At 39.9% G+C, this 72,089-nt stretch overlaps 1 protein-coding gene across 1 annotated transcript; it reads left to right on the top strand.

Moving 5' to 3' along the window:
- Positions 1–4,325: 4,325 nt before the first annotated feature.
- FCRL3 (Fc receptor like 3) lies at positions 4,326–47,961 on the top strand. Its single transcript, XM_055586690.1, is given in 15 exon segments — positions 4,326–4,450; positions 14,274–14,294; positions 15,376–15,618; positions 16,096–16,335; positions 16,574–16,858; positions 17,686–17,973; positions 18,507–18,668; positions 18,671–18,775; positions 29,769–30,047; positions 30,708–30,827; positions 40,404–40,431; positions 42,891–42,988; positions 43,177–43,245; positions 47,110–47,141; positions 47,232–47,961. Coding segments are annotated over 15 exon segments (2,211 nt in total). The 5' UTR covers positions 4,326–4,353; the 3' UTR covers positions 47,376–47,961.
- The last annotated feature ends 24,128 nt before the right edge of the window (positions 47,962–72,089 follow it).

Raw genomic sequence — 72,089 nt, forward strand, 5'->3', positions numbered from 1 at the left:
AAAGTATTGGAGTTTCAGCTTCAGTATCAGTCCTTCCAATGAATATTCAGGACTGATTTCCTTTAGGATGTACTGGTTTGATTTCCTTGCAATCCAAGGGACTCTTGAGAGTCTTTTGCAACACCCCAGTTCAAAAACATCAATTCTTCAGCACTCGGCTTTCTTTGTGATCCAACTCTCACATCCATACATGACTACTGGAAAAACCATAGCTTTGACTAGACGGACCTTTGTCGGCAAAGTAATGTCTTTGCTTTTTCACATGCTGTCTAGGTTGGTCATAGCTTTTCTCTCAAGGATCAAGCATCTTTTAATTTCATGGCTGCAGTCACCATTTGTAGTGATTTTGGAGCCCAAGAAAATAAAGTCTGTCACTGTTTCCATCGTTTCCCCATCTACTTGCCATGAAGTGATGGGGCCAGATGGCATGATCTTCATTTTTTGAATGTTAAGTTTTAAGCCAGCTTTTTTACTCTCCTCTTTCACACTCATCAAGAGGCTCTTTAGTTCCTCTTTGCTTTCTACCATAAGGGTGGTGTCATCTGCATATCTGAGGTTATTGATATTTCTCTCAGCAATCTTGATTCCAGCTTGTAATTCACCAAGCCCAGCATTTCAGATGATGTACTCTGTATATAAGTTAAATAAGCAGGATGACAATATACAGCCTTGACATACTCCTTTCTTTGTTTGGAACCAGTCCAGTGTTCCAGGTTCTAACTGTTGCTTCTTGACCTGCTTACTAGAAGTATAAAAGCAGGCACCTTTTATTAACCAACACTTTCATAAAGGTGTTGTGTTTTTAGCATTTTCAGCATAAGTATATCTCTTTGTAGTATATTAGTTGCAAGTCCAAGAATCTAAAGAATTTCTTCAAATGATATACCATACTGATCCTCACTAACACTCTACTAGCCAAAAATTATTACCAGTGACCAAGCTCTAGAGCCCTGCTGCATAACTGTTGCATCTATTGTCAAAAATAATGTGTCATATAATTAAAAATTCATTAAGAAGATAGACATCATGTAAAGTGTTCCTTCTATAATAGAAAAAGAAAGGAAGGGAGGAAGAAAGGAAGGAGGAAAGAAGAGAAGGGAAGAAGAGAAGGGAAGAAGAAAATAAAGCAAGCATGATGGAGAACACACCAGACTCTTTTCAGCTCCTGTGATACTATAGTTTAAGGAGAGAAAGGAACATCATACATGTTGAGTCCTGCCCCAGGCCACAGGTGAGATGCCTTGCAAAGGCCACAGAAGCAGAACCCAAGGTCATCTCTGAAGCTGACTGAGACCCACTGTAACCATTCCCAAAAGCTCTTGATTATCAGCAGCAAACTTCCTGACTCCTAGTTAGGCAAAGATGTCCACTCTAGGAAACACCCTATAGTCTCCCTGCTGCTAAGTCGCTTCAGTCGTGCCCGACTCTGTACGACCCCAGAGACGGCAGCCCACCAGGCTCCCCCGTCCCTGGGATTCTCCAGGCAAGAACACTGAAGCGGGTTGCCATTTCCTTCTCCAGTGCATGAAAGTGAAAAGTGAAAGTGAAGTCGCTCAGTCATGTCCGACTCCCAGTGACCCCATGGACTGCAGCCTACCAGGCTCCTCCATCCATGGGATTCTCTAAGCAAGAGTACTGGAGTGGGGTGCCATTGCCTTCCAGCAGGAATCTTCTTTGTCTTGAGGCCATAAGAATTAGCTATTAACCCATAAAAACTGTCTGCTCTCCGTGGTCTGTCAGGAGGTCGGCCCACTGTGCTCACAGTGCCCACTTTATCTCTGCTCTTTATTCTTAATAAACTGACTCCTTTCTGCAGTATTCTGTGCCTGGAAATTATTTTCCATCCTGCGCTTGGACTGCCTCAACAATGCAATCACATAAATGCATACAGAAAAACAAAATTTCATAACTGTCATGGGGGGAATGAATAGAAAGACATTTGTTTAAAGAGGACTTCTTTCCCTTGTAGCCTCAGGATGGCCTCCTCAAAGAAGGGAAACTTGATCAGAGATTTCTCTAAGATAAAAATGTCTTTGAATGGTCATAACTTTCTATCCTACTGAGAATGGTCTGTCTATGTGTAGAACATGCTTTCCCAGCAGAGGTGATATCAACCTCAAGGCAGCAAAAATTGGTCCTTGTAGAGGTGAAAAAAAAAATCTTATTTTTTATGTATAAAACATATATAATGAATACATAAAGATATACAGCTTATCTGTGCTATTGCTTCATACAGTAGGGAGGTGGTTAGGGAAAAAAAAAAAATCTAAATAGGCCCTTTGGGATGTGCTAATGAAATAAATGTCGAGAAATCCTGGTCTAGAGTTTTTGATAGTTTCTTTAAAAAATAATTATTAAATGCCTCCCTGCAAGAGAGATTTGGTAGAGGCACAGGGGATACAATGTTGGGTAAGATAAGCACGGGCCCTTAAATGTTAGCTGAAGAAAAGACATAAAAGCAAGCAAGAAAACAGAGGAAACAATTACAAATTATGATAAATGCTGTGGAAAAAGGGTACAAAGGCCTGAGATAGAAAATAAGCAGCTGAGACCTCTTCGACTGAAAGGTTAGGGCTCTGGCTTTAAAAACAGAAGTTTTGCAGAATGAGGCCTAACACCTGGTCTTTCCTTTGTAAGGCAGAAGCCTAACTTAAGCTTTGTTTGCTGAGGCATCCACTTCAAAGAACTACTTTGAATAAACATGTTTCCAGCCACTGGATAAGAAGGCAGCATGAAGGCCCATCCCCCAATCCCAGACTTTCTAGTTTTAGAGACATTGATTGATTTTCATAACTGACAATCTGGGCTTGGCGGTTCCCCCGCCCCCCCCCCCCCCCCTTCTTGTGCCCCACCCCCCTTCAAGGTCAATAAAAGCAGAACCTCAGGCCTTTGACCTCATAGTGTAGCCTCAGGCGAGCCATGTGCTTTCCCGGATTCTGTGAGTAATAAACTTTTCTTTTTCAAACTTTCTTCGTGCTTATTGCTGAGGGTTGTCAACTACAAACTGGCACTTGCCGTCTACCTCTACGAGGATCAAATCGTGTGCTGCTGCAGCTGCCAATTTTCAACACCTTCTGAAAGGAGTTCAGGGTGGAGATCAGAAATGAGGCACTCTGTGCTCAACGGGAGTGGGACTGGCCGGACAGGTCTTCAGATAGTTAGATATTTTCAAGAGCCGATTTTATGAGCCTAATTCTTGTATCTGCTCATATCTAGAAAAGCACATGGCGATGACTATTCCTTATGACGAGCAGAAAGCTTCACGTGACTAGTAGAAACCTTCTGTGAAAATATATGCTTGATTGTAGATATCCCCCCTTCACCAAAATCACAGATATACTGACCTTTCCCCACTGCCTCTTTGGAGAAGTTTCTCAGAGCTATCTGACATGCTGACTCCTGGGCTGCAGTCCTTATTTTGCCCCCCAATAAAGCTTAATTCAATTTTCACACTGTGCTTTTTTCTTTTTAAGTCGACAGGGTGTCTGGAGATCATAATCAGAACCACAAGGTTCTGCGCAGCCACACCACTGGTTATATAGGCTGGGTGTGCATGTGCTAAGTCCCTTCAGTTGTGTCTGACCCTTTGAGACCCTATGGACTGCAGCCATCAGGCTCCTCTGTCCATGGGATTCACCACTCCATGGAGTGGGTTATCATGCCCTCCTCCAGGAGATCTTCCTGACAGAGGGACTGAACCTGTGTCTCTTATGTCTCTTGCATTGGCAGGTGTGCTTTTTACCACCATTGCCACCTGGGAAGCCCAGTTATAAACTGAGGTGGGCACAAAACCGTTTCTTATTTAATGCTTGTTCATTTACCTCCTAATTTGCCTATATCTAGGAGGAATTTACAGACAGACCCTTTAGCTAGTCTGTGAATTAAAAAAAAAAGTCCTCTTCAAAAACTTCATGCCAATGTGTATTAGGTCAAAAGGTTTTCATGTCTGCTTTGACACTTTGATTCTTTGTGACTCACACTACAAATCATAGTGGGACATCACAATCTATATTAGAAGCCTCATGCAGAACCAAAAGTTGTATGAATTCAAGGTAATGAAGGATTTTCCATTTTAAAAAATGGGAAAAAAAAGTTATTTAAATGCTAGCAAATCCATAGCATGACCAAAGAACCCAGCACAACCTTGGAGACAATTCTCCTAAGAGCTGAGCTGTTGAAAGATGACTGTCAACATCTGAAAATGCACAGCTGCCGGGGTTGAAATACAAACAACATTTTTAAAGGTAGCTGTGTTAATTTTTCAGAACCCAAGGTGAAATATGATTCTTTCACTTCCCCTTTTCTGATTCTTGCAGATCTCCTTTGAGTACCTCCCTTCTGTCTTCTTTGTGGATGGGAAATAAGCCCAGCTTTGGTGAGACAGATTTGCCCTGCTCTCAGCCACGCCAGTTCCCCATGCTTCTGTGGCTGCTGCTGCTGCTGATCCTGGGTGAGTAGATGGGTTGGACTGGACAGTGGCCTCTGTTCCTAAAACCAGCCAGGGAAAAACCAAGGAGCTTCTGCCTCTGCTCCCACTCAGGGTTTAGAGACATATAGCAAGTGTCAAGCAAAAGAAAAATGTACAATGTAAATGTGAATTAAGGTTTATTCGGGAACCTTACTGAGGACCATCAACCAGGAGACAGCCTCTCAGATAGAGCTGAGGAACTGCTCTGAAGAACTAAGACAGAAGCCAGGATATTATCAACTTTTTTCTGGGAAAAACATGTAGTCAAGCATCAAAAGATCACTGCTAATCACAAAGAATGGGAATCTCAAGTTAGCAATTTAAATGCTTTTCGATGTATGGGAAGATGAAAAAGCCGAGTCATTTGAATTTTTTTTTTCTTAGTATGCATCTTAACTATCTAAGGATGAGTAAATCCAAAGCACAGAATGTTTTCTGTTTGTTTTTTTTTTTTTTTCATCCTGAATTGTCCTCGGAGCCTACTGCCAGTGGGCAACCGCTGCAGCTAATGGCTTGATCCTTGTAGAACTGGAATAGCAAGCAACAGTTTTTTCCTTACAGTGGTCTTTGTTGGTCATAAATTTGACCAAGGTTTGGGAGGCATTTCATGATAGATTTATCCCATGGTGCTAAGAATGTTTATTCCTAATTAAGGCAAAGATCTCCATGATAGGGCATTCATGTACTATATCTGGATTAGGCCCTGCTAGTAACTTATAGTTCTCTGGATCATCTATCTTACTAATCTATTATGATCCAGGAAATGTTTTTCCCTTGTTACTTTTTCCCATGTCTAGAGTTGCATGATTACAATTATTCTGTACAGAGTTATATGTGTAATCATTGCTTCAAGACTTTTAGCCATTATTAATTTTGTTGGAGGCTTCATTACACACATTAGGTAATTCAAGAGACAACAATTTTACAAAATAGACAGAATATAAGTAATAGAGCTAGGAACATTAACAGGGTCAGACTAGAGCAGAAAGAGATACAAAGCATCTCTTTGTAGTTTGAAAACAACAAAGAGAGAACAGATTAAAATGATTTGTATAACTAGGTATAACCTGAATCACAAAAAGCCAAATTCTGGAGGATCAGGTAGAGAGAAAAAGATAAATGTTTTGTATTTGTTTACAAAGGTATATATTATCAATTGGTTGTAAGTCATAGTGTTAAAGGAAAGGTTTTCTGGAAAACTAAGGATTAAAAGTCAGCAATACTTCAGAAAAAAATATAAATTATAGGGACTTACCTGGCAGTCCAGTGGTTAGAAGTCAACACTTCTAATGCAAGGGGTGCAGGTTCGATCCCTGGTTAGGGAACTAAGATCCCATATGGTACATAGCAGTTAAATTAAAAAAAAAAAAAAATATATATATATATATATATTAGCTAGACAAGGCAATGGCACCCCACTCTGGTGCTCTTGCCTGGAAAATCCCATGGACGGAGGAGCCTGGTGGGCTGCAGTCCATGGGGTCGTTAAGAGTCGAACACGACTGAGCAACTTCACTTTCACTTTTCACTTTCATGCATTGGAGAAGGAAATGGCAACCCACTCCAGTGTTCTTGCCTGGAGAATCCCAGGGACGGGGGAGCCTGGTGGGCTGCCGTCTCTGGGGTCGCACAGAGTCGGACACGACTGAAGCGACTTAGCAGCAGCAGCAGCATATTAGCTATTTCAGTCCCATAAATTGATTCTTATTGATCTGGATGAAATTATCATTTTTTTTTTGTTTGTTTTGTAATTTCTTACCCAGTTCAGTGGTATGATCTAAAAGTCTCAGAAAACTTGTTTGTTAAAAAGTCCTTTTTGTGAATCTTCTTAAAGATCTTCATTTTGTAAAACCATCAGAGTAAAACAATGACTGTCTATAAAAGGCAACAGATTTTAAATGGCATGGTTAAATATCGGATTGCTTTTAACTGACAAAGAATATACAATATTTTGCGACATACAATATTTTGAGATAATAGTTAGAATGATGACTAATAACATTATACCAGGATATATCAAATTTTTAGAAATTTCATAGAATTTTTGGAATCTCTATGTTAATGACATATATCCATATAATAAAACCTAAGAAGTTTTATCACCACTTATTTGGAAAAGACCCTGATGCTGGGAGGGATTGGGGGCAGGAGGAGAAGGGGACGACAGAGGATGAGACTGCTGGTTGCATCACTGACTCAATGGACATGAGTTTGCATAAACTCTGGGACTTGGTGATGGACAGGGAGGCCTAGCGCTGCGATTCATGGGGTCGCAAAGAGTCGGACACGACTGAGCGACTGAACTGAACTGAACTGATTTGACAATATTTCCCATGTATTAATAATTTAACATACCCAACAAACCTAATTAGTTTAATACCTCTCTTTACTTTGAAGCATCTCAAAGTTAGCTAGAAGTCTAAAGAACTTCATGTGGAATTTGACTTGAGAAGTTCATCAAAGATATTAAAAGGTTTTTAAAATATTTGGTTAAGTAGGACCATAGGTCACTGTGAAACAATTCTTATTCACCCAACTAAAGTGATAATAAAAGATTTTAAAGGCATATACAGACAGAAAGTTACAACAAATTACTTAAAAGGTAAAGAAACTTTACAATCCGTTAATAAAAGCAGATCAATATTCTAAAAAAAACTGTTCTCTGAACATAAAAAAAAAAAATTCTAGCTTGTACCAGCTTACTTTTAATATATAAATTTATTTACTCAAATTTTATTTTAATCTTAGCCAGTCCTGACCATGCACAAAACTCTTTGAAGCTCGTTTCCCACAAACCTTCTATAACTTTCTTTTTTGCTTTCAGATTTTGCCCAGGGATTTTTCTTTCTTTCTTTCTCTCTGGAATAAAATGACTGTTTTTTCCCATAACAAAATGAATGTCCATTCTTTAATCCTTTTCCTTTTACACAAAGATATTGCCTTTAATAATTTTAGTACTTTAGATTATATATAAATTAGAATTCTTAACTTTTAAGTACCTTAATTTCTAGTAGTCACTAAGAAGTAAGAAATGATGAACTGTCTTTTACATTAGCATTCTGTAGATTGGAAAATATAAATATTATTTATGATTCCTAAAAATTTGTGTTTTTTATAGGATATTTTTTAGTGTGGCACCAAAATTTTTATTAATAGTTCCAAGTATCTTTAGTTTCTCTGTAAAATGAAGCCTATATTTAGTAATTAATATTTCATTATTTTATTTGCAAATGATCTGATATTTAATAAATTTTCCTCATTTGAATTCACTTAGAAAAATTCTAAAGTTTTAAGAAATCAAAAATCTGGAAAAAATATTTTCAAGTAGATGTACCATAAAACACAATTATTTCTTAAGTGTTCACCTCAAAGTTCTTACCCCATTTGTAAATATTAAATTAATTTGTTTTCAACAGTTCTATTTAGCTTACCCATGAAAACTTTATGAGACATGAGACCAAGTCACCCATCATCCCAAGCTATTTTTCTTGCTGATAAATTTTATAACAGAGATAATATGATCTTATTTGAATTTTAGTAAACCTAAGTGTAATAAAAGTAAGACATATCTGTATTAATTAAACAAACTTGAATATAATACCAAATATTAATTTAATATCAAATATTTCCCAGATTGTGTGAATTTTAAATTCACTTGGGTAAGTTTCTAAAACATTTAAAAATATTTAATTTGTAAGTATCTACTTTTAAGTCTATTAGATAGAGATTTGTTATAAATTTAATTTTGATAATATTATCTGAAGGTAAAGATATATCATCTGTATAACATACTTAATTCAGTTCAGTCACTCAGTTGTGTCTGACTCTTTGCAACCCCATGGACTGCTGCACGCCAGGCTCCGCTGACCATCACCAACTCCCGGAGCTTTCTCAAACTCATGTCCATCAAGTCAGTGATGCCATCCAATCGTCTCATCCTCTGTTGTCCCCTTCTCCTCTGGCCTTCAATCTTTTGCAGCATCAGGGTCTTTTCAAATAAGTCAGTTCTTCATATCAGGTAGCCAAAATATTGGAGCTTCAGCTTCAACATCAGTCCTTCCAATGAATATTCAGGACTGATTCCCTTTAGGATGGACTGGTTGGATCTCCTTGCAGTCCAAGGGACTCTCAAGCGTCTTCTCCAACACTATAGTTCAAAAGCATCAGTTCTTCATTGCTCAGCTTTATTTATACTCCAACTCTCACACCCATACACAACTACTGGAAAAACCGTAACTTTGACTAGAGTGACCTTTGTTGGTAAAGAAATGTCTCTGCTTTCTAATACTCTGTCTAGGTTGACCATAGCTTTACTTCCAGGGAGCAAGAGTTTTTTAATTTCATGGCTGCAGTTACCATCTACAGTAATTTTGGAGCCCCCCAAAATAAAGTCTCTCACTGTTTCTATTGTTTCCCATCTATTTGCCATGAAATGATGGGACCAGATGCCATGATCTTAGTTTTCTGAATGTTGAGTTTTAAGCCAGCTTTTTCACTCTTCTCTTTCACTTTCCTCAAGAGGCTCTTTAGTTCTTCATTTTCTGCTGTAAAGGTGGTGTCATCTGAGTATCTGAGGTTATTGATATTTCTCCCAGCAATCTTGATTCCATCCTGTGCTTCATCCAACCTGGTATTTCACATGATGCATTCTGCATACAAGTTAAATAAGCAGGGTTACGATATACAGCCTTGATGTACACCCGATTTGGAACCAGTCTGTTGTTCCATGTCCAGTTCTAACCGGACATGCTCACAGATGTGTAGTAGACATAACTGAGATTGCATAGCTTCATTTAAAACTTTGTCACGAGGTATTACAATATAAATGTACCAATTTATAAATAACAATTATTGTAAAAATTATTTGCTCAGATGATGAAGGCTTTTTACTATTTGTGGAAAAGCCTTTGAGATTTGTATCTGTCCTTGATAAATCCTTAAGAAAGCCATTAATTAGATTTTGGGTGAGAGAAACTTTCCAGCAGCTTGAGTTATTTTGTTTGCTTTTGTTTTAGATAGGTAAAAAGTGGATTTATTTAGAGGGACACACATTCCACAAACAGAACACAGTCCATCTGAAAAAGCAAGGAAGGCAGTCCTGAAAGAAAGACACTCTACAGAGTGTGGGCCATCTCAGGAGGCAAGAGTGCCAGCAGTTTGAGTTTTAAAAGGTCTCTTTTTTCCTTTTTTCCCCTCTTCATCTTCAGATTCAACCTGATTGATTTAATTAGGCTTAGTCTCAGGTCACTGTGAGTTGTATTTTCTGATTTGTAGCCATTTGAGGGACAAAGACAGTTGCTTTTAATTCCCCAAAGAACTGGTCTGCTGCCTAAATGATTTTATTTTTATTTTTTTTGCCTAAATGATTTTAAAAAGTTGATTTGCCCAGCTATATCCAGCTATATTTTCTTTAATTTACTTTTTTAATATATCAACAAGATGATATTCAGCTAAACTGGAAGACAAGAGTTCTATATTCTAGAACTTTTAGATTCAATTTACTATGTCTTCAAAAGTGTATACAAGATATTCAATAAGGACACTCTTTGTGATTTGACAAGTTAAACATAGCAATCTATCCTAGAGAAAAAAAAAATTATTGCTTTTATTAGTCCCTGAATATTAGCCCCAGTTTTTACTTTATACTGTGTGGGCTTAGGTAACTCTATTGGTTTCTTTTAGTATGTTTAACTAATACTGCCCAAGGGGCAGATGTATATGCTCCATCTTATAATACAAGGCAAGGGAAGCATTGCTCAGAGATGTAATGTCTATACCACAGTACAATTAGGTGAAAGAGATGTAACCATCTTATTGAAAGCTCATTCAAATAGTCCAGTTTTTATAAGATTTCATTTTAGTTGTATAACTCTTATACCTTTAACTCTACCCTCCCTCCATCAGGACCCCATCAACAAGTTTTGGTCTTAAAAGGAGTCCTGAAACTTTCCTTTTTATCACCCTGGCCATTTAATCCATTTGTGTGTAAAAGGTTTTTGGGTCCCCAGTGAGGGGTCAAGCCCAGGGACACAGGCCCTTTTGTCAGTCTTAACTTGATTAATTGATCTCACTGTTGTCCCAAGTAAATGCTAGTCAGGTATCTCAGCGTAATTTTCTTCCAGCCTTTAAATTTTGTTTCAAAACAGGGATAAGTAGAGTGAACTACACTGTTGCAGGGACCAACTGGGGGGTCCCTTTGGTCTATTCAACCTCAGGTAGTGTTAACTCAAAACCTTTGTTTTAATCCCATCAGCATCTATTTTATTTATCTCATTTCCTAATAACCATCTAAAGATTTCCATCCTGTTGAGATAAGCCCTTTTAAAATTTTCACCTGGTTAGAAAGAAGTCTCTTGACTTGCCTCTCAGTTTCTTATTTCTCTGTTAATCTACCTAACTTACATTAATTAAGCTAATTTTTTGTTAGCATCTTTAAGGCTCATTGAAGGGAAGCTGAGACCACAAATAAAGCTTCCCCAAACAGTTTTTGTTTGTTCCTTTAAACTAAGGGAGTTTTTAAGATTAGCTGTTACATATGTGTAGTATTTTTCATAGGCAACAATAGAACAGCTCTTTAATTTCAGAGCTCTCTAAAAATTTACCAGTTTAGAAGTTTCTCCTATTTAAAGAATCCATTGTCTGGCCATTGATGAATAGTATCTTGTGAGCATGCTAAGTTGCTTCAGTTGTGTCTGACTGTTTGTGACCCTCTGGACTGTAGCCCACCAGGCTTCTCTGTCTGTGGGATTTTTCAGGCAAGAATACTGGAGTGGGTTGCCATGCCCTCCTCCAGGGGAATGTTCTCGACCTAGAGATTAAATCCTCATCTCTTACATCTCCTGCATTGGTAGGTTGGTTCTTTACCACTAGAGACACCGGAGAAGCCCTGAATAGTATCTAAATACTGACTCAAACCCATAAGACATAAGAGGCATTCTCAGAAGAGAATACAAAGGATGCAGCTTTCATAAGATACAGAAAGTTTATTCCCCCAAACAGCCTAAGAAATTAATGCCTTTGTTGCACAGGTAGACACAGCAAAGACTGAAATGACAAAGGCCCTTTATGGGCTAGGATTCTATTTTTTGTTTCTTTTAATTGGAGGCTAATTACTTTACAATATTGCAGTGGTTTTTGCCATACATTCAGATAAATCAGCCACGGATGTACATGTGTTCCCCATCCTGACCCTCCCTCCCACCTCTCTCCCCATCCCATCCCTCAGGGTCATCCCAGTGCACCAGCCCTGAGCACCCTGTCTCATGCATCAAACCTGGACTGGCAGTCTATTTTACATATGATAATATACATGCTATATATATTTCAATTCTATTCTCTCAAATCACCCCACCCTTGCCTTCTCCCAGAGTCCAAAAGTCTGTTCTTTACATCTGTGTCTCTTTTGCTGTCTTGCATATGGGGTAATCGTTACCATCTTTCTAAATTCCATATATATGCGTTAATATACTGTATTGGTGTTTTTCTTTCTGACTTACCTCGCTCTGTATAATAGGCTCCAGTTTCATCCACCTCATTAGAACTGATTCAAATGCATTATTTTAACTAGCTGAGTAATATTCCATCATGTATATGTACCACAGCTTTCTTATCCATTCATCTGCTGATGGACATCTAGGTTGCTTCCATGTCCTGGCTATGGTAAACAGTGCTGCAATGAACATTGGGGTACATGTGTCTCTTTCAATTCTGGTTTTCTTGGTGTGTATGCCCAGCAGTGAGATTGCTCGGTTGTATGGCAGTTCTATTTCCAGTTTTTAAAGGAATCTCCACGCTGTTCTCCATAGTGGCTGTACTAGTTTGCATTCCCACCAACAGTGTAAGAGGGTTCCCTTTTCTCCGCACCCTTTCCAGCATTTATTGTTTGTAGACTTTTGGATAGCAGCTGTTCTGACTGGTATGAAATGGTACCTCACTGTGGTTTTGATTTGCATTTCTCTGATAATGAGTGATATTGAGCATCTTTTCATGTAGGCTAGGATTCTTTATAACAAATTTTCCCAAGAGCTGGCATAGCCAGACAAAATGACTGCTTGAAATCCCAGTTGATTCAATTGCCTGCCAAATGTACACCATATGTGTACCTTCCCATGGCAGAGACTTAGCTCTCAAAACACAGGATAAAATGCCTAAGAAGTCCAGATATAACATTTACTTCTCAAAGGCACAAGGAGAGAAATTCAAGTTCCTCCTGGAAGGGCTTTGTTACAACCTTTAAGGTCAGAATTTTGAAAACATGCTTTATCAGGCTGACTTTCTTCTAATCAGTCTTGAAATGTCAAAAGAAGCCTATCTTGGCCACTTGAGGACAAGATTTCCTTTGATTTCCAATTAAGCAAGTACCTATAAGAATAAATTCCATAGGGACATAAACAAGGCTGGAGTGTTAGTTGGGGGCTGACTTTCTGACGCCCCTCATTTCACCCAGTCTAGAATGCTCAGTGTCTTTCAACCAGGCTCCCCCAGTACCTTTAAACTGGGGTTGGGGGAGGCAGAGGCTAGATCTCTGTCGTATATCAAAGAATAAAACTCAAGATCATCAACCAATAATTGGGAGATCCGAAAGCCAGGAGGGACTCATCCAAGTTTGTCTAAGTTCGCAGAAGAGAAGAATGGGCACAAGAGTCCCTGCTGGTATCAGGGCTCCGGATCTTTGTAGAGTTAAGGCAAAGGAATGAAGTCTGCTCTGGATTCCTTTGTGATCACCAATACCATTGAATGAAAGAGAAGCTCTCAATGTAAAATTTGAGTCAAGTTTTATGTGCGACCTTACTGAGTACTATAGTCCAAAAGACAGCCTCTGAGCTCCAAGTAACTGGTCTGAAGAAGTAAGGCAGGAGCCAGGACATACACATGAACTTTTTCGGTGGGAAAAACATGTAGTCAAGCATCAAAAGGTTACTGCTAATCACATGGAAGAGAAATCTCAATGATTTTAGTGCTTTTCTCTGTATGGGAAGACTTAAGAATCTGGGGTCACTTGAAAATTTCCCTTAGATATGCATCTTATCTAAGGAGCCAATATACCCAAAGCACAGAATGTCTCCTGTCTTTCTTTATCCTGAACTTCCTGCAGAGTACACTGTGGGCAATTGTGGTGGCTAATAGCTTGATCCTTGTACAAACTGCAATGGCAGGCAACATTTTTTTCTTTACACAAGAGATGGAAAATGAGCAGAGTTGGGTCGCAGGAGAACTAAAAGACTCTGCATACAACCAGCATGGCAAATCAATTATATTACCCTTGGTTCCTCAACCAATTTTTTTTTTTTTCATTTTGTAGGAAGTTTAGATGTTTCTTTCTGTCAAACCCTCTCTGTATCCCTCACATAAATAATTATTTTCAAAATTTAGGTGAGTAAGGGAAGATCTACTAAGAAATATGGTTCCCTTCTTGAGACTTGATGCCATAATTTAACCAGAGATCGAAAAAGGAGGAGGAACAATGTCCAAGAAATGAGAGGAGAATAAACCATTTCTACAAGCCCTTCTCTACATTGCTGAGTTCAGGCTAGAGAAGAGAAGGAAGGAATGAACTATGAAACTGCTAAGAGATGAGCCAGGGTTGTGGATACAAGTCATTCATATTTATAAAGCAAATTACAGGCTATTCTTTTTCTGTTTGTTTGAGGACTACGGGAATCATAGAATGGGGGCAAAGAAATGGGAAGGAAAAACTAAAAGAGTGGTGGTGGCTGTGTTATTGGAACATTTCTCAGATTGTCTAAGTGAAAATGTTTGAAAAATTGTGCTCTGTGCTAATCCTTAAATCTTGGCTTCCTCACAGCTCCTGGAAGAAATCAATCAGGTCAGTTTTCCCTTTTCTCTGTTCCTCCCGGTCTCCGGGCATTGGTCCTCCCAGCCAGCACCACCTGTCCCCGTAAATGAGGCCTGTGGTAACGCACCAACATCAGTGGTGTTGCTACTCTGAGGTCACACCTGTTGCGACAGTGGGTGAGCAAACCCTCCTCTGATCTCTCCTGTCTTCAGTTCTTTCCCTATTATTGAATGCCATAGTGTATAAGGGAAGAAAATGTTTGCAGAAGGAACGACAGAGGCAGGAAACTGATGTTTAAAGATCCTCGGATTTAAGCTCCTGTATTCCCTAAGACCCCGCCCTCTGTATGTCCAAGCCGGTGCCACTATCAAAGAGCACAGAAACAGCTCCTATTCACAGAGGGAAATGCTATGGCCAAATCTTTATATATCTCTAAAAGAAACTCATGTCACAGAACTGTTTCAATTTCTGGTCCCGTTGGTCATTTGCAATTATATACACAAATATGATTATGCAAGCAGTCCATGCCCCTTTGTTTAATCTTTTTTCATGTGTTGTGTATCAATTGCTGATTATGTTCACCTTAGGTGGAGAGTTGAAAAACATTGCCCTCCCCATAGAATCTAAAATTAAGCGAGGTTTAAAAGAATTGTAAGTGAAAAAAATCTTGCTCATTAAATATTAACAACCAAGAAGGAACTGGTTTTTCAGTCTAGAAACTGCTTCTGAGGTATATACATCCCAGGTTCACTTTTCCCTTGACAAGAATGTGTAGGACAAGAGCTTTCAGAATCAGCCCACTTACAGGCCCTCAAATATAGCTCAGTCTTCACCCATCTATAAATCATATCTCCTGAAGTTTTCTGAGCCCATTCCAGGAACCTACACCCCCACCACAACTAGGCAAAAAAAAAAAAAAAAAAAGAACAGATTCTGTATGAGGTATTTCTCCAAGTTAATACCTCCAAATGGAGGTATTACTCCATTTCCAATCCTGTTCCTAATAGGAATTAGCCCAGAAAAACTCCTAGTTGCAGCTGGGCCTTTCCCTATGTTCCACCCACCTCCTATTCACCTTCACCTGCCTTTGTCTTCCCTATTTCGCCTTTAGGAGTAACTCCAAAAGCTTTCCTTCTCCTCAACCCTCCATGGTCCACAAACTTCCACAAAGACAAAGTGACTCTCACGTGCAGGGATTCCCTTTCTCCAGCCCAAGGAGACATATATTGGTATTATAATGAGAATTTGTTGAATAAAAAGTCTGAAGAGATCCAAATACACAAGACTGGATATTACAAATGCAAGACCCAAAGATCTTCTCTCAGTGACCCCGTACATGTGGATTTTTCATCTGGTGAGAAAGGAAAGGGGGTGGTCTCTGAAACTAAACCCCTGGGCAGTATGTCTAAGGGCTGGGGAACTGATGGGAGCTGAGATAAGATTGTAAATAGGCATGAGGATATTTGATGTACTGACCCCAGCGGGGGAAATAAGGAGATAGGGCAGCAACAGAATGCTGTCTTGTCCATCTTTTCCATCCAGAGAAGTATAAGTCAGAAATCACCAGGTAAAAGGGGTTCAAGTCTGAAGAAAGATGAGGTATAAAATTCCTCTTTTAACCATATGCATGGGGATTGCCTAAGGACATTTTCTGGAAATGACTTCATTATCCTAGGATAAGGGAGAACTGTGCTTGGGGACCATGTAGAAATGTTGATGGAGGGTATTTTCAGGTGTACAGGATCGTAGCTCTTTCTTCATGTGCAGAAATGAGAGTTTGAAGAAAGAAGCATCAGGGAATAAACTGAGTGTATTCCTCTACTCTTTGCAGACAAGCTGATCCTTCAGGCTCCACACTCTGTCTTTGAAGGAGATGAGGTTGTTCTCAGATGCCAGGCAAGAGAAGAAGCAAAAGAAAAAAGATTTTACAGAAATGAAACACAAATTCAACCAAACTTCACTCTACAGTCAGTCTCCATGAACAATGACAAATATCATTGTACTGCTCTTGTGAGAGGTTTTTGGACATGGAATAAAGAAATTTCAAAACATCTAACGATTCAAGTTCAAGGTAACGGCTGCCCTCCTGTGGGTAATAGGACTCAGCAGGGAAACAGTGTGTGACAATTTAGGGAGTGGCTCATCAACGGGGATTTCATGAAATGCCTCCTGTCCTAGGAGGGAGATGGGAGGTGATTCCACCTGCTTGGGTCCTTGTGTTCTACTGGCTGATGCTGAGTGCTCATATGCGTCTTTCCAGGATCCCTGAGCTGCGCTATCCTGAGAACTGTGTTTGTTCTTCTCTCTAGAGCTGTTTTCCCCTCCTATGCTGATAGCCAGCCCCTCTGCACCCACAGAGGGGAGCCCGGTGACCCTGAAATGTGAGACGAGGCTCCCTCCACAGAGGTCACACATTCAGCTTCAATTCTGCTTCTTCAGAGAAGACAAGGCTTTGGGGAAATGCTGGAGCAGCTCTCCAGAGTTCAAATTACCCACTGTGTGGAGTGAAGATGCAGAGTCTTACTGGTGCCAGGCAGAGTCAGTGACTCCACCTATCAGAAAAAGAAGCTTGAGATCCCAGTTATATGTGCAGAGTGAGTATTTATGGAGTTGCTCTTCCAGAGTCAGAGCTGGGGAGATGAAAGCAGAGCAATGACATTTCCTGCTCCCTGGGACAGTGAACATAACCAAGAGGAGCTTTCTGCTATCCTGATATCCTTCTCACTTCAGGTTCAACACTGGCCTAATGTCCCTAGAACATTCTCTTCCATCTAACTCAGTTAATAGCAATTGTTGATCAATTGCTGGGTCCCCAGCCCTTTGGAGGTGACAGAGCCATACAGCATATGTTCTCTCAAGAGCCACAGATAATTAGAAGCACAGATGACCACATGCAGTCTTTAGAGGTCCCTATGCTTCTTCCATTTGTTGACCTAAACATATTCTAAAATAAAAGAGGAAATTAAACATGAACTGGTGTAATCAGAAAAATACATGGGAAGATGGGAGTGAGAATGGAGAAGAGTCTTGAAGGATAGGAGAGGGGTTTGAATTTTAGGATAGAAGTAATATTCTCAGGGTTCTGTTTCTTTTGAACAGAAGTAAGACCACTCATTTTGTGGTCATTGGTGCACCAAAGATTCCTTAAGTATAGGTGTCCATAAAATGTGACTGCTATCAATATTAGGTTTAAGATCAAGAACCCGTCACTGCATTCTCCAAGGATGGGAACTGCTGTGTGTGGTGGGAGGGGTATTTGCTACCTTTATAATAACACACACACTTAATTCCCTGTTGCTTACTTTGGCCCCCTGCTTATTGTGTCTGCTGCTATTGACTTATTCATGGCAGAACCAGCCTTCTCCTTGATCCTGAAGTTTCTGCCATGAGAATCTTCATGTATCATCTTGTGTCCTCCCAGGAATCCCTGTGTCTGATGTAACTCTAGAGATCCAGCCCCCTGAGGGGCAGCTTACTGAAGGAGAAAATCTGCTCCTTATCTGCTCAGTAGCCAAGGGTACAGGGACTGTCACATTCTCCTGGCACAGAGAGGGCACAGTAAGAAGTTTGGGAAGAAAGACCCAGCGTTCCTTGTCGGCGGTGCTGCAGATACTCACTGTGAAGGAGAGCGATGCTGGGAGATACTACTGTGCAGCTGACAACATTCACGGTCCCATCCTCAGTAAAGTGATCAGAGTCACTCTGAGAAGTAAGTTCTCGATTCTTTCTATTCAGCCTCAGTTCACAAGCCAGTGTTTAGCTTGTCAGTTAGCCATGAAGCTCTTTGGAAGGAGGCAAAGGAATAGAGGTGTAAAGATTTAGAAGCTAACTAATGAATGGCCAAGATGACAAAAGTTGAAGACATCTTATGTCTTATGGAGCAAACTGAAAACAGTAGTAGTGATGAAAGCAAAATCATCTAAGATTACTCTTCATGGTTCAAGCGATATATCCATATTTAGGCTTCCCTGGTAGCTCAGTTGGTAAAGAATCTGCCTGCAATGCAGGAGACCAGGGTTTGATCCCTGGGTTGGGAAGATCCCCTGGAGAAGGAACTGGCAATGCTCTCCAGTATTATTGCCTAAAAAAATCCCACAGATAAAGGAGCCTGTCAGGCTACAGTCCATGGGGTCATAAGAGTTAGACACAACTTAGTGACTAAACCACCACCAGGCTTCTTGAGTGTGGTTATGAATCTGGCACAGCATCAGAGTCCTCTGACAACTCTTTTGTATCTTTCAGTTCCAGTATCTCGCCCTGTCTTCACCCTCACATCTCCTAGGATGCAGGCTATGGTGGGGGATGTGGTGGAGCTTCACTGTGAGTCCCAAAGGGGCTCTCCCCCTATCTTGTACCGATTCTATCATGAGAATGTCATCCTTGGAAGCAGCTCAGTTCCCTCTGGAACTTCAAATTTTCTCTGACTGCAGAACATTCTGGCAACTACTCCTGTGAGGCTGACAATAGCCTGGGGGTCCAGCGCAGTGACAGGGTGATTCTCAGTGTCACAGGTGAGTAGGATATGCCCACAGCAATTACAGACAAGAACAGAGTATGTCCTCTCCTTTAGGCTACCTGCTGGCGTGACATTCCATCAGACTCCTTGTTCTTCTGCCTCTACCTGAGAGTCCTGGGATTCCTTCTTCTGACTATACATTCAGGAACTTAGGCCATTCCTAATGTTTTTCCTACATTTATTGAGATGATCATATGATTTGTATTCTTCACTTTATTAATATGGCATATCATGTTGACTGATTTGAAAATGTTGAACCATCCTTGCATACATAGAATAAGTCCCACTTGATCATAGTGTACGATCCTTTTAAAGTATTGTTGTGTTTGGTTTACTAATAGTTTGTTGATTTTTTGTGTCTATGTTATCTGAGATAATGGTCTATAATTTTCTTTGTCTGGTTTTGGTATCAGAATCCTGGCTTTGTAAAATGTCAGGAAGTATTCTTTTCTCTTCAGTTTTTAAAAAAACTATTTTGAGAAGAATAGGATTTAAATCACCTTTGACTATTTGCTAGAATTTGACCTGTGAAGTCACTATCTGATCCTATCTGATAGTGTGCTGATCTATCTGATCCTGTGCTTTTTTATTCTTGGGAGTTTTTGATTCTTGTTTTTCTATTTACTAGTGATTAGTCATTCAAATTTCACTTTTTATGATTCAGTCTTGGACAGTTGTATGATTCTAAGAATTTGTCCATTTATTCTAGGTTGCCCGATTTGTTGGCACATAACTGTTCATAATATTCTTATATAATCCTCTGTATTTTTGGGCGTCCATTGTTATAGCTCCTCTTTTGCTTCTGATTTTATTTATCAAAGCTTTGTCTCATTTTTCTTAGTGAATGTAGCAAAAGGTTTGTAAATTTTTATCTAGCTTTTAAAAGAAGTAGGTCTTAGTTTTTGTCAATCTTTTGTATTTTGCTTTTAGCGTATATTTCATTTATCTTCTAATCTTTATCATTTCTTTCCTCATACTGACTCTGGGCTTCATTTGTTCTTTTCCTAGTTCCTTTATGTGCAAAGTTAGATTTTTTTATGTCATATTTTCATTGTCACTTGTCTTCATTGTTTCATTTCTCCTTTGCTGTCTCGTTTGACCCAATAGTTGTTTCTCAGCAAATTGTTTAGTCTTCACATATATGTGATTTTCCAGATTTCTTTTTGTGGTTGATCTCCAATTTCATACCATTGTAATCAAGAAAGATGGTTGATATGATTTCAATCTTAAAGTCATTGAGACTTGTTTTGTGTTCCAATACATGGTCAATCTTTGAGAAAGTTTCATGAGCAGCTAAGTACGTGTATTGTACCGCATTTGAATGGAATGTTCTATATAAATTTATCAAGACTGCCTGGTCTAATGTTTCTTTTAAGGCTGCTATTTCCTTGTTGACTTTTTACCTGTATGCTCTATTCATTAATGTAGGTGGGGTGTTGTAGTTCCCTACTGTTATTGTGTTGCTCTCCGTTTCTCCCTTTAGGTCTGTTAATAATTGCTTTGTATATTTGGGTGCTGCTATGTTAGCTACATATGCATTTATCACTGTTCTATCTTCTTGGTGAATTGTCCCTTTTACCATTACATAATATCCATTTTTGTCCTTTGTTACGTTTCCTGGTTTGAGGCTTATTTCACTTAATATGAGTGTGGCTACACCCACTTTATTTTGGTTGCCATATGCATGGAGTATCATCTTCTATTACTCTGTCCTGCAACTCTAGGTCTTTTGATTGGTGAATTCAATCCATTTACATTTAAGGTGGTTATTGATAAAGGAAAACTTTAGTGCTGTCCATTTTATTTTGTAGTGCTGTCCTTTTTATTTTCTGGTTGCTCTCTATCTCCTTTTTTTTCCTCTTAAGTTTTGCATGTCATCTTGGTTTTGTGGCTTTCTATGAAATTTTTATTAATTTCCTCTTTTTTTTTGTATCTCTGCTTTAGATTTATGTTATGTGGTTACCTTGAGGTCTACATAAAAGCTCTCATAGATAAAGTAGTCCATTTTCTGTATTCTGGCCTGGAGAATCCCATGGACAGAGGAGCCTTGGTGAGCTACAGCCCATAGGGTCACAAAAGTCGGACACAACTGAAGCACACACTGCTGAGAACATTTTATTTTCATTTAATGATGTGAGTTTTATTCTTTCCCTCTTCCCCTCTTATGCTTTTGTTGTCTCAAGTTATCTCTTTTTATGCTGTGAGATTGCTACCAAATTGAAGTAGCAATAGTTTTTTTTTTTTTTTTTTGCTTCCTCCTTTTACCTTTATGCTATAATAAAGTATTTAAAGCCTATTCTGAGTTGCAGTTTTCTGATTCTATATATAACTTTCCTCAAAGTATTGTTTATTTTTGCCTTTTTGTTTTTAGTAGAGAGCTTCTTTAAACATTTATTGTAAGCAGAACCAGTGTTGATGAATTTCCTCAGCTTTCATTTGTTTGGGAAAATCTTTGTTTTTCCTTCACATCTGAATAATAACTTTGCTAGAAAAAATAGTCTTGAGTGACACTTTTTATTTTTTAGTATTTTGAGAATGTCACTCGATTCCTTCTTGTCCTGTAGAGTTTCTGTTGAGACACCTGATCATAGGCTCATGGGGATTCTCATGTAGGTACAATACTTTTTTCCTCCTGGCTGCCTTAAAAATCCTTTCTTTGTCATTGACTTTTGACAATTTTAATATAATATGTCTTGTGCAAGGTCTTTTTGCATTGAGGTAATTAGGTGTTAGTTTCATAAATTTATATACCCAATTTCTTTCCCAGATTTGGGAAGTTCTCAGCTATTATTTGTTTAAATATACTCTCTCAGTTATTATTTGTTTAAATATAACTGAGAGACTTCCCCTTTCCCTGTCTTCTCCTGGGATACCCCTTTATCTAATGTTGCCTTTCCTAAAAGAGTCACATAGCTTCTGGAGAATTCCCTCATTTTTAAATTATCTTACTTTTTTCTCCTCATATACTTGTAGCATTTCTAAATTTCTATTATCAAGCCTGCTAATTCTCTCTTTCATAGAGTCTAATCTATTTCCAAAGCTTTCCAAGACATTATTCTTAACATTTACTGAGTTCTTCAATTCCAAAATTTTTGTTTGGCTCTTTTTAAGAGTTTTAATGTCTCTGGTATTTTTTCTGTTTATTAGTTTTATTTCTGAGCTCTTTAGTCTGGCTTTCTGATTTTTATTGCAGCTTGCTGAGTTTCTTCATGACAGCAATTTTGAATTCTTTCTCAGTTAGATCATAATATTTTATGACAGTAAGTTTGGTTTCTGGAGAATTGCCATTTTCTTTTCTTGGTACAGTGCTACTGTGATTCTTCATGGTACTTGAGTTTTCCCTCTGCTGGTGCGTTTGATGTAGTGTTAGAGGCCTTTCTTTTGTCTTCCAGTAGGTGGTGCTATGGCATAAGTTTCTGTTTTCTCACACCTAGGCTTACTCCGGTTATATTTGGGAGTAGTCACTTTCCATCCTTCCCCGTCTCTGCAAAAGGTGTGGCTCTATTATCGCTTCTTGTGTCTCCGGGGTTACTGCTGCTTTGCCCCGGAAGTGAGGCTATTATTGTCACCCGGTGCCCCAGGATGGCGGGCTCTTCCCTCATGTCTGGGATCCCCTGAGTCATAGTTTTACCAACGCAGGGAGAAAGAAAGGGCAGGATGGGAGCCAGGGTGAGACTGGCACCTCTGCCTTGTCTCTTGCTGGAAAGTTTGTGGACTCTGCTGCTACGGGTTAAGGGGTAGGGGCCAGAACTGGGGCCAGGGGGAACCCATTAAAAAATGAGTAAAGGACTTGAATAGGCATCTCTCCAAAAAAAGATATATAAATGTCTATTAAGTACACACACACAAAGCTCAACATTACTCATTATTAGGGAAATTCAGACCAAAAAAAGCTACAATGAAATACCGCCTCATACTCATTAGGATGGATACTATAAAAAATAACAGAAAATAACAAGTATTGGCCAGGATGTGGAGAAATTGGAATCCTTGTGTGATCGTTGTGAGTGATCACACCATCATGGTTATTTGGGTAGTGAAGATCTTTTTTGTACAGTTCTTCGGTGTATTCTTGCCACCTCTTCTTAATATCTTCTGCTTCTGTTAGGTCCATACCATTTCTGTCCTTTATTGTGCCTGTCTTTGCTTGAAATGTTATCTTGGTATCTCTAATTTTCTTGAAGAGATCTCTACTCTTTCCCATTCTATTGTTTTCCTCTATTTCTTTGCATTGATCACTAAAAACGGCTTTCTTATCTCTCCTTGCTGTTCTTTGGAAGTGTACATTCAGATGGGTATATCTTTCCTTTTCTCTTTTGTGAAAGCTTCTCTTCTTTTCTCAGCTATTTGTAAGGCCTCCTCAGACAATCATTTTGCCTTCTGCATTTCTTTTTCTTGGGGATGGTGTAGATCCCTGCCTCCTGTACAATGTCACAAACCTCCATCCATAGTTCTTCAGGCACCCTGCCTATCAGATCTAATCCCTTGAATCTATTTCTCACTTCTACTGTATAATCATAAGGGGTTTGATTTAGGTCATATCTGAATGGTCTAGTGGTTTTCCCTACTTTCTTCAATTTAAGTCTGAATTTGGCAATGAGGAGTTCATGATCTGAGCCACAGTCAGTTCCCAGTCTTGTTTTTGCTGACTGTATAAAGCTTCTCCATCTTTGGCTGCAAAGAATATAATCAATCTGATTTTGGTTTTGACCATCTGGTGATGTCCATGAGTAGAGTTGTCTCTTGTGTTGCTGGAAGAGGGTGTTTGCTATGACAAGTTCGTTCTCTTGAAAAAACTCAGTTAGCCTTTGCCCTGCTTAATTTTGTACTCCAAGGCCAAACTTGCCTGTTACTCCAGGTACCTCTTGACTTCCTAATTTTGCATTCCAGTCCCCTATGATGAAAAAGACATCTTTTTTGGCTGTTAGTTCTAGAATGTCTTGTAGGTCTTCATAGAACCATTCAACTTCAGCTTCTTCGGCATTAGTGATTGAGCATAGACTTGGATTTCTGTGATATTTAATGGTTGGGCTTCCCTGATAGCTCAGTTGGTAAAGAATCCACCTGCAATGCAGGAGACACCAGTTGGATTCCTGGATTGGGAAGATCCCCTGGAGAAGGGAAAGGCTATCCACTCAAGTATTCTGGTCTGGAGAATTCCTTGGACTGTATAGTCTATGGGGTCGCAAGGAGTCGGACATGACTGAGTGACTTTAACTTGTCTTGGAAATGAACAGAGATCATTCTGTCATTTTTGAGATTGTATCCAAGTACTTCATTTCAGACTCTTGTTGACTATGAAGGCTACTCCATTTCTTCTAAGGGATTCTAGCCCAAAGTAGTAGATATAATGGTCATCTGAATTAAATTCAACCATGCTGGTCCATTTTAGTTCACTGATTCCTAAACTGTCGATGTTCACTCTTGCCATCTCCTGTTTGACCCCTTCCAATTTACCTTGATTCATGGACCTAACATTCCAGGTTCCTATGCAATATTGTTCTTTACAGCATAGGACTTTATTTCCATCACCAGTCACATCCACAACTGGGTGTTGTTTTTGCTTTGGCTTCATCTCTTCATTCTTTCTGGAGTTATTTCTCCACTCTTCTTCCGTAGTATTTTGGGCACCTACAGACCTAGGGAGTTCATCTTTCAGTGTCATATCTTTTTGCCTTTTCATACTGTTCATGGGGTTCTCAAGGCCAGAATACTGACGTGATTTGACATTCCTTTCTCCAGTGGACCACATTTTGTCAGAACTCTCTACCATGACCTTGTCTGTCTTGGCTTTACACAGCATGGCTCATAGTTTCGTTGAGTTAGACAGGCTGTGTTCCATGTGATCAGATTGGCTAGTTTTGTATGATTGTGGTTTTCATTCTGTCTGCCCTCTAATGAATGAGGAAAAGAGGCTTATGGGAGCTTCTTGATGGAAGAGACTGACTGTGGGGGAAACTGGTCTTATTCTGATGGGTGGGGCCATGATCAGTAAATCTTCAATCCTACTTTCTGTTGATGGGCAGGGCTGTGTTCCCTTCCTGTTGTTTGGCCTGAGGCCAAACTGTCGACCCACACCTCCACAACAGACTCCTGGACACTCACAGGCAAGCCTGGCTCAGTCTCTTGTGGGGACACTGCTCCTTTCTCCTGGCTCCTGGCTTGCTTGCACAAGGTTTTGTTTGTGCCCTCCAAGGGCCTGTTTCTCCAGTCTGTGGAAGTTCTGTAATCAAATCCCACTGCCCTCCAAAGTCAAATTCCCTGAGGGTTCTCAGTCCCTTTGCAGGATATCCAGGTTGGGAAATCTGTTTCGGGTCCTAGAACTTTCTTAACAGTGAAGAATTTCTTTGGTATAATTGTTCTGCAGTTTGTGGGTCATCTGCTCAGCAGCTCTGTGGTGGGGCTAATGGCGACCTCCTTCAAGAGGACTTATGCCACATGCTGCGTGACCCAAGTCTGCTGCAGCCAGCCAGAGTCCCTGTCCCCGCAGCAGACAACTGCTGACCCATGCCTCCACAGGAGATACTCAAACACACAAAGGCAGCTCTGGCTCAGTCTCTGTGAGGTTTCTGGGTCCTGGTGCACACAAGATTCTGTTTGAGCCTTCTGAGCATCTCTGGCGGGTATGGAGTTTGATTCTAAATGTTACGTAATTTTGGTGGGAATGTAAAATAATAAAATCATTATTGATACCACTATGGAAGTTCCTAAGAAAATTAAAAATAGAGCTACCATACGACACATAAATTCCACTTGTGAATTGTTGTTCAGTCTCTAAGTCGTGTCTGACTCTTTATGACCCCATAGACTGCATCACATCAGCCTTCTCTGACCTTCACTATCTCCCTGAGTTTGCTCAAACCCATGTCCATTGTGGCAGTGATGCCATGCAACCATCTCATCCTCTGTCACCCCCTTCTCCTCTTGCCCTTAGTCTTCCCCAGCATCATGGTCTTTTCCAATGAGTCAGCTCTTCTCATCAGGTGGCCAAAGTATTGGAGCTTCATCTTCAGCATCAGTCCTTCCAATGAATATTCAGGACTGATTTCCTTTAGGATTAACTGGTTTGATCTCCTTGCTGTCCAAAAGTCTTCTCCAGCACCACAGTTTGAAAGAAGAAAGCTATGGTACATATACATAATGGAGTATTATTCAGCCATTAAAAAGAATACATTTGAATCAGTTCTAATGAGGTGGATGAAACTGGAGCCTATTATACAGAGTGAAGTAAGCCAGAAAGAAAAACAGCAATACAGTATACTAACGCATATATATGGAATTTAGAAAGATGGTAACAATAACCCTGTGTACGAGACAGCAAAAGAGACACTGATGTATAGAACAGTCTTATGGACTCTGTGAGAGAGGGAGAGGGTGGGAAGATTTGGGAGAATGGCATTGAAACATGTAAAATATCATGTATGAAACGAGTCGCCAGTCCAGGTTCGATGCACGATACTGGATGCTTGGGGCTGGTGCACTGGGACGACCCAGAGGGATGGAATGGGGAGGGAGGAGGGAGGGGGGTTCGGGATGGGGAACACATGTATACCTGTGGCGGATTCATTTTGATATTTGGCAAAACTAATACAGTTACGTAAAGTCTAAAAGTAAAATAAAAAAAAAAAAAGAAAGAATCAGTTCTTAGACACTCAGCCTTTTTTATGGTCCAACTCTCACATCTGTACACCACTACTGGAAAAACCATAGCTTTGACTATATGGACCTTTGTTGGCAAAATGATGTCTCTGCTTTTTAATACATTGTCTAGGCTTGTCATTGTTATTCTTCCAAGGAGAAAGCATCTTTTAATTTCGTAGATGCAAGCACTGTCTGAAGTGATTTCAGAGCCCAAGAAAGTGAAATCTGACACTGTTTCCTCATTTTCCCTATCTATTTGCCATAAAGTGATGGCACTGGATGCCATGATCTTAGTTTTTTGAATGTTGAGTTTTAAGCCAACTTTTTCACTCTCCTCTTTCACCTTCATCGAGAGGCTCTTTAGTTCCTCTTCACTTTCTGCCATTAAAGTGGTATCATTTGCATATCTGAAGTTGTTGATATCTCTTCCAGCAATCTTGATTGCAGCTTGAGATTTATCTAGCCCAGCACTTCACATGATGTCCTCTGCATATGAGTTAAATAAGTAGTGTGATAATATACAGCCTCAATGTACTCCTTTCCCAATTTTGAACCAGTCCATTATTCCATGTTCAGTTCTAACTGTGGCTTCTTGTCTTACATACAGATTTCTCAGGAGGCAGGTAATGTGGACTTGTATTTCATCTCATTAAGAATATTTCACAATTTGCTGTGATTCACACAGTCAAAGGCTTTAGCATAGTCAATGAAACAGAAGGAGATTTTTTTTTTAAATTCCCTTTCTTTTTCTATGATCCAGTGTATGCTGGGAGTTTAATCTCTGGTTTCTCTGCCTTTTCTAAAGAAGTTCTTGGTTCACATACTGCTGAAGCCTGGCTTGAAGGATTTTGAGCAAAATCTTGCTAGCATGTGAAATGAGGGCAATTGTACAGTAATTTGAACATTCTTTGGCCTTGCCTTTCTTTGGGATTGGAATGAAAACTGACCTTTTCCAGTCCTGTGGCCACTGCGGAGTTTTCCAAATTTGCTGGCATAATGAATGCAGTGTGTTAACAGCATCTTCTTTTAAGATTTGAAATAGCTCAGCCAGAATTCCATCACCTCCACTAGCTTTGTTTGTAGTGATGCTTCCTAATACCCTCTTGACTTCACACATCAGGATGTCTGGCTCTACGTGAGTGATCACACCATCATGGTTATCTGGGTCATTAAGACCTTTTTTGTATAATTCTTTTGTGTATTCTTGCTACATTTTCTCAATCTCTTCTGCTTTTGTTAAGTCCTTGCCATTTTCGTCCTTTATTGTGCCTATCTTTGTAGGAAATATTCCCTTGGTATCTCCAGTTTTCTTAAAGAGATCTCTAGTCTTCCCCATTCTATTGTTCTGGATACTCCCTCCCCCCGCCCCCCAAAAAAGAGAAAAAATTGAAAATATATTCTCACAAAGACATTTGTATACTCATGTACAGAACATTATTCATTATAGCTAAAACATGGAAACAACCCGTGTCCATTAAAATATAAATGGGTAATCAAAATGTGGTATACACATGACATGGAATTTGTTCAGACTTATAAAGAAAGAAAATTCAGATACATGTAACAACATGGATGAATCTTGAGGTCATTATGGTAAGTGAGATAAACCAGTCAAAAGTAGACAAATACTATATGATCCCACTTATATAATATATTCAGAGTAATCAAAATCATAGAAACAGAAAGTAGGCTGATGTTTGTCAGGGGCTGGGGAGAAAGAGCATAGGGACTTATTGTTTAATGGGTATGTAATTTCAGTTTTACAAGAAAAAAGTTATGGAAATTGATGATGGTGTTGGTTTCACAGTGTTATGAAAGTGTTTATACCACTTCACTCTACACTTAAAAGGTTTATGGTGGAATATTTTAAGGTATGTATGTATATTTTACAGCAATACAAATTGAATAAACCTATAAGAAGTGGTGACATGGGTGAAAAGGCACACTGAGATGCACAAACATATAAAGACTTACCCCTGAGAACCTTAGCATCTGGCCTAAGTCATTGTATATTGTAAAGGATATACAGAAGGCCAAAACTCAAGCCATCTGTTTGAATTTTACAAAAGCACGACTTGGCATTTCCACCCAGATGAGACCGCTGGTGCCATCTGCCTTACAGCCAGCAGATGGTACATTTTTGAGTTGAATTATCCCCATTTAACTGATTGTCTCCATTACCTCTCTCCTTTACCCAATCTCAGATGCAAAGCTAAGCTCTAGATCCTTGCCAAACTTCTCTTGCCGATGAAGCACACAGTTTATATCTAAAGTCCTTGCACACAGACTGGTTTACCTGGGTTTCCTCACAACAGAATCAGCAATCTTACAGTTCACATTTCACATTAATTTATTATTGATGAATAATTCCATATATTAATTTAAAACATAATGATTTTCTGTTTTTCCTGGCTTCCCTATCTCTATAATCACAAATTAAAACAGAAATCTTTCTTGCTATTGCTGTATCTGGATATTTTGGGGCCAAATATAAATTAATTTATTTATCCACTTATTCACCAATTATTGATAATCTATTACATGCCAAGGCAAAATTATAGCAGTTGGAAATACAAAAATGAACAAAGAGTTAAGTCCTTGTTCTTATGAAACTTACATTCTGTTGGAATCAGATATATAACAATGATAACAATGATAAATGGATAGATACATAAATAACAGATTGATAGATGTTAGTGCTAATGCTAAGTAGAAAAATAAAGCAAGGTAACTGAGTAGAGGATACTTCAAATAGGTGTAGATATCTAGGTTTAAAGTTAAGTCTCAGGAATTAATAATATGGAGCAACAAACCTTGCGTTTAGTAATTATTCCTCTTGCTTTTAGTAATTTAGTTTATTGAATGCTTTACATACGTGATTCTTACTATTACCTCCACTTTAAAAAGGAATAAACTGAGACTTGGAGAAAGTTAAATGTTTTAAAACATCAAGATCACAGGGCTAATAAAGGGCAGTGAAAGTGTTATTCACTCAGCTGAGTCCGACCCTTTGTGACCCCATGGACTGTAGCCTGCCAGGTTCCTCTGTCCATGGAATTCTCCAGGTAAGAATACTGGAGTAGGTAACCATTCCCTTCTCCAGACCCAGGGATTGAACCTGGGTCTCCTGCACTGCTGGCAGATTCTTTACCATCAGAGCCACCAAGGAACTTGAGTTTAAATCCTGTCTCTGCCATTAATAAAGAGCAGAGATGGGATTTAAATTCAGGTTTTCCTGAATTACAAGCCCATGCTCCTACTACTGAACTATGCTGAATATTTCCTTTATTAAATTATTTTGTACATACTTAACCAAGACGGCTCATAAGCTATGTTGCCTCTTTCAGTTCCAGTGTCTCATCCTCTCTTCACCTTCAGTCCTGCTGTGCCCCAGGCTGTGGCGGGAGATGTGTTAGAGCTTCGCTGTGAGGCCCAAAGAGGCTCTCCCCCAATCCTGTACTGGTTTTATTACAAGAATGTCACGCTGGGGAGCAGAGAGGCCCCCTTTGGAGGAGGAGCATCCTTCAACTTCACTCTGATGGCAGAGCATTCCGGAAACTTTTCTTGTGGGGCTGACAATGGCCTAGGGGTGCAGCACAGTGAGATGGTGATACTCAGCATCATAGGTAGGTTTGTGGTACCTGGGCTACAGGTTACATTTATAGTCAATAAAATATTTCTCCAATAGACTGTACAAATCCTCCCAATGTCAAAGAGTTATTAACATGAAACCAAGGCTTGGGGCTTCTGGAGATTGGTACTGATTTCATGGGGACAGGGGAAGGAAAAGAAATAAATTTTAATGTTAGATTCTGGTAATCACTCTCCCTGTGCTATTATTTTAGGAGAAGGCAATGGCAACCCACTCCAGTACTCTTGCTTGGAAAATCCCATGGATGGAGGAGCCTGGTGGGGTACAGTCCGTGGGGTCGCTAAGAGTCGGACACGGCTGAGCGACTTCACTTTCACTTTTCACTTTCATGCATTGGAGAAGGAAATGACAACCCACTCCAGTGTTCTTGCGTGGAGAATCCCAGGGACGGGGGAGCCTGGTGGGCTTCTGTCTATGGGGTCTCACAGAGTCGGACACGACTGAAGCAACTTAGCAGCAGCAGCAGCAGTAATATTATTTTGAAAATTACAAACTATACTGGAAATGATTCCAATTGAGAAATCAGAACCTGGCAAAAACCTGTCCTAATATATAGCTAGTCCTGCACCTACATAGTTTTTGTCTGGATGAAATATATTTGGCACTGAACTCAAGTACAGGTCTCTTCACTTAGGACCACCCAGTAACAAAACAACCCTTATCACTGAGGGAGTCACCGCAGGGCTACTGAGCATCCTTGGCCTTGCTGCTACTGCTGCTCTGGTGCGTCACTTCAGGACCCAGAGGGATTCAGGTAAGTGGCTATATCTCACTCTTTAATATTGTGACTTTTGCCATTGCTATTATTATTTCTACTTGTGTAGTGTATCCTACAAAGGTTGATTATTCTTTTCCCAGTACTGATCACACAGATTGGCAGAGATTAAAAGGCAGAACAAATTTCTTAATGAAGTTGTTATTCCATGTGTTTCATTTGAGTTTTAAATCAGAGAGTAGAGTCTTGTTTCCACTCAAAAATTAGAAAGTTAAGTATTTATTGTTCCAACCTCAGTCCAAAGCTTAGTGAAAATAAAAAGAATGAAAGAGAAAGTCCTTCATCTGTAACAACAACAGAAATAAACAATAGCCATAGGTACAATCCATAAACTCATATATATTTAAATACCATTTAAATATAGTGATATTTAGATAAAATTAAGATATTCTGAGAATGAAATTAAAATTTCAGTTTCTGCTTGTTTGTTGCTATTATGTGTGTGTTAGTCCCTCAGCCATGTCCAACTCTTTGTGACCCTATGGATTCTAGCCTGCCAGGCTCCTCTGTCCATGGGATTCTCCAGGCAAGAATACTGGAATGGATTACCAGTTCCTTTTCCAGGGTATCTTCCCAACCCAGGGATTGAACGGGTCTGCCACATTGCAGGCAGATTCTTTAACATCTGAGCCATCAAGGAAGCCCCTTGTTGCTAGTATATAGAAATTCAATTGATTTTTCTATGTTGGTCTCATATCCTACAGCTTTGCTAAACACACTTATTAGTTCTAGTATTAGTTTTGTCGATTTCATCAGATTTTCTACATAGATGATCAAGTCATCTACGAATAAAGATAATTCTATGCCTTCCTTTCCAATCTCAATTCCTTTTATTTCTTTTTCCTTAGTGTACTGGCTAGAACCTCCTGTACACAATGTTCAACAGAAGTGTTAAGAGAACAGATGTCTTTGTTTTGTTCTTGAGCTTAGGGAAGGGAAAGTACTTGAACTTTCACCATTTATATTTGATAATCCTAGCTATGGATTTCTTGTAGCTACTGTTTGTTAGGCTGAAAAAGTCCCTACTAATTGTAATTTACTGACAGTTTTTACAGAACAATGACAAATGCTTTTTCTACATTGAGAAAATCATACGATTTTATTTTCTAGTCTACTGATACAGATTTTGGATTTTGAATGTTGAAACAGCTTTGCATTTCTGGGGTTAACCTCACTTGGTTATAATTTTTGAATTTGATTTGCTAAAATTTTGTTAAGAATGTTTGCACCTATGTTCATAAGGGATATTGGTTTGGTAGCTTTATTTCTTATCATTTCTTTTTCTGGCTGGATGTCAAGGTAATATCCATTTAGTTACGACCTCCAGAATCCTTCATTCCTCTTTCTACATATATACATCCACATGGTATCATTTTCTCTCTGCTTAAAGGATTTATTTTTAACATTTCTTGTAGTATGAGTTTGTTGGTGAATTTGATTGATAGTGTTGAAGTCTTCGATATCTGTACTATTTTTTCTCCTACTTTATTGATTATTGAGAGGATATTAAAATTTTCAACAATAATTGTGGATTTTTTCATTTCTTCTTGCAATTTTATCAGATTTGCTTCATGTATCTTGAAACTCTATTATTTGGTGCACAAATGTTTATCACTATTATGTGTTTTTGATGAAATTACCACGTTATCCTTTATGACTTTATGACCTTTTTATTCCTGGTGGTATCATTTAACCCTGAAACACTATTTGATATTAATAAAAATTAATTAATGTTGTATTAACTATAGGGCTTCCCTGGTGGCTCAGATAGTAAAGAATATGCCTGTAATGCAGGAGACCCCCCTGGAGAAAGGAATGGCTACCCACTCCAGTATTCTGGCCTAGAGAATCCCATGGAAAGAGGAGCCTATATTAATATATTGATATCAAATAATATTTCAAGGTAAATTATACTACCAGGAATAAAAAGCTATATAATTAATGTTGGGCTTCCCAGGTGGCTCAGTGGTAAAGAATCTGCCTGCCAAAGCAGGAGACACAAGAGACATGGGTTTGATCCCTGGGTTGGAAAGGTCCCCTGGAGGAGGAAATGGCAACTTGCTCCAGTATTGTTGCCTGGAGAAGCCCATGAACAGAGGAGCCTGGAGGGCTACAGTCCATGAGGTTACAAAGAGCTGGACACAACTGAACACATATGCATATAATTAATGTTAGCTTGACATTTCTTTTTTCCACTCTTTAAAATTTTAACCTATTTGTGCTTCTATATTTAAAGCATATTTTTATAGATAGCATATGGTTAATTCTGTTTTTTATCTAATATGGCAGTCTCTTTCTACTTTCTAACTTTAAAAACTTTGACCATTTACATTAATATGATTGTTGATACAATTAGGTTCCTATGTCTATTATTTCCCTATTTGCTATCTGCTTGTCTCATTTGTTCTTTGTTTTCTATTTCCTTTTTCTGTCTACCCTCTTGGGTATTTTTGTGATTCCATTTTATTTCCTTTGTTGGTTTATTAGCTATATAACTCTTTGTTTTGTTATTTTAGTGGTTACTTTAAGGTACATGGTGTACATATCTAACTTCTCAGTCTACTTACAAGTGACATTGTATCACTGCATGTATAGCATAAGAATATTATCATTGTGTACTCCATTTCTCCTTTCCCTGGTACATTGTTATTACTTTTTAAACAGTTATTTTTAAAAGAAGCTTACATATAATTTAAAAATATTATACATTTACTCATACAGCTAACACTTCAATGTTCTTCATTCCTTTATGTGTATCCATATTTTCATCTGATATCATTTTTTTTTCTGCAAAAAGATTTCTTGTAGGATGGGTCTTCTAGTGATTAATTATCTCCACTTCTGTATGACTATAAAAGTCTTTGTTTTGCATTCATTTGTGAAATATTTTTACTGGCATAGAATCCTAAGTTGAAAAAAAATTTTTTTCTTTCAATATTTAAAAGATGTTGCTGTACTGTCTTCCTGTGTGCATGGCTTCTGACAAGAAATCTGCCATCATTCTTGACTTTTTTCTTATGTGACTGCTTTAATTTTTCTCTCTGAATGCTTTTTGTGGATCAGAAATCTTGGGATGTATGGACTGTTTTATTCAGTGCTTTGGGTGCTTATAAGGTTTCAAGACTTTATATTTGGAACTACTAATCCTTTACTTTCTGTCTTTCTCTGTGGTATAACACGAACTCTCCTTTTCTATTAGACCAAGTGATTCTGCTTTCCTTTTTTGTTTTAGGGCTCATACTGAAAATCAAGCAAATAAACAAATAATTGGATCTCAGTTTAATGAAAACCATCTTAATGATGGTGGTTAAGCATGTCTTCTTACTTCTACTTTCAGGTCAATCAATGGTCCTTTATCCTTCTTCTTTGATAAAAATGGCATCATTTCACATCATTTTGTGACTGATATTTACAGCTACCTAATATTTTTTCAAATAATATTACGTATACAATTTTTATGTAGCACTAACCCTGATCAGTTCAGTTCTGTTCAGTCGCTCAGTCATGTCTGACTCTGTGATCCCATGGACTGCAGCATGCCAGGCTTCCCTGCCCATCACCAACTCCAGAGCTTACTCAAACTCATGTCCATTGAGTCGGTGATGCCATCCAACCATCTCATCCTCTGTCATCCCCTTCTCCTCCTGCCCTCAATCTTTCCCAGCATCAGGGTCTTTTCAAATGAGTCAGTTCTCCGCATCAGGTGGCCAAAGTATTGGAGTTTCAGCTTCACCATCAGTCCTTCCAGTGAATATTCAGAACTGATTTCCTTTAGGATGGACTTGTTTGATCTCCTTGTAGTCCAAAGGGCCTCTCAAGAGTCTTTTCCAACACCACAATTCAAAAGCATCAATTCTTCGATGTTCAGATTTCTTTACAGTCCATCTCTCACATCCATACATGACTACTGGAAAAACTATAGTTTTGACTAGATGGACCTTTGCCGGCAACATAATGTCTGCTTTTTAATATGATGCCTACATCATAGCTTTTCTTCCAAGGAGCAAGTGTCTTTTAATTTCATGGCTGCAGTCACCATCTACAGTGATTTTGGAGCCCCCCCCCGCCCCCCTCAAAATAAAGCCTCTCACTGTTTCCACTGTTTCCCCATCTATTTACCATGAAGTGATGGGACCAGATGCCATGATCTTAGTTTTCTGAATGTTGAGCTTTAAGCCAATTTTTTCACTCTCCTCTTTCACTTTCATCAAGAGGCTTTTTAGTTCTCCTTTGCTTTCTGCCATAAGGGTGGTGTCATCTGCATATGTGAGGTTATTGATATTTCTCCCAGCAATCTTGATTCCAGCTTGTGCTTCATCCAGCTTGGCATTTCACATGATATACTTTGCATATAAGTTAAATAAGCAGGGTGACAATATATAGCCTCGATGTACTCCTTTCCCAATTTGGAACCAGTCTGTTGTTCCATGTCCAGTTCTAACTGTTGCTTCCTGACCTGCATACAGATTTCTCAGGAGACCGGTAAGGTGGTCTGGTATTCCCATCTCTTTAAGAATTTTCCACAGTTTGTTATGATCCACTCAGTCAAAGGCTTTGGCATAGTCAATAAAGCAGAAATAGATGTTTTTCTGGAACCCTCTTGCTTTTTTGATGATCCAGTGGATGTTGGCAATTTGATCTCTGGTTCCCCTGCCTTTTCTAAATCCAGCTTGAATATCTGGAAGTTCACAGTTCACATACTGTTGAAGCTTGGCTTGGAGAATTTTGAGCATTACTTTGCTAGCATGTGATGAGTGCAATTGTGTGGTAGTTTGAACATCCTTTGGCATTGCCTTTCTTTTGGATTGGAATGAAAACTCACCTTTTCCAGTCCCGTGTCCACTGCTGAGTTTTCCAAATTTGCTGGCATGTTGAATGCAGCACTTGTAGACCATCATCTTTTAGGATTTGAAATAGCTCAACTGGAATTCCATCACCTCCACTAGCTTTGTTTATAGTGATGCTTCCTAAGGCCCACTTGACTTCGCATTCCAGGATGTCTGGATCTAGTCCAGTGATCACAACATCGTGGTTATCTGGGTCATTAAAATCTTTTTTTTTTTTTTTTTGTATAGTTCTTCTGTGTTCTTGCCAGCTCTTCTTAATATCTTCTGCTTCTATTAGGTCCATACAATTCCTGTCCTTTATTGTGCCCATCTTTGCATGAAATGTTCCCTTGGTATCTCTAATTTTCTTGAAGAGATCCCTAGTCTTTCCCATTCTATTGTTTTCCTCTATTTCTTTGCATTGATCGCTGAGGAAGGCTTTCTTATCTCTCCTTGCTATTCTTTGGAACTCTGCATTCAGATGGATATATCTTTCCTTTTGTCTTTACCTTTCACTTCTCTTCTTTTCTCAGCTATTTGTAAGGCCTCCTCAGACAACCATTTTGCCTTTTTGCATTTCTTTTTCTTGGGGATGGTCTTGATCACTGCCTCCTGTGAAGTGAAGTGAAGTGAATTTGCTCAGTCATCTGACTCTTTGCGACCCCATAGACTGCAGCCTACCAGGCTCCTCTGTCCATGGGATTTTCCAGGCAATAGTACTGGAGTGGATTGCCATTTCCTTCTCCAGGGGATCTTCCCAACCCAGGGCTTGAACCCAGGTCTCCCACATTGTAGACAGACACCTTTACCGTCTGAGCCACCTGCCTCCTGTACCATATTACAAACCTCTGTGTCCATAGTTCTTCAGGCACCCTGTCTATCAGATCTAATCCCTGGAATCTATTTGTCATTTCCACTGTATAATTATAAGGGATTTGTTTAGGTCATACCTGAATGGTCTAGTGGTTTTCCCTACTTTCTTCAATTTCAGTCTGAATTTTGCAATAAGGAGTTGTTTATCTGAGCCACTGTCAACTCCCAGTCTTGTTTTTGCTGACTGTATAGAGCTTCTCCATCTTCAGCTGCAAAGAATATAATCAATCTGATTTCAGTATTGGCCATTTGGTGATGTCCATGTGTAGAAACTTCTCTGGGTTGTTGGAAGAGAACATTTACTATGACCAATGCAAGGAGTCTAACTTTGATAGTACTCATCATAAAATCTATCATTCAATTGGAATCTATTATATGTGATTTTTTAATGTGTCCACTTTTATGTACATTTGACTTCAGTTCAACCACTATTGCTATAACTATATTGAAGATGAAGAAATGAAGAATTCAGGAAGCAACCTTTCCAGATTCATGTATACCTAGTAAGAGTCAGAGTTAGGGCATAACTGGGGTCTCCCTAGCCCTTAAGTCCATATTCTCTCCATTACATTTTTTTTTTAAAGTCACTCAGTTGTGTCTGACTCTTTGAGACCCCATGGACTATACAGTCCATGGAATTCTCCAGACCAGAACACTGGAGTGGGTAGCCTTTCTCTTCTCCAAGGGATCTTCCCAACCCAGGGATTGAACCCAGGTCTCCTGCATTGTAAACAGACTCTTTACCAACTGAGCCACAAGGGAAGCCCAAGAATACTGGAGTGGGTAGCCTATCCCTTCTCCAGGGGATCTTTCCAACCCAGGAATCCAACTGGGGTCTCCTGCATTACAGGAGGATTCTTTACCAACTGAGCTATGAGGGAAGACCCCATTAGGTCTTGGTGACTTGTAAAATGCTGGTTGCACCTCCTACTTTAAAAAGTTACTTTTCTATATCATTGCCTGTCTGGATTTCATTTATTAATCAATAATATACTAGGCATGCAGGCATGGGAACTTCAGTATTGCAGTTGATAATAGTAAAAAACAAAAACAGATTGCTGTCAGTACAACACCAAATAACACAAGAGAAGGAAAGATTACCAATCATTATTTTATGTGGTCCATGAGGGCAGAGGCCCAGGAGGTTCTGTCCTCCAGATTTAGGGGAAATTGTTGTTTTAAATGACAAACATGACTAAGAAATTCTGACAGGCTACCAATCAAAGGGCTTCTGCCTATCACAACTCAAAATCTTGCCTATTGTACTTCCCTCCAAGCAAAGTCTTCCTTCTCATTATTGACCAGTCTTCTCAGGGAAGAGCTCAGGCCTTCCAAATTCCTCTAAAAATGAAGAATTCTGCTCCTTAAGCCTGATTGTTTCCTCCAAGTTACCAAAAGGAATGGTATATTTATTAGTTCTATAACTGCTTGGATTAGCATTCTGGTAATGTAATGCCCCCAAACCCCAGTCTCCTTAGCTCTGTGATGGTCATGATAATAGTATCTACATTATAGGCACTATGAGACAGTCTATATAAACTGCTGAGCACAGTGCCTGGCCAAAATATCTTCAGTGAATATTAGCTTATATTATAAATAGCCACGTTTTGGGTCTGTTTTCCTTCAGGCAAATGAAGAGATAGTCTGACTCTCAGATGCACCCTAAACTTAGTTAACCTGTCTACAAGTAAGAATGTTGGTTGTTGATTGATGATGTTACAATTCCAGAGGAGAGAGATACAGGCTAGGATTCTGCTTGCATGCCTTTAGTTTAACTCAGGACACCTGGTTCCCAAAGACAGGGTCTGAAGACATTAATCAGTCATTTTTTGTGGTATGTAAAGGTGGCTCAGCAGTAAAGAATCCACCTGCCAATGCAGGAGACACAAGAAACATGGCTTTGGTCCCTGGGTCGGGAAGATCCCCTGGAGAAGGAAGTGGCAACCCACTCCAGTATTCTTGCCTGGGAAATCCCATGGACAGAGGAGCCTGGTGGGCTACAGTCCATGGAGTCTCAAAGAGTTGGACATGACTGAGTGACTGATCACACACACAAGCCTGAATATGTCTACTTTGGGCAATAACCTGTGTTCTCTAAGCCCAGTGAGATGGATACAGTGTGCATGCATGCTTAATTGCCCAGTCGTGCCTAACTCTACGACCTTTATGGATTGACTATGTGACTGTTATGGAGCCTCACGGGCAGGTTCCTTTGTACATGGGATGTTTCAGGCAAGAATACTGGAGTGGGTTGCCATCTCCTCCTCCAGAGGAGCTTTCTGATTCAGGAATCAAACCCAAGTTTACTGCCTTGTAGGCAGATTCTTTACCCACTGATCCAACAGGGTAACCCAAGACAGATATAGCTTCTGCTGCTGCTAAGTCGCTTCAGTCGTGTCCAACTCTGTGCAACCCCATAGACAGGAGCCCACCAGGCTCCCCCATCCCTGGGATTCTCCAGGCAAGAATACTGGAGTGGGTTGCCATTTCCTTCTCCAATTCACGAAAGTGAAGAGTGAAAGTGAAGTCACTCAGTCGTGTGCAACTCTTCGTGACCCCATGGACTGCAGCCTACCAGGCTCCTCCATCCATGGGATTTTCCAGGCAAGAGTACTGGAGTGGGTTGCCATTGCCTTCTCTAGACAGATACAGAGTCATAGGTAAAAGGCAAAGGACAGAGATGGGAAGCTTAGGAGGAGGGTTGTATTGGACAGGCCAGAAAGACTTCAATATTTCAGTGTTGATGGAAATATTGTGTATTTTTAAGGCTGATGGAATAGGCTTCCGGATTATGTTTACATTTAATCACCGATTGGGTAATTGTCTTCCCTGGTGGCTCAGATGGTAACGCGTCTGCCTACAATACAGGAGACCCAGGTTCAATCCCTGGGTTGGCAAGATCTCCTGGAGAAGGACATAGCAACCCACTCCAGTATTCTTTCCTGGAAAATCCCATGGATGGAGGAGCCTGGCAGGCTACAGTCCATGGGGTCGCAAAGAGTTGGACACAACTGAGCGACTTCAGTTCACTTTACTTCACTTCAGATAATTGTCAACTTGTCTTTTAGTCCTTGTAGTACATAGTTTAATTTGTACATGTACAAACTATGTAGTACATAGTTAATTAGTACATAGTTCAGTTGTTTAACAAATCTTTATTAAATATTTTCAAACTTCTAAGCACAGGAAATACAAAAATAATTAAGATGAGTTTTGTACCTTCAAGTAACATACCCTTTCATGAAGCAGTGTTTGAGGCAAACACAGAAATTGATAATTACAATGCAATATGGTAATTTTAATATAGCAGGGTTCTATGTGCATCAGGGGAAGCTCTGGAGGAGGAAGGATAAATTGAATTAGGTGAAAGGGAAGGAAAGAAGGGATATGGAGAAAACAATAAGCACCAAATGCTGTTGAAATGGACTTACAAGAGTCTTGTAGTCCCATTGAATCACACTTGTGTAACAATTCAGTATTAATTTTAACCCCTCTCTAGGCCACAGTCTCCTTTTCTCCACCTCATGGGGCTGCAGTCAGAATAGAGAAGTGGGAGTATGGGTAGCACTTGGCCTAGAGGTAAACAGTAAGTTGTCTGTCTTCTGCTACTCAGTTACAAACTACATAGAGTTCATTCTATTGACTGAATGAGAATAATTGTGATTCTGTGCAAATATCTCTTCAGATCCCACCTTCCTTCTCTATAACATGACCTACGGGGTGGAGCCAGATGTTCTCAAAGATTTGCCATAGCTGAAATCTAGGATGGATTTGATTTCTGGGAAAGGACATTCTAACATATAGCACATTGTCCACACAGATCACTTATCATCAGTGTTCCTTTGTTGTTTTTCAGAAAGATTTTCCACCACCGGAACACCTAGGTAAGGTTTCTGCTTCTGGTGCTGCGAGCCTTTTCATTTTATTTATGTTTCCAGGATAGAACATGAAACTATGTGCATTTAAAAGTATTTTACTGGATTTCCTATTAAATTTTCAAATGCTTGGTGGGGAGGGATAAATTAGAACTGGATTGACACACACACATTACAATGTATATCAATAAGATAGATAATTAATAAGGACCTACTGTATAGCACAGGGAACTCTACTCAATATTTTGTAATGGCCTACATGGATAAAGAAGCTAAAAAGGGTATGCTGCTGCTGCTGCTAAGTCGCTTCAGTCGTGTCCAACTCTGTGCGACCCCATAGACGGCAGCCCACCAGGCTCCCCTGTCCCTGGGATTCTCCAGGCAAGAACACTGGAGTGGGTTGCCATTTCCTTCTCCAAGGCATGAAAGTGAAAAGTGAAAGTGAAGTCGCTCAGTCGTGTCTGACTCCTATCAACCCCATGGACTGCAGCCCACCAGGCCCCTCTGTCCATGGGACAAGAGTACTTCCAGGCAAAAGTACTGGAGTGGGTTGCCATTGCCTTCTCCGAAAAAAAAAAAAAAAAAATGGTGTGTGTGTATATATATATATAAAATAACAGATTCACTTTGCTGTACATCTGAAACTAACACAACACTGTAGATTATACCCCAATAATTTTTTTTTTTTTAGTTTCAAATTCTCATGACATAAATGTGGTACTCCAGATGGTGACTGCAGCCATGAAATTAAAAGACACTTACTCCTTGGAAGGAAAGTTATGACCAACCTAGATAGCATATTCAAAAGCAGAAACATTACTTTGCCAACAAATGTCCGTCTAGTCAAGGCTATGGTTTTTCCAGTAGTCATGTATGAATGCGAGAGTTGGACTATAAAGAAAGCTGAGCACTGAAGAATTGATGATTTTGAACTGTGGTGTTGGAGAAGACTCTTGAGAGTCCCTTGGACTGCAAGGAGATCCAACCAGTCCATCCTAAAGGAGATCAGTCCTGGGTGTTCATTGGAAGGACTGATGTTGAAGCTGAAATGCCAATACTTTGGCCACCTGATGCAAAGAGCTGACTCATTTGAAATGACCCTGATGCTGGGAAAGATTGAGGGAAGGAGGAGAAGGGGACAACAGAGAACGAGATGGTTGGATGGCATCACCGGCTCAATGAACATGAGTTTGGGTAAACTCCAGGAGTTGGTGATGGACAGGGAAGCCTGGTGTGCTGCAGTCCATGAGGTTGAAAGGAGTCAGACATGACTGAGCAACTGAACTGAACTGAACTGAAATGTGGTTAGGAAGACTACTTTCAATCATAGTTATGAATGAGCATACTGATACTTGGACTATAAAGAAGACTAAGTGCCAAAGAATTGATGCTTTTGAACTGTGGTACTGGAGAAGACTCTTGAGAGTCCCTTGGACTACAAGGAGATCAAACCAGTAAATCCTAAAGGAAATCAACCCTAAGTATCCATTCGGAGGACTGGTGCTGAAGCTGAAGCTGAAGCTCCAATACTTTGGCTACCTGATGTGAAGAGCTGACTCATTAGAAAATACCTGATGCTGGGAAAGACTGAAGGCAGGAGGAGAAAGGAATGACAGAGGATGAAATGGTTGGACAGCATCACCGTCTCAATATATATGAGTTTGAGCAAATTCCAGTAGATGGTGAAGGGCAGGGAAGCCTGGCAAGCTGCAGTCCATGGGGTTGCAAAGAGTCAGACATGGCTGAGCGACTGAACAATAAGAAAATAAGAAAAATACTTACTTATACATGGAGTTAATGTTATTTACTATCCACCCATCTTAATTTATCTTCTTCCTTAAGTGTGCTCCCGCAGAGAACTGACCACTTAATGACATCATCTTTCTTAAGGCTTTATTTATTTATTCCCTTATTGTTCATTTTCCCACTCATACACTTATTCAGCAGACTATGATTGAATGCTGGCAGTGTTCAACTCACAATGTTAACTGTGGAACAAAATGAAAACTGGAAAAAAATACTTTTCCTGAAGAGCTTTCATAGTATTTTACAGGAAAGGTAGATCATTATAATATGAGGTCAAAAACTGAAAGGGACCTTAAAAAAAGACAAAGGCCAATTTCTGAGGGAATGTAGAAGCCTCTGTTAATTGATGCTGAAGCATTTCAACTTTTGAAAATAATTTAAAAAATATGTAAATACAAGTGTTTATTCTGTCAAAGGGATCTTGAACTGTGTAGTCTTTGCCCTCTGACCTTGCCTCAGCTGGTCTTCTCTTTAATGTTGCCCTGGCTATATCTTGCACCATACTTCTGACATTTTCTCAAAAGAGCCATGCAGACTTTTAAAGTAAGCAGCCATGATATTTTACATAACCATGCTGGGCTCTTCCTGCATATTGATTTTCCTGAAATTTGATATAATCCACAAATACATTTCTCTTTTTTTCTCTCATCCCCTTGTCATAGTTACAGTCCCAGGGAGTTTAAGGAACCTTCCAGAACCTCCAACACAAATCCCCAAGAGCCACCGGACCCAGTGGAACCGCAGCCAGTGTACGACAATGGTAAGGATTTCCTAAGGGACAGAGAGCTCCAGGAATGAATCAGGGAGGGAAGAGAGATTGAGCAATGGTCCATGGTTCAGTCGTATTCAATTTTAAAATGACATTTCTGGCCCTATGTCAGGGATAGTAGGTGGTTATAAACTTGGTGACTTCTTGACTACAGCCAACTGTAATCTGTTCTTTCACAGGGAATCCTGGAGATAGCGACCTGGTTTATTCCGAGATCTGGAGCACCCAACATACAAACGAAAATTCAGGTAAGACAAATTTGAAATAAGTAGAGGTAATGTGGCAGTGTTTTATCAGATCCAGCAAGGGAGTTTTGATCAAAGAGTCATCTCAAATATGAATCCAACATGAAAGGCATTAACTATTCTCTTATATTACAAATCCTATAATCATATCTATTCCTTCTTACTTGTGTACACTGCCATCATTACCCCCAAAATTCATTAAATTCATTAAATACAGACACTGTATTTCTTTGCTAATATGTCAATAGCATCTGGTGTTATGCTTAGAAAACTGTAGGCCCCCTCAAATAGTTTTTTTTTTTTTAGTAAATGAATGAACATAATTACTAAATTAAGCCTTTTATTATCTAATGAGTAAAGAATTGTAATTCTTTTAACTGGTCTCTTTATTTCCAATATTGTTCTCCTTCCAACCTTGGGTTTGATCCCTGAGTTCCTGGATTGGGAAGATTCCCTGGAGAAGGGAAAGGCTACCCACTACAGTATTCTGGCCTGGAGAATTTCATGGAATGTATAGTTCATGGGCTTGCAAAGAGTCAGACATGACTGAGTGACTTTAACTTTCCAACCTTCTAACAATCTGTTTCCAGCATGATCCCTCTGAGATGCACAATTGATCACATCATTGTCTAGATTAACTGTCCTCAATGATTCTTCATTTTAAAGCACGACCTTTGCCTCCTCCATGCTTTTGTCCTTCCTCTAAGCTCTGCCTTATGTCCTTGCTTTAGCCATGTTAAACTCTCAGCATTTCCTTGATCAAACTGAGCTATTTTGTGCTTCTTATCTGTCTTGTAATGTTCTTGCCTCTAGTTGGCCTATAACCCTTAGTCACATTTCCAGGCATAATTCAGTTATCACTACCAAACTCACAATGATTCCCACCAGCCCTCCCTATCTCCAAACCTGAGAGGAACTGATTACTCTTTGGGGCAGCAGCATAGTTTAATATACATTTTTATCTTGGTGCTTATAATACTTGTTGATTTGTCTTCATCTCTATTTTTCTCGTTAATGGTAAGATTCCTGATCATATGCACTGAGTTTGTGTCATTTTTGCCTCCTTATAGATTATTTACTAAATACTTACTGGGTGGTTAAGTAAATAAAAGAAATCCAAATAGTCTCTTGGAAGGATAAGAGAAATACACACACTGAATTTTCTAGTGTTAATGTTGCAAATCTTTGGCTTACTGGGAATTTTCTTTGTGATCTTAGAATCCCAAGCTGCCATTGGAGAAGCCTCCTCCAATTTCTCTGTGCAAAGTGAAGTGAATCATATTTACTTCCTTCTCCCAAATGACCAATATAGACACTGTTGTTGTTGCTTGGTTGCTAAGTTGTGTCCAACTCTTTGCAACCCCATGGACTGAGGCAGACAAGATTTCCCTGCCCTTCACTATCTCCCTGAGTTTGCTCAAACTCATGTCCATTGAGTTGGTGATGCCATCCAACCATCTCATCCTCAGTTGCCCCCTTCTCCTCTTGTCCTCAATTTTTCCCAGCATTGGGGTCTTTTCCAATGAGTCAGCTCTTCTCATCAGGTGGCCAAAGTTTTGCAGATTCATCTTCAGCATCAGTCCTTCCAATGAATATTCAGGACTGATTTCCTTTAGGATTGACTGATTTGATCTCCTCGCTGTCCAAGGACTCTCAAGAGTCTTTTCCAATACCACAGTTCAAAAGCATCTATTCTTCAGTGTCCAGAGAAGAATTGCTTTATGGTCCAACTCTCACATCTATACATGACTACTGAAAAAAACCATAGCTTTGACTAAATGGACCTTTGTTGGCAAAGTGAAGTCTTTGCTTTTTAATACACTTATCTAGGTTTGTCACAGATTTTCTTCCAGGGAGCAAGCATCTTTTAATTTCATAGCTGCAGTCACCATCCCCAGTGATTTTGGAGCCCAAGAAAATGAAATCTGTCCCTGCTTCCACTTTTCCTCTTTCTATTTGCCATGAAGTGATGGGACCAGATGCCATGATCTTCAATTTTTGAATGTTGAGTTTTAAGCCAGCTTTTTCACTTTCCTCTTTCACCTTCATTAAGAGGCTTTTAGTTCCTCTTCACTTTCTGCCACTAAATGGTATCACCTGCATGTCTGAGGTTGTTGATATTTCTCCCAGCAATCTTGATTCCAGCTTGTGAGTCATCCAGCCCAGCATTTTGTATGATGTACTCTGCATGTAAGTTAAATAAGCAGACTGACAATATACAAACTTCATGTACTCCTTTTCCAATTTTGAACCAGTCCACTGTTCCATGTACAGTTCTAACTGTTGCTTCTTGTCCTGCATACAGGTCTCTCAGGAGGCAGGTAATGTGGTCTGGTATTCCCATCTCTTTAAGAATATTCCACAGTTTATTGTGATGCACACAGTCAAAGGCTTAAGCATAGTCTATGAAACAGAAGTAGATGTTTTGTTGGAATTACATTGCTTTTTATATGATCCAGCGTATGTTGGCAATTTGATGTCTGGTTCCTCTGCCTTTTCTAAATCCAGCTTGTACATCTGGAAGTTCTTGGTTCACTTACTGCTGAAGTCTGGATTGAAGGATTTTGAGCAAAATCTTGCTAGCATGTGAAATGAGTGCAATAGTATAGTAATTTGAACTTTCTTTGGCATTGCCTTTCTTTGACATTGGAACAAAAACTCACCTTTTCCAGGCCTGTGGCCACTACTAAGTTTTCCAAATTTGCTGGTATATTGAGTGCAGTGCTTTAACAGCATCATCTTTTAGGATTTGAAATAGCTCAACTGGAATTCCATCACCTGAACTAGGCTTGTTTGTAGCAATTTTTTCTAAGGCTCACTTGACTTTGCACTCCAGAATGTCTGGCTCTAGGTGAGTGATCATACCATCTTGGTTATCTGGGGGCATTAAGAGCTTTTTCGTACAGTTCTGTGTATTCTGTGTAGTGCCTCCTCTTCTTAATCTCTTCTGCTTCTGTTAAGTCCTTGCCATTTTTGTCCTTTATCGCGCCTGTCTTGGCATGAAATATTCCCTTGGTATCTTCAATATTCTTAAAGAGATTGCTAGTCTTCCCCATTCTCTTGTTTCCCTCTATTTCTTTACATTGTTCACTTTAGACAGCTTTCTTATCTCCTTGCTATTCTCTGAAACTCTGCATTCAGTTGAGTATATCTGTCCCTTTCTCCTTTGCTTTCATTTCTCTTTTTTTCTTAGCTATTTCTAAGGCCTCCTCAGACAACCACCTTGCCTCTTGCATTTCTTTTTATTGGGTGTGGTTTTGGTTACTGTCTCCTGTACAGTGTTATGAACCTCCATCCATAGTTTATCAGGCAAGAGTACTGGAGTGGGGTGCCATTGCCTTCTCCGAGTGGTTTTCCCTACTTTCTTCAATTTGAGCCTGAATTTTGCAATAAGCAGCTGATGATATGAGCCACAGTCAGCTCCAGGTCTTATTTTTGAAAACTGTATAGTGTGTCTCCATCTTCAGCTGCAAAGAATATAATCAATCTGATTTCCATAGTAACCATCTGGTGATGTCCATGTGTAGAGTCATCTCTTGTGTTGTTGGAAGCCATAGAGGTGCTGAATAGAGGTGGGGAGGTGGAAATAGCAGGGCTTCACTGCTATAGTTGTGATGAGCAGTGGAGAAAGAAAGATATTTTCAGGAAAGTCATTCTGGACATTTTAAGGGCAGAGGAAAGGCTTTATTGTGTGTGTGTGAGGACAGGATACTTGGTCTGTGAGGGTTTGAAAGAATTCATCAGAGGAGACAGTTAGGAAATGAGTCAGTAGAGGAAAAATTGGTTTAGAATGTGTTGTGAGTATTTTGTAAGTTACAATATATTACCCACAGTTTAATAGTTTTCTTTCTTCTTCCAATTCAACAGCAAATTCACCAAGGAAACATTGGGAAGATAAGGTGAGTCACATTTCCTGGCTTTCTTTCCCCTCTGCTCTTCCTTACTTATATTTTGGTACTAACTGTTTGTGCTTTCTCCCTTCCCACTAGGAACCCACAGTCATCTATTCAGATTTGAAGAAGGCATATCCAGATGACTCCACAGGGCAAGCCAGCATTGGAGATAGTGACCTTGAAGATGCTGCAGAAAACTATGAGAATGTTCCATGTACATTATCAGCCTTAGACCGCTAGCTCTGTACCCATAGTGGCTCACAGAGACCCTGTGAAGCAGCCTGTGTCATTCTCTCGGTTATCTCCAGCCATACTTCTTCTTTCCCTCCAGTGCTCAGCATCCCAAAAGACTGGACAATGGGGGATGTGAGACTGTGTGAAAGTTCTGCCAACTTCCTCTGTGCCCAAGTCTGTGTGTTCTCTAGGAACACAGTGAGCAGAATTTGAGTAAATTCTGCAATCTTTTCACAGTAGGGATACTTGGGAAGGCAAGGCAGGTAGGCCTTCAGCTCCTGGGCCTGTTAAAGAGGAGGGAAGAGCAGTCTAGCCAGGATCACAAGGATGCAATCATCGAAAGTTGATCTGAGAGGGATCAAAAGCTTCTAGGGTACTGTCTCACATAAACAGTTTGCTTGTTCTAAACATCTTGTTTCCCTTTCCAATTTTGTTGATAGTGTCATTGATGATGTTCTGGTGCACATGCTTTGTTCCAGCTACCCACTGCAAATGATCAAAAAGCTTTATTCTGTCCACCGATATACTATTTCTTCATGAAATATACATCAGTGTTAAGATTTTTCAAAAACAACCCATTCTGTTTAATGGGCTGCTGCTGCTAAGTCACTTTAGTCCTGTCCGACTCTGTGCAACCCCATAGACAGCAGCTCACCAGACTCCTCTGTCCCTGGGATTCTCCAGGCAGGAATACTGGAGTGGGTTGCCATTTCCTTCTCCAGTTTAATGGGCAAGAACTTCCAAACTGTCTGACTAAACAGTATTATGGACCAATTCTATTCTCTCAAAGTTCAGTGTGACCATTCTTGGAGATAGGACCTTTTAGGAGGTAATTACAGTTAAATGAGATTTTAAGGGTGGCCCCTAACTGAAGTGGACAGGTGTCTTTGCAAGAAGAAGAGGAGACAACAGAGCCCTCTCTGTCTTTCTTCATGCACACAGAGGAAAGGCCATGTGGAGACAAACAGGAAGGCAGGCATCTATAAAGCCAGAGGTGGCAGGAAGACGGATCTCAGCAGAAGCCAAGTTTGCCAGCACCTTGATCTTGGGCTTCTAGAACTATGATCAAATAAATTTTTGATGTTTAAGCCACCAAGTCTGTGGTATTTTGTTGTGACAGCCAGAGCAGGCTAGCACAGATTTATACATAGATAGATGATAAATGATTGAGGGTGATAATCATGATCGACAGATAGATAATAGTTAGTTAGATACATAGATAAGATAGTTGCTGGTGTGTGACAGTGTTTGTACATCCCAGCCCACATAGAATTTGTAGTCTTCAAGATACTTCTTCTCACATAAGACCAAATATTCCTCCTACCAGTAGCAGCTCAATTTTACTGTTTAATTATTCAACATCCACTATTTGATGTCTATAGAAGCATCAACACCAGTCTTGGAAAGTCATTAGAGCCAGTGATTCACAAGACTTAGATGAAAAAGCTTAGTGTCAATCAGGAGCCCCCTTGAGCTGAGCTGGCAGTATATGTAGACATGGAAGGTAATTAGCAGGTTCAAGGGAGGACAGCCTTTGCATTGCTCTGTGACTCCTAATCAGTTCCTCAATTGACTGACAGGCTTTGGGTGTCTACCAGTGAAGAATAAAACATCTTTTTAAGTATGTCAAAAAAAATGACAGAAGCACTTTTATTCATGAGTTCTGCTGAGGCAGAAAAGGAATAAATCAAATTGTTAGCCTCTATTACCTAGTGTTATACTGAATTTTTTTTATCTCTGAAAACAAAAAATTAGAACTTAAGAAGCTAAAAGGTCATTAAGGACTCATGTACCTCAACTGATACAATTTATGGGCATTGTTGATTTAACACCAGCCATTGTTGATAACTGTAAATAAATAATGCAACTGCACTTTGTAAACTTGAAAACAACTCAAGCATAAAAGTATTGTGTGTTTCAAGTTTTATATTTACCCACCCCACCCGCCACCGGTGTCAGAAGCTTAGACATCAGAAAGTATAAGATATATCAAAATACAATCTGACTTGAGGATTTATCCTCAACTAATGAATTCAACTAGCAGAACCATTGGGCTTCCCTTGTGACTCAGCTGGTAAACAATCCACCTGCAATTTGGGAGACCTGGGTTCGATCCCTGGGTTGGGAAGAGCCCCTGGAGAAAGGGATCTTCGCATTCATCCAGGATGCAAAGTGAAGCAGGTCTTAGGAAGTATCACTATGAACAAAGGAGTGGAGGTGATGGAATTCCAGCTGAGGTATTTCAAATCCTAAAAGATGGTGCTGCTAAAGTGCTGCACTCAATATGCCAGCAAATTTGGAAAACTCAGCAGTGGCCACAGGACTGGAAAAAGATCAGTTTTCATTCCAGTCCCAAAGAAAGGCAATGCCAAAGAATGATCAAACTACCACACAATTGCACTCATCTCACACACTAGTAAAGTAAAGCTCAAAATTCTCCAAGCCAGGTTTCAACAGTACATGAGCTGTGAACTTCCAGATGTTCAAGCTGGATTTAGACAAGGCAGAGGAGCCAGAGATCAAATTGCCAACATCTGCTGGTGCATTAAAAAAGCAAGAGAGTTCCAGAAAAACAACTTTTTCTGCTTTATTTACTATTCCAAAGCCTTTGACTGTGTGGATCACAACAAACTGTGGAAAATTCTTAAAGAGATGGGAATACCAGACCACCTGACCTGCCTCCTGAGAAATCTGTATGAAGGTCAAGAAGCAACAGTTAGAACTGGACATGGGACAACAGACTGGTTCCAAATTGGGAAAGGTGTATGTCAAGGCTATATATTGTCACCCTGTTTAATTAACACATGCAGAGTACATCATGTGAAATGCCAGGCTGGATGAAGCACAAGCTGGAATCAAGATTGCTGGGAGAAATATCAATAACCTAAGATATGCAGATGACTCCACCTTTATGGCAGAAACTGAAGAGGAACTAAAGAGCCTCTTGATGAAAGTGAAAGAGTAGAATAAAAACCTGGCTTAAAGCTCAACGTTCAGAAAACTAAGATCATGGCATCCAGTTCTATCACTTAAGGGCAAATAGATGGGGAAACAATGGAAACAGTGAGAGACTTCATTTGGGGCTCCAAAATCACTGCATATGGTGACTGTAGCCATGAAATTAGAAGACACTTGTTCCTTGGAAGAAAAGCTATGACCAGCTAGACAGCATGTTAAAAAGCAGAGACATTACTTTGCTGACAAAGGTCTGTCTAGTCAAAGCTATGGTTTTTCCAGTAGTCATGTATGGATGTGAGAGTTGGACTATAAGGAAAGCTGAGCACTGAAGAATTGGTGCTTTTTAACTGTGGTGTTGGAGAAGACTCTTGAGAGTCCTTTGGACTTCAAGGAGATCCAACAAGTCCATCCTAAAGGAAATCAGTTCTGAATACTCATTGGAAGGACTGATGCTGAAGCTGAAACTCCAATACTTGGGCCACCTGATGTGAAGAACTGACTCATTTGAAAAGACCCTGATGCTGGGAAAGATTGAGAGCGAGAGAAGAAGGGGACGACAGAGGATAAGATGGTTGGATGGCATCACCGATTTGATGGACATGAGTCTGAGTAAGCTCCAGGAGTAGGTGATGGATAGGGAAGCCTGGCATGCTGTAGTCCATGGGGTCTCAAAGAGTCGGACACAGCTGAGCAACTAAACTGACTGACATCAAAGTCATTTGCTGAGAGAAAAAATGATCACCTTCTTAAAGAGGAAATAAATATTTTTATTATGAAAGAGGGACTTAACATGTCTTGTTCTGTGTTAATAGGTACAATATGCAATCCATAATAATGTATGTCTGGCCTTTAGCGAGAGCAGGGAATCCAGGTCTGTGTCTGAGCCTAAATTTTGCTCCAAGTGTCTCCCCACTCTGAGTTCCAGAATGAATAAAAGTATACAGGGAAAAGGGAACATGCCACTAGATCCAGATGTGGAAGCCCATCTAAGTTAAGAGTGGTGGCAAAAGCCAGGTTTTCTCTATTGACTTAATAGGGAAAAGAATTCCTGAGGGAGAAAGACATGGTTGAAGTAGCTTCCCGTGGATAGTAAAGAGTCATTCTCCGGGAATGCAAGCCAGAAGTACAAGCAGCACCAGGGACAGCAATATCTAAGATGAAGAGAATCAGGAAATGCCAACCAGAAAGAGGGACACCAGAGGGGATCTAAGCCCATAGAATAGTTCCAAGTATATGGAAGACCTTCCTCCCCTTATACAAGTCTTCAAGTGGAAGGCAGATAGAGTATCTGTAAGTAGTCAGGGAGAGTCTAAGGAATATTTGGGAGAAGATTCATGAGGAAATTTTGTTTCCAACTAGTTGGTAAAGAATCTGCCTGCAATGCAGGTGACCCAATTTCAAACCTTGGGCTGGGAAGGTCTTCTGGAGAAGGGAATGGCTATACACTTCAGTATTCTTGCCTAAGAATCCCATGGACAGAGGGGCCTAGCGGGCTACAGTCTATGGGGTTACAAAGAGTAGGACACCACTGAGTAATTAACACTTTCACTTCTGGTCAAAAGGTAACAGTTGAGGCATTAGGATTAAAGACGTTATTATAATTTCTTTCTTTACATTAATTTTATTTGTAAATAATTGAATAATTTATGCACAATAAGTTGCACCTATTTAAAGAGTAGAATTTGATGAATTTTGATAAATATATGCATTGATGAAACCACTACCACAATCAAGATCCCAAATATCTCCATCACCTCCAGAGTTTCCTTATTTCCTAAGCAATAGATCTTTCCCTCCACCTTTATGTTATATAATTACTGATATGCTTTCTGTCACTGTAGATTGCAGTGTACTCTCTAAGGTTTTTACAGATAGAATCAGAGAGTACACACTCTTTTGTGCCTGGCTTCCTTTACCAAGCAGAAAGAATTTGAGATTCATTCACATTGTTTCATGTATTCATAGTGTATATATTTTATTGCTGAGTAAATATTCCATTATCCAGATATACCACTTTTGATTATCTATTGACCTCTTAATGGACGTTTGGATTGTTTCCTTTGTTATGAAAATTCATGTACAGTTCTTTGTATGGACATATGTTTCCACTGCTTCTTTGTAAACACTTTGGAGTGTAATTGCAGGATCACATAGTAGATTGATGCTTAACATTTTAGGAGGGTGCAACACTCTTTTCCAAAATGGCTGTACCATTTTAACCCCCCATAAGCAGTGCTTGATAGTTACAGTTGCTTGACATCCTTGCCAATACTTGGCATTTTCCATCTTTAATTTTGGTTGCTCTAAGGAGTGTGCTCTAAGGACCCCACAGAGACTGAGACAGAACTGTGTCTGAACATCTCATGTGGAGGTACAGGTCATCAGTGGACTGCCACAGGGATGGGGGCTCTCGGTGCAGCATACTTGGGTATGGCATAAGCCCTCTTGGAGGAGGTCACCATTAACCCCACCGTAGAGCTGCCAGAACTTACACAGGACTGGGAAATAGACTCTTGGAGAGCACAAACAGAACCTTGTGTGCACCAGTACCCAGGATAAAGGAGCAATGACCCCACAAGAGACTGACCTAGACTTGTCTGTGACTGTCCGGGAGTCTCCAGTGGAGGCATGAATCAGTGGTGGCCTGCTGCAGGGTTGGGACACTGAGTGTAGAAGTACATGCATGGGATCTCTTGAAGGAGGTCACCATCATCTTCATTACCTCCACCATAGTTTGGCCCCAGGTAAATAACAGGGAGGGAACACAGCTCCACCCATAAATAGAAAATTGAATTAAAGATTTACTGAGCATGGCCCCATCCATCAAAATAAGACCCATTTTCCCCTCAGTCAGTCTCTCCCATCAAGAAGCTTCCATAAGCCTTTTATCCTTCTTCATCAAAGGGCAGACAGACTGAAAACCACAATCACAGAAAACTAACCAATCTAATCACATGGACCACACCTTGTCTAACTCCATGAAACTATGAGCCATGCCGTGTAAGGCCACCCTAGACAGACAGGTCATGGTGGAGAGTTTTGACAAAATGTGGTCCACTGGAGAAGGGAATGGCAAACCACCTCAGTATTCTTGCCTTGAGAACCCCATGAACAATATGAAAAGACAAAAGGATAGGACACTGAAAGAGGAACTCCCCAGGTCTGTAGGTGCCCAATATGCTACTGGAGATCAGTGGAGAAATAACTCCAGAAAGAATGAAGAGACAGTCAAAGCAAAAGCAACACCCACTTGTGGATGTGACTGGTGATGGAAGTAAAGTCCAATGCTATAAAGAACAATACTGCATAGGAACCTGGAATGCTAGGTCCATGAATCAAAGTAAATTAGAAGTGGTCAAACAGGAGATGGCAAGAGTGAACATCGACATTTTAGGAATCAGTGAACTAAAATGGACTGGAATGGGTGAATTTAACTCAGACGACCATTATATCTACTACTTCGGGCAGGAATCCCTTAGAAGAAATGGAGTAGCCATCATAGTCAACAGAACAGTCCAAAATGCAGTACTTGGATGCAATCTCAAAAGCAACAGAATGATCTCTGTTCATTTCCAAGGCAAACCATTCAATATCACGGTAATCCAAGTCTATGCCCCCACCAGTAATGCTGAAGAAGCTGAACAGTTCAATGAAGACCTACAAGACCTTCTAGAACTAACACCCAAAAAAGACGTCCTCTTCATTATAGCGGGCTGGAATGCAAAAGTAGGAAGTCAAGAAACACCTGGAATAACTGGCAAATTTGGCCTTGGAACAAGAATGAAGCAGGGCAAAGGCTAATAGGGTTTTGCCAAGAGAACAAACTGGTCATAGCAGATAGCATCTTCCAACAACACAAGAGAAGACTCTACACATGGAGATCACCAGACGGTCAACACTGAAATCAGACTGATTATATTCTTTGCAGCCAAAAATGGAGAAGCTCTAAACAGTCAGCAAAAACAAGACCAGGAGCTGACTGTGGCTCAGATCATTGCCAAATTGCCAAATTCAGACTGAAATTGAAGAAAGTAGGGAAAACCACTAGACCATTCAGGTATCACCTAAATCAAATCCCTTACAATTATACAGTGGAAGTGAGAAATAGATTTAAGGGACTAGATCTGATAGATAGAGTGCCTGATGAATTATGGACAGAGTACGTGACATTAACAGGAAACAGGGATCAAGACCATCCCTAAGAAAAAGAAATGCAAAAAATGCAGAAAAGTCAGAGGAGGCCTTAAAAATAGCTGTGGAAAGAAGAGAAGCAAAGGAGAAAAGGAAAGATACACCCATTTGAATGCAGAGTTCCAAAGAATAGAAAGGAGAGAAGAAAGCCTTCCTCAGTGATCAGTGCAAAGAAATAGGGGAAACAATAGAATGGGAAAGACTAGAGATCTCTTCAAGAAAATTAGAGATAGCAAGGGAACATTTCATGCAAAGATGGGCACAATAAAGGACAGAAATGGTATGGACCTAACAGAAGCAAAAGATACTAAGAAGAGGTGGCAAGAATATACAGAAGAACTGTACAAAAAAAGATCTTCATGACCCAGATAATCACGATGGTATGATCACTCACCTAGAGCCAGACATCCTGGAATGTGAAGTCAAGTGGGCCTCAGGAAGTATCACTTTGAACAAAGGTAGTGGAGGTGATGGAATTCCAGCTGAGCTATTTCAAATCCTAAAAATGATGCTGTGAAAGTGCTGCACTCAATATGCCAGCAAATTTGGAAAACTTAGCAGTGGCCACAGCACTGGAAAAGATCAGTTTTCATTCCAATCCCAAAGAAAGGCAATGCTAAAGAATGGTCAAACTACCACACAATTGCACTCATCTCACACGCTTGTAAAGTAATGCTCAAAATTTTCCAAGCCAAACTTCAACAATATGTGAACCATGGACTTCCAGATACTCAAGCTGGTTTTAGAAAAGGTAGAGGAACCAGAGATCAAATTGCCAACATCCATTGGATCATGGAAAAAGCAAGAGAGTTCCAGAAAACATCTATTTCTGCTTTATTGACTACACCAAAGCCTTTGACTGTGTAGATCACAATAAACTGTGGAAAATTCTTCAAGAGATGGGAATACCAGACCACCTGACCTGCCTTTTGAGAAATCTGTATGCAGGTGAGGAAGCAACAGTTAGAACCAGACATGGAACAACAGACAGGTTCCAAATAGGAGAAGGAATATGTCAAGGCTGTATATTGTCACCCTGCTTATTTAACATACATGCAGAGTACATCATTAGAAATGCTGGGCTGGATGAAGCACAAGCTGGAATCAAGGTTGCTGGGAGAAATATCAACAAACTCAGATATACAGATGGCACCACCCTTATGGCAGAAAGGGAAGAAGAACTGAAGAGCCTCTTGATGAAAGTGAAAGAAGAGAGTTAAAAAGTTGGCTTAAAGCTCAACATTCAGAAAACTAAGATCAAGGCATCTGGTCCCATCACTTCATGGCAAATAGATGGGGAAAGAGTAGAAACAGTGGCAGAGTTTATTTTCTTGGGCTCCAAAATCACTGTAGATGGTGACTGTAGCCATGACATTTAAAGATGCTTACTTCTTAGAAGAAAAGCTATGACCAACCTAGACAGCATATTAAAAAGCAGAGACATTACTTTGTCAACAAAGGTCCGTCTAGTCAAGGCTGTGGTTTTTCCAGTAGTAATGTATGGATGTGAGAGTTGGACTATAAAGAAAGCTGAGTGCCAAAGAATTAATGCCTTTGAACTGTGGTGTTGGAGAAGACTCTTGAGAGTCCCTGGGACTGCAAGGAGATCCAACCAGTCCATTCTAAAGGTGATCATCTGGGTGTTCATTGGAAGGACTGATGCTAAAGCTGAAACTCCAATACTTTGGCCACCTCATGCGAAGAGTTGACTCATTGGAAAAGACTCTGATTCTGGGAGGGATTAGGGGCAGGAGGAGAAGGGGACGACAGAGGATGAGATGGCTGGATGGCATCACTGACTCAATGGACATGAGTTTGGGTGAACTCCGGGAGTTGGTGACGGACAAGGAGGCCTGGCGTGCTGTGATTCATGGGGTCGCAAAGAGTCAGACATGACTGAGTGACTGAACTGAACTGAACTGAGTCTGGATGAAAACCACTAACCTAACCACTAGACCTCCATGGACTTGAGGCTAGAAACAAAGTGATTCTGATTCTTTGCCTGGCTTGAAAGCAACACTGTTTCAAGGAGGTGAGAACTGTAAAAACAGGCACAAAGTTTATCATTAGACACAGCAGAATGCATGGGAGAGCACTCAGAGAAGCACTTGATTTAAGTCAGAAGCTAGGCAGAAACACACACTTGGAGAGGAGTGTGGGCATCCTGAAATGAAGAGTGCAGTAAAGAGGTGATTTAAATCACTTTATATAGGACAGTTCTTCCGGGCCTTTGTTTACCTTTGGCCAATTATCTTGTTTCTTTCTTCACGCCTGACTAGTCCTAGCGTTGCTGAAACTTGGCCCCTGTTCACTGGTGCCAAACAGAAATACAGAGACCGAGTTTTGGGTGAAGTAGAAAAGGGTAGCTTTTATTGCTTTGAGAGGCAAAAGGGGCCACAGTGGGCTAATGCCCTCAAGGTTGTGTGAGCCACCCTATAGTGAGGGGGAGTTAGTGCTCAAGGAGCAGGGCATGATCAGTTCATGGACCATTCTTGGATTGGTTGGCATCAAGGTGAAGTTTCAAGCATCATCAACCCTCTGGTTTCAATCAGTCTATGTTCTTGTGGTCAGCAGTTTTCATCTGAAGGGTATCTGCTTCCTGTAAAAACAACTTAAGAATGCTTGTCAGGCCTTTATCTATATTTTTCAGGGAACTGGGAGTTCACGATTCTGCTATTTGGTGGATTTATAGTCTAATTTTTCCCAGTTTCCCTTTCCCTGGTCATTAACTCTTGTGTCAGCCTTTTACTTTAAAAAGACAAGGACACAGCGGTTTGTACACGGTTTCGATACTGATTTCTAATTTAATTGCACTGTTATTGGAGAACATTCTAGTATTTCAATCATTTCAGACCTATTGGGACTTGTTTTATGACCCAGTAGATAGTCTATCTAGGTGAATATACCCGGTACACTTGAAAATAATATATATTCTGCAACTTTGAAGTCTCCTATAAATATCAATTAAGTTGAGGAAGTTCAGAGTGGTATTCAAATTTTCTGCATCTTTATTGAGTTTTTGTCTAATGTTCTTTCAAGAGTTGAGAAAAGAGTGCTAAAATTTCCTACTACCATTGTGGATTTACCAATTTTTCTATTTTTACCATGAATTTTTGCATCACGTATTTTGAGGCTCTCATACTAGATGTATCAGTTCAGTTCAGTTCAGTCGCTCAGTCGTGTCCGACTCTTTGCAACCCCATGAATCGCAGCACGCCAGGCCTCCCTGTCCATCACCAACTCCCAGGGTTCACCCAGACTCATGTCCATCGAGTCAGTGATGCCATCCAGCCATCTCATCCTCTGTCGTCCCCTTTTCCTCCTGCCCCCAATCCCTCCCAGCATCAGGGTCTTTTCCAATGAATCAACTCTTCGCATGAGGTGGCCAAAGAATTGGAGTTTCAGCCTCTATACACATTAATAATTATGGCTTCCTGAAATTATCTCTTTTATCATTATGAAATTCTATTTTATCTCTAATAATAATCTGTCTTGAGGTCTATTTTATCCAATATTAGTGTAACCGCTCCAATTCTCTTATGATGATTGTTTGAATAATATATGTTTTTCTATCCGTATAGTTTTGATCTATTTGTATCTTTATATTCCAAGTGTGTTTCTTGTAAGCAATGTATAGTTGGGCCTTATTTTTTAAATTATTCAGATAATCTCTTTCCTTTAATTAGTGTTTAGACCACTAATATTTCATACAATTATTGTTATAGTTGGATTTATTAATTTTATTTTTGTTTCTAATTTTTCTCTACTGTTTTTTGTTCCTTTATTTCCCCCTTTCCCTCTTTTGAATTATTTGTATATTTTTAGTATCTTATTTTAGTATGTTAAATATGGTAATTTTATCATCTTTTTAGCTATATGTCTGCATTATTTTTGGAGGCTGATCTAGAGATTACAATACACATTCTTAATCTTTCCTGATCTACTTGAAATTAGTTTTCAACTTCTCCATATAAAATGTAGAAAGTTTGAAACCATATAGATATCTTTATATCTCTGGCTCTTGAATTCTTTGTGGTATATTCGTTACAGGTACTGTATTTACATACATGTAAAAAATCACATAAGTGATGGTTGTAATTTATGTTTTAAGAAGCCACACATATTCTAAATAGGTAGAAAATTGTAATCTTCTATTTTTATACAGATATTTGCCACTTCAATATTATTAACTTTTCCTGAAGATCCAAGTTTCTCTCTGATATCATTTTCCTTCAGTACTTAACATATTTCAACATTTTTTTATGCTCTTCTAAAACATGAGTTTAATAGTTATATAGTATTGCACCATATAGGTATACTCTAATGACCACTCTTCCATTTTGGATATTTGATTTTTTTTTCTACTCTTATAAAAATTTTCAAATGTAATGACTTCTGTCTGCATCTCTGATTATTTTTTCACAATACATTCTTATTAAGAAAAAGAGTATAAATAATATTAAAGTTCTTAATTCAATACAAATTTATATTTTATTTACCAGAAATGTACATGAGTTCCAACTTTGGATAGTGTATTTTTTTTTAACATATATGAAAGTAGAAGTTATATTTGATTGCTTACAGTTTATTTAGTCATTAACATAGTTGAATATCATTTCATGTGTTTGGGGTATTCTATTTTTTTAAACCAATAGTGAGTTTGTGATAATATTTTTATATTTCTTTCTAGAAATTGAAATCTTCTTTTTCTAGTGAACCATGTGATTACTTTCATGTGGATTCTTTACCGCTAGAGCCCCCTGGGAGGCCCCATGAACTAATGATAGATAGTAATCCTTTATTATGTATGATGTAGATATTCATCGTGTGTCTTTTGCCTTATACTTTTGCCCATGGTATTTTAATATGCCAAAGTTATCTAGTAGAATATAAAGATATATTCATTTATGAAAATGTCTCTTCTAGCCATGTGTAAAGAGACAGGACATCTGCTGAAACTTCTCTAAATTCTCTAAACATGAAACCAAAACCTGGCCTGAGGAGAAGAAATACCCATGTGTAATACAGAGGACAAGCCACTTCTTGAGTTGCATTCTTTAAGCAGAGTAGTGTCATGATGCTCAAAAATCTGAAAATTAGATTCCAGACAGAAATAATTAAAGCCAGGGATTCCTAACTGCAAACAACCTAACAGCAAGGGACAATTTCAGAATCATGGACTAAGGTTACTCTTTAAAAGAACCATACGCATGCTAAGTTGCTTCAGTCATATCCGACTCTTTATGAACCGATGGACTGTAGCCTGCCAGGTTCCTCTGTCCATGGGATTCTCCAGGCAAAAATACTGGAGTGGGTTGCCATGCCTTCCTCCAGGAGATCTTTGTGACTGAGGGATCAAACTCTCAGTTCTTACGTCTCCTGCATTGGCAGGTGGTTTTTTTTTTTGTTTTTTTTTTTTACCACTAACACCCCCTGGGAAGCCCTAAAAGAACCATAATCTTTGGGTTATTCCATCTAGAGAACAGCTTCCTTTTTCCAAAAGCAAGTATGGTGGAATATATATTAAAGCATCCACTTTAGCCTGTGCTATGCACTTACAGGGGGACATACTCTTAATACGCAAACCAAAAGCAGTGACTTGTTCATGAATAAAAACACATTCATATCAAGGATTATAACTTACAATGCAATAGCCTTTCACAGATCCCTTTGGCATTTTAATTTCCTCCCTGTACTGTCCTTTTAATAGATGAAATCATATTTGCAAATTACCCTCCCTGACAATTGTAAATTCTTCTCTCTCTCTCCCTTAGACTGAAGGAAGTTCCCTCTTCTCTACTGATGAATAATTAATGTTTAACAACTATTATTTGTTCAGCCCTTCAACTAGGACAGGACTGCTTTACATATGGTGTGAGGGGTAAAAAAAGGAACAGAGGGAAGTAAGCACAAAAGGAAGAAGTAGTGGTTAGTAGGTTACTGAGAAAGTTCTCAGAAGTTTGCAAATTGAAAAGATTGGAAAATGAGCAATTCTGTGCAAGTGTCTGGTTCTTTTCTTTGACAGTTCCAGGAAGAAAAAGAAGAAGAAAAAAAATCTACAACTTCTGTTCTTGCTTTATGATTTCCAGGCAAAGTTAGCTCTCTTTGTCAGTAAACAAGAAGAGTCATAAATATCTATCCAAGATATCCAAGCCCCTTCTCTCTAATGCTACAAGAGTGTGGCTCCCATCACTTGAGGCCAAGGGAGTTCTGTGGTTATACCCATCTGTACTCTAATCTCCTGCCTGTCATTCTGTGCGACCAGGGTCTGTCTGTCTGCCTTAAAAGGTAACCCTACCTGCTGAGAAATGCTAATAAGGGTGGAGTAAGAGCTCTTCAAAGGGAAGGGTAGGTTATACAGGGGGCTATTGATGGAACATCATCTATGCCATTAGTCTCCCAGGGGTTTGGCAATTGAGATGGGTCTTGAAAGCAAAGAGAATCTTACAGATAAATCCATGATCATGTCCAGAATAAAGTAGTATTCTTGTGATCAACCTCTGCTTTCAATATCCAACCCTGTCATTTAGTTTCAGCTTCAGATTAAGCAGGTGCCTTAAGTATTTCTACCTACAATTTTTTGTCCTTCAACCCGTGATCGAAAGAAAGTCCCCAAACACTAACAGTAATATGGTAAAGAGAAGAGCCTTGTTCTCCACACAGGTTTCAATCTACTGAAAGTAGAAATTGCTCTTTTATTCATAAAATATTGACAGCACTCTTTTGATATCAGGAAGCATGGACCAAGTTATGTGACCTTAAATAGAAATGGGGAATTATAATTTAAAAAAACAATTACTTTTAGAAAACAAACTGGCATCAGAAATCGGGATGCTGTGGGAACCTCGACACTAATCTGCCTCTGAAACCAGGCAGGTGCCTCCACCAGTGACCTGTGTCCTTGGACAAGACACTCCAGTTTCTTATTCTTCAGTTTCCTCATATTACAATGACATTAATTTATTTTCTCATAAGATTTTGGGATGATTAAATGAGTTAACATATTCAAAGGGCTTGGAACTATGTCTGAAATTTACTAAACATTCAAATAGCAGCTATTTTTGTTGCTTTTGATTTCAGTCTATTTGCCCACATATTTTGATTTCTATTTTGTTTCTTTCATAGAAAGCCCCGCAGTCTGAAATTATCTTATTTACATATCATTTATTTGTATAGAATCTGCCTTCTCTTATAGTATGTAAGTTTCTTTACAACCTCAAGGACAATGGGAGTCTTTCTGTGTGCCCTGTTTGCTGGTGCAGAGAACTCTCAGCTTGCTTCTTACCCAGACTTGTATTCTGGAAACTGACTGTGTCTCATCTCCAGGGCTGGTTCTATCTTCCTAGCTAAAAGCTGCACTTCCTGCCCCATGGAGGGGAGCTCCTTGAGCCTCAACTGTAAGGATAAATCAATCAGAATTCATTTGGTTTAAAGTCGGACTGATTGAGAAGATGACCATGTATAATGCTTGAAGTTCTGCCCCTTGGAAGGATTCCCTTCATCATTTTCTTTCAAGAACAATCCTAATTGGGGTTGTAACGCTATAGTGGTTCACTTCCAATTAATTTCAGCATTTTGTGCAATGTCATCATGAAACACGCACTAGTTTTTCTTCTTTAGTTAACTAGTTATAAAGAACTCAACATGAAGCTGTAGGTGTAGACAGAGAGAGGAGAAAATGAGGCAAAAGTTGCTGCCATAGAAACCTGAGCTACCTGCTCATACATCCTACTTATGTCTGCTTGAATCCAGTCTTTTTTTTTTTTTCCTCTTAAGGATACACAATATGATTATTCAACATCAGGTGGCTCAGATGGTAAATAAACTGCCTGCAATGCCAGAGATGCAGGTTTGATCCCTGGGTCGGGAAGATCCTCTGGAGTAGGAAATGGCAACTCACTCTAGCATTGTTCCCTGGAAAACTCCATGGGCAGAGGAGCCTGGTGGGCTACAGTCCATGGGGTCACAAAGAGTCCGACACGACCGAATGACTAACAGTTTCACTTTCAGTTCATGAGGAGAAGTTCAGATTGTGTGGTCACTTGATGTCCCAAAGTTAAGCATTTGATTTCCAGTAAGACCATGTAACAACTTTGATGCTACTTCTCAAAAGAAAAGTTACCTGAACAGCTATCTCCAGAAGAGGGTATATAGTGTTGCTCTAAACTCTTAGGATCCTGTGTTGTAATTCTCCTTTCCTGGCTCCTCTGATGCCCCATGCAACATTCTTATTTGCCACAGTCACTTCAGGCAACATCAGATCTTCTGGATCATACCCCTCACACAGTTGAGCAGCTTCTATGGCAACTTGGACTGGTTGCAGAGTGGCCTCTTGCCCTGGGCCTCCCTCAGAACTGACAGTCATTTGGGCTACTCAGTGACTGGGTCAGAGGAGCATACTTAAATGTGAAAGACAGTGCCTCCAAAATAAAAACAAAAATGTACCAAACATTTTTCCTCTTCTTTGGTGATAAGGGGGGAGGTGCAAGTTGGAATAATTGGCTTTAACTCTGGTGATGTCCTGAAATGGGTGTGATAATATCATCTAACTTATAGGTCTGGGAGGAGAACATGAGCTACTTGGCACAATGAGTGGCATTGAATAGGGGCTTAATAATTATTAGCTCTTATGATGATGGGGGTGATGATGATTCTGTTTATTATTGTTACTATATTTGAAATTTCAGCAAGACTGCATAGTGAAGGCCTTTTCAGACCTTTAAAATCTTTCTTTATTCCCACTCCTCTGCTGCTGCTAAGTCACTTTAGTCATGTCCAACTCTGTGCGACCCCATAGACGGCAGCCCACAAGGCTCCCCCATCCCTGGGATTCTCCAGGCAAGAACACTGGAGTGGGTTGCCATTGCCTTCTCCAATGCATGAAAGTGAAAAGTGAAAGTGAAGTCGCTCATTCGTGTCCTCACCACTGCACAATACAATAAACAGAGTCAGTAAGGAATAGAGACCACATCTGAGGTAGTCACAATTGTATTCATATCTCATATAGAGCAGCTATCAAATTCAAGAAGCCCTCTTAGATCTCTGCTGTGAAGTTAACAAACAGGAATTGCAATTAGAACCAGAAGACCAGCAGGGGGAGCTCTCACATCCTGTGACGATAGTGGAGCCTGACCAAGAAGAGAAGGAGAAGTCTTTGTTCTGGCAAGACTCAGCAGCTAATGAAGTCCTGGACTCTGTTTACTCTAGCCCTCTCAGCTTCCTTTCCATATGTAGAAGTATTCTCCTTCCCTTGCTGTATGGGGACTTACATGTGACTCACCATGGTTGCAGACCCTGAAGAACTGTAATTCTTTCCTGATTCCGAATTAACCCATCTTTGCTGGAGAAGTATCTGGTGGCCTATTTGTACCAGGTCAACAGTACAAACTGCCGTTATATGTTCAAATCATTTCATATGTATTATATTCTAGTGGAGTCCTAGACTATTCTTTTTTAGCAAGAAAGTGACAAGAAGTGAAGTTTGTCCTTGGTCCATACTTGCTGAGTATATTTGGGTGAATGTGTATGCAGGGCAGGGGTGTGGGGACGGTCAGGGGAACTGCCACCTCCACCCCCAGGGGGACAAAGGCCTTTGGGTTCCTAAATACCAAACCCTCTGTAATTCTAGGAAGAATAAACACAACTTTATGTGTTTCTGTGGGCTAAGGCCTTCCTAATAGACAATTCAATTTGTTACTTTCAAAAAAGGAATGAATACTTTCAGTTTAGAAGGTATGAAATGGAAATCAGTTTAGTTCAATTCAGTCTCTCAGTCGTGTCTGACTCACTGTGACACCATGGACCACAGCACACCAGGGTTCCCTGCCCATCACCAAGTCCCAGAGCTTACTCAAACTCATGTCCATCGAGTCGGTAATGCCATCCAATCATCTCATCCTCTGCCATCCCCTTCTCCTCCCGCCTTTAATCTTTCCCAGCATCAGGGTCTTTTCCAATGAGTCAGTTCTTTGCATCAGGTGGCCAAAGCATCGGAGCTTCAGCTTCAGCTTCAGTCCTTCCAATGAATATTCAGGACTGATTTGCTTAAGGATGGACTGGTTGGATCTCCTTGCAGTCCAAGGGACTCTCAAGAGTCTTCTACAACAGCACAGTTCAAAAGCATCAATTCTTTGGTGTTCACCTTTCTTTATAGTCCAACTCTCACATCCATACATGACCACTGGAAAAACCATAGCTTTGACTAGATGATCCTTTGTTGGCAAAGTAATGACTCTGCTTTTTAACATGCTGTCTAGTTTGGTCACAGCTTTCCTTCCAAGGAGCAAGCGTCTTTTAATGTTATGGATGCAGTCACCATCTGAAGTGATTTTGAAACCCCCCAAATAAGTCTCTCATTGTTTCCATTGTTTCTCCATCTATTTGCCATGAAATGGAATCTATTTGCCATGAAATGGAAATATCTCTTGCCATATCAACAAGCAAGAAACAAGAAATGTCACAACAAGTGATTTATGGCCTCCAAAAGTGAATGAAGGCTCAAAAACTGTACCCTCATCCCCAGTGGTGATTGCTGAGGAGTGGGGGGTTCGGCATGGCCGGAAGCAGCCCATCTGCCATACCTGCCACTCTTTAAGGTGAATAAGGAAACAGGATTTGGCCCCAGATAGCATCTGGGGAAAAGAATAGAGACCACAGAAAGGAATAGAGACCACATCTGAGGTAGTCACAATTGTATTCGTATCTCATAAAGAGCAGCTATTAAGTTCAAGAAGCCTGCTTAGATCTCTGCTGTAAAGTTAATGAACAGGAATTGCAATTAGAGCCAGGAGACAAGCAGGGGGGCCTCTCACATCCTGTGATGGTAGTGGAGCCTGACCAGGAAGAGAAGGAGGAAGTCTTTGTTCTGGCAAGACTTAGCAGCTAATGAAGTCCTGGACTCTGTTTAGCCCTCTCAGCTTCCTTTCCATATGTAGAAGCATTTGGCCAATCATTTGGCCCCAGATAGTATCTGGGGCCAAATCCTGTTTCCTTATTCACCTTAAAGAGTGGCAGTTGTGGCAGATGGGCTGCTTCCAGCCTGCCCAACCCCCCCAGATAGCCCTTATAGTTTGGAGAAGGCAATGGCAACCCACTCCAGTACTGTTGCCTGTAGAATCCCATGGTCAGAGGAGCCTGGTGGGCTGCAGTCCATGGGGTCGCTAAGAGTCGGACATGACTGAGCGACTTCACTTTCACTTTTCACTTTCATGCATTGGAGAAGGAAATGGCAACCCACTCCAGTGTTCTTGCCTGGAGAATCCCAGGGATGGGGGAGCCTTGTGGGCTGCCATCTATGGGGTCGCACAGAGTCAGACACGACTGAAGCGACAGCAGCAGCAGCAGCCCATATAGTTACAGAGTTGGACACGACTGAAGCGACTTAGCAGCAGCAGCCCATACAGTGCATATGAAAGGAATGAATCCAGTGAGCCCAGAGGCTTGCATCTTCCCATACATAGAATGTTGAATTCCTTAACTTAATAGCTGATCTTGGATGTTCAGACTGCTCCCTTTGTTGCAAACTTGTATATAACCTGATTCCCACTCCCTCCTCCTTGGAGCAGTTTTCTCAGAGCTACTGAGATGATGGCTCAGAGTCCTAACTAAACATTCCTACCAAAGAAAACAACTCTCTACTTTTAGGTTGTGACTATATTTTTTTAGTTGACAAGGCAGAGGCAGTGGCTGACCTGGAATGAAAATAGGGGGAGGAAAAGAAATAGAGGCTTTGGGTCAAGGAGAGAGGTGGTCACCTGCCCTGAACAGATGGCTCTCCTGAGTATCTCTCTCACACTGCTTCCAGGGTCTGTGTCCCAGGACATCCCAAGATTAATCAGCCATAGGCTCCACTACCGGGAGGGGCATCTTGAAAGTGTCCAGCAGTGACAGACACTGCTAAACGGACAATGATGGACACTAGCAGTGATGGACAGATCCTAAAACAGAGGACCCACCCTAGCAGTACTCTTTGCAAGGAAGCACTCCTGCCACATGAGTGATATCATCGTCACCCACAGGCTTCAGTGCACTGAACACCACTTACCTGTGGAACTTGAACAGGACATATCCCAGGAAACTTGCAAGCCCTGTGGAATCACTAGAAAACTTGGGGGTGGAGGAGCTGGAGTGCATGTGAAAGCAAGTCTTTGCAGAAAACTGCCTCAGCAAGAAACCCTTTTTCTTGTTATTTTTATCAAAGCTACATTGTAACTAACTTTTAAGCCAAGGCCCCACCTCCCACCCTACCCCCTGCCCTGCTGCTGCTGCTGCTAAGTTGCTTCAGTCGTGTCCGACTCTGTGCGACCCCTTAGACAGAAGCCCACCAGGCTCCTCTGTCCCTGGGATTCTCCAGGCAAGAACACTGGAGTGGGTTGCCATTTCCTTCTCCAATGCATGAAAGTGAAAAGTGAAAGGGAAGTCGCTCAGTCGTATCCGACTCTTAGCGACCCCATGGACTACAGCCTACCAGGCTTCTCCGTCCATGGGATTTTCCTGGGCTCTACTCATCTCCAGGCTTAGCACACCTTTCAAATCATTTGATCACACAATACTTTGTTGGTTCTTTCCTAGATCAAAAAGTAGAAATGAAGACTAAGTAATTAATAGAAAACCAGATCTCTTCCCTAGCTTCCTCTTCAGTAATCTTGCAAACTATGTGACCAAACTAGCATCTAGAGGAAGATCACAAGACGTCAATGGGCCTGTACGCAGTGGGGGATGGTGATGACTCTGATCCCCTATCTCAGTGATTAACTGAGATCACTTCCCTTTTTTCCTTTAAAACTTTCATGGTCCAACAGAGTCTTTGGAGATGGTTTTCGGAGGACACTGAGTCCCCTATCTTCCCAGATTGCTGGCATTTTGATTAAAAGCAACTTCCCTTTTTACCAACATCTTTCTTTCTTGAGGTTTTATTTTTTGGGCAGTGAGCAACCAGACCTAATTTGGTAATGCATACACTCTGGAGGTGAATGGAAACAATTTGGTACACACTGAGTATGGGACAGACAGACAGATATTCCCTTCTCAATCATTTATTTCATACATGTGTCGGGTACGAATTTAAGTGTTTTTACATAGCAACATTTAATGGAGAAGTTGAGATTTCTGCTCAAGGTGAGAGACAATGAGACTTAGAGCATATGACTGTGTTTGCAGGCTGTGGGCAGAGTAGACACTACCTATAAGGAACTACATGGAGCATAAACAAGTGATAGATGAGAAGCATGCTGTTGAGAGACATCAAGTAAGTTTTTGATCTTACCAGGAAAATAGAAGATATGTCATTCTTTACGTCAGCTTCATTCCACACAACACAGCCAGGAAGATATGACTCACCTATATAACACAGTCCATGACACTGTACCTAAGCAATGCATGCCAAGTCGTTTCAATCACGTTCAGTTCTTTGAGACACTGTGGACTGTGGCCCACCAGGCTCCTCTGTCCACAGAGATTCTCCAGGCATGAGTACTGGAGTGGGCTGCCATGTCCTCCTCCAAGGGATCTTCCCAACCCAAGGACTGAACCCACACGTCTTATGTCTCCTGCATTGGCAGGTGGATTCTTTACCACTAGCACCACCTGGCAAACCCAAATAAGCAGTAGTTAAATGATACCCCCCCAAAGGCAGAAACTAGGGAGATTATAATATTATATAACATTATTATAATCGAAAAAGCAAGAGAGTTCCAGAAAAACATTTATTTCTGCTTTATTGACTATGCCAAACCTTTTGACTGTGTGGATCACAGGAAACTGTGGAAAATTCTGAAAGAGATGGGAATACCAGACCACCTGACTTGCCTCTTGAGAAACCTATATGCAGGTCAGGAAGCAACAGTTAGAACTGGACATGGAACAACAGACTGGTTCCAAATAGGAAAAGGAGGGCATCAAGGCTGTGTATTGTCACCCTGCTTATTTAACTTATATGCTTAGTACATCATGAGGAACATTGGGCTGGAAGAAGCACAAGCTAGAATCAAGATTGCCAAGAGAAATCTCAATAACCTCAGATATGCAGATGACACCACCCTTATGGCAGAAAGTGAAGAGGAACTAAAAAGCCTCTTGATGAAAATGAAAGAGGATAGTGAAAAAGTTGGCTTAAAGCTCAACATTCAGAAAACAAAGATCATGGCATCTGGTCCCATCATTTCATGGGAAATAGATGGGGAAACAGTGGAAACAGTGGCAGACTTTATTTTTTTTTGGGCTCCAAAGTCACTGCAGATGGTGACTGCAGCCATGATATTAAAAGATGCTTACTCCTTGGAAGGAAAGTTATGACCAACCTAGATAGCATATTAAAAAGCAGAGACATTACTTTATCAACAAAGGTCCATCTAGTCAAGGCTATAGTTTTTCCAGTGGTCATGTATGGATGTGAGAGTTGGACTGTGAAGAAAGCTGAGTGCCGAAGAATTGATGCTTTTGTATTGTGGTGTTGGAGAAGACTCTTGAGAGTCCCTTGGACTGCAAGGAGATCCAACCAGTCCATTCTAAAGGAGATCAGTCCTGGGTGTTCATTGGAAGGACTGATGCTAAAGCTGAAACTCCAATACTTTGGTCACTTTATGCAAAGAGTTGACTCATTGGAAAAGACCCTGATGCTGGGAAAGATTGAGGGCAGGAGGAGAAGGGGATGACAGAGTATAAGATGGCTGGATGGCATCACTGACTTGATGGACGTGAGTTTGCGTGAACTCCGGGAGTTGGTGATGGACAGGGAGGCCTGGCGTGCTGCAATTCATGGGGTCACAAAGAGTACGACATGACTGAGCAACTGAACTGAAGTGAATGAGATACCAAGTCTCACGTTTCTGGATGACTTTCGACTACTTTAGCTACATTGTTGATCTATATTTAAGCAAATCTATAAACAAGAGAACAATTTCACTTCCTTAGAACCCACCCCAGAGGAAATGGCAATTAGCAAGTATCAGTGTCCTTGGGTTCCCCTTTTTAAAATCTTCTGGGCCATGCTTATTGGTGCCACTGTGGACAGTCTCTGTCCTCAGATCCAAGTACAACTGTCAATTTCCAAGAGAAACTTCCTTGGAGTCTATTGGAACAGGACTCCATGCTGCTATGGTTCTTGCTGTGGGTTCTAGGTGAGTGGGCACCACAGAGCAGAACCTGGATGGGATGGATTGCTCAGCCTCCTCAGAGCTCTCAGCTCAGATGCCCATAAGAACTTTTCTTGGGCTTTGCACTCAGACATTCTCTAGAGTTAGAAGGGACTGGGCGAGCTTTACTTGGAATGTGGGCCCTTATCTTCTTAAATGAGAATTTAGCAGCATGTCAAAATAAAAATGATGACAATAGAAATGCTAATGTTTATTGAGTGTTCACTAGTAATTCGTGTACTCCTTGTGTATGCTCACTCGCTCAGTCATGTCCAACTCTTTGTGACCCTAGAGACTAGCCTGCCAGGATCCTCTGTCCATGGAATTTTCCAGGCAAGAATACTGGAGCAAATTGACATTTTCTACTCCAGGATATCTTCCCAACACAGGGACTGAAATTGCATCTCTTGTATCTCCTGTATTAGCATGTGGCGTCTTTACCACTGTGCCACCTGGGCTCCTCACTAGCAATTTGCTTGTATTAAGTACTTTCATCTTACACTAACTACTACCAAATAGAATTTGTGTCAGAATTGAAGAATTTGTAAAGCTATTGTCATTATATAATAATCCACACCAAAATGCCAAATAAAAATAAATGGTGACAACAGGTGCCAAGGGTATTAGAATAGGTATTAAAAATCAATGAAGTGAAAGTGATAGTTGCTCAGGCATGTCCAACTCTTTGCAAAACCCACCAGGCTCCTCTGTCCATGGAATTCTCTACGCAAGCATACTGGAGTGGGTTGCCATTTCCTACTCCAGGAGATCCTCCCCCAGGGATCACACCTCAGTCTCCTGCTTTGCAGGCAGATTCTTTACTATCTGAGCCACCATGGAAGCCCATATAAAAAAATCAATATCTATTCCTAAAATAAGTATTTCAGAAGACTACTTATTTAACATAACAAAGAATGCTTTTTCTAGACTGAAAGTCAATATTATACATAACAGAACAGCACTAAAATTGCCATTCAAATTGGAGTTAAACCAAGATACTTGCTATCATTGTTATTTGTTATAGTTTTTAAATTCTGCCACTACACTAACTTTGGTAGCAAAAGTAAGAGGCGTACTCATTGGAAGGCAAGATTTAAAATATGTTATTCATTCTTTATACATTCCCACCATACTTATTTGGCACTTGCTTGTGTTACAAACTATACAGCTTCTATTCTTGATTATATCATCTATGTGGTATAGTTAGAAGTACATGCATATGAATTAATTAATTAGGAGGATTCAAGATAAACATTCAAAACAGTGACATCCTTGAAAATTATCAAAAACTACTTTCAGATTATAGTGAAGAAATTCCATCTAAAATAGCCATAAAAGTGAAAGAATAGGAGTGATAAAAATGTTTTTTACTGTACAAAGAAAACTTCAATGAATGAAGACATGTCATTAGTCTAGATAGGAACACTAAAGTAGAAATGTTATAAAGATGTCAGTCCTCCACAAGTTGATTTATAGATTCTATATAATTTCAAACAAGCTACCTGCAGAATTTTTCCTTATAACTCAATAAAATATTCAAAAATTTATCTGAAAAAATTTATTGGTGAGAATATCAAAGAATAGTTTTTTTTTTAAAAAGAATAACATTGGAAATCTAGTTCATAATATTTTAAAAATAGATTGTAGAACAATATAGAAAGATGGTATTGTGGGTATAGGATATAAGTATAGGTCACTGGAAAATAACAGAAATCTAGAAATACATTTAGTTATACATTAGCTTAATTTATGATAAAGAGATTTCATCACACAAGAGATATTTACAGATTCCACTGTAAATTTTAAAATAAACCAGATAATTGAGATAAGTGTATTTTTTTAATTCTCAAAAACATGATGGAAAATGAGATAAGGCTATATTGGATTTTTATACAGATTATGTTCTTCTAAATATTGAAGTAGTAGAAAATTCTGATAATATTTTATAAAATAAACTTTTAATATTTCTGTATTATGATAATAGTATAACTATAAAAAAAAGTGAGTACAGCCTTTGGAAAATATTTGCAGTAAATAAAGCAAGGAGTTGAGATAGGATGCAAAGTATTCATATAAGTTGGAAAGAAAGCTTGAAAATGTTTTGGGTAAATGGATAAAGATCATGATGATCTGCTAAAAATTACTTCCTCCAGCAACTGCTTCCTTGACCATCAGCATCACAAAAAGCACTGTCTGTCCCTAAAACCTAGCTGAGTCCCTAGCCCATAGTTGGCACTCAGTTAATATTTCCTATATGAATGAATAAATCCATTCAGGAAACACAGCCTAAAACATGGCAGTACAGTTTATAGTCATTAAAGTTGCAACAACAACAACAACCCCAGAAGGCTAAATGCTAATTTCCCAGTGTGGGAAGACTGAGTGAAGCAGGTGTAGTCATACACTGCTCTTGGTAACAAAAGTGGTAAAGCATGTTTGG

This window comes from Bubalus kerabau, chromosome 6 (assembly GCF_029407905.1).
Source record: "Bubalus kerabau isolate K-KA32 ecotype Philippines breed swamp buffalo chromosome 6, PCC_UOA_SB_1v2, whole genome shotgun sequence".
NCBI classification, from domain to species: Eukaryota; Metazoa; Chordata; class Mammalia; order Artiodactyla; family Bovidae; genus Bubalus; species Bubalus kerabau.